This window comes from Salmo salar, chromosome ssa01 (genome assembly GCF_905237065.1).
Source record: "Salmo salar chromosome ssa01, Ssal_v3.1, whole genome shotgun sequence".
In the NCBI taxonomy this organism is placed as follows: domain Eukaryota; kingdom Metazoa; phylum Chordata; class Actinopteri; order Salmoniformes; family Salmonidae; genus Salmo; species Salmo salar.
Window position 1 is genome coordinate 117,563,873 of NC_059442.1, and position 60,000 is coordinate 117,623,872.

General features: G+C 44.1%; 3 protein-coding genes and 1 pseudogene across 8 annotated transcripts in view; 1 reads left to right on the plus strand and 3 right to left on the minus strand.

Annotated features, from left to right (window-relative positions):
- Nucleotides 1-2,167: 2,167 nt before the first annotated feature.
- LOC106575476 (short/branched chain specific acyl-CoA dehydrogenase, mitochondrial) lies at nucleotides 2,168-23,773 on the minus strand. The gene is made up of 10 exons (XM_045687777.1): nucleotides 23,670-23,773; nucleotides 21,882-22,041; nucleotides 19,977-20,077; nucleotides 14,058-14,264; nucleotides 11,387-11,557; nucleotides 10,798-10,923; nucleotides 6,820-7,002; nucleotides 5,802-5,939; nucleotides 5,175-5,274; nucleotides 2,168-3,736 (listed from the first exon to the last, which is right to left on the minus strand). The coding sequence occupies exons 1-10, from the start codon at nucleotides 23,700-23,702 to the stop codon at nucleotides 3,660-3,662; spliced, it is 1,296 nt and encodes a 431-aa protein (XP_045543733.1). The 5' UTR covers nucleotides 23,703-23,773; the 3' UTR covers nucleotides 2,168-3,659.
- A 69-nt stretch (nucleotides 23,774-23,842) lies between these two features.
- On the plus strand, nucleotides 23,843-28,949 carry LOC106575474 (zinc finger protein Pegasus). Its single transcript, XM_014151985.2, has 4 exons — nucleotides 23,843-24,149; nucleotides 26,114-26,289; nucleotides 26,888-27,076; nucleotides 27,274-28,949. Exons 1-4 carry the CDS (start codon nucleotides 24,139-24,141, stop codon nucleotides 28,287-28,289), a joined length of 1,392 nt encoding a protein of 463 aa, XP_014007460.1. The 5' UTR covers nucleotides 23,843-24,138; the 3' UTR covers nucleotides 28,290-28,949.
- Nucleotides 28,950-41,765: 12,816 nt separating this feature from the next.
- LOC106575473 (L-seryl-tRNA(Sec) kinase-like) lies at nucleotides 41,766-48,582 on the minus strand (annotated as a pseudogene).
- A 3,589-nt stretch (nucleotides 48,583-52,171) lies between these two features.
- The window catches only part of LOC106613909 (disintegrin and metalloproteinase domain-containing protein 9), a 35,986-nt gene continuing 28,157 nt past the window's right edge, over nucleotides 52,172-60,000 (minus strand). For 4 of the 6 annotated variants that reach the window (XM_045687782.1, XM_045687781.1, XM_045687796.1 and 1 more), the window contains 9 exons: nucleotides 59,588-59,783; nucleotides 59,310-59,418; nucleotides 58,653-58,833; nucleotides 58,235-58,324; nucleotides 57,856-57,961; nucleotides 57,202-57,343; nucleotides 54,867-54,997; nucleotides 52,738-52,778; nucleotides 52,172-52,608 (listed from right to left, as the gene is read on the minus strand). In XM_045687782.1, the coding sequence (XP_045543738.1) occupies nucleotides 52,486-52,608; nucleotides 52,738-52,778; nucleotides 54,867-54,997; nucleotides 57,202-57,343; nucleotides 57,856-57,961; nucleotides 58,235-58,324; nucleotides 58,653-58,833; nucleotides 59,310-59,418; nucleotides 59,588-59,783 (1,119 nt within the window). In that variant the 3' untranslated portion in view covers nucleotides 52,172-52,485. Of the gene's footprint in view, nucleotides 52,609-52,737; nucleotides 52,779-54,706; nucleotides 54,998-57,201; nucleotides 57,344-57,855; nucleotides 57,962-58,234; nucleotides 58,325-58,652; nucleotides 58,834-59,309; nucleotides 59,419-59,587; nucleotides 59,784-60,000 lie in introns of all 6 variants that reach the window. The other 2 variants (XR_006756949.1, XM_045687784.1) reach the window with 2 other exon arrangements.

The following is a 60,000-nucleotide window of genomic DNA, read 5'->3' on the forward strand; positions in this document are numbered from 1 at the left end:
TCAAAAGGATTTAAACTTGGTCTTGTCCACGAAGGGGTAAAAAAAGAGAAGAGGATGGGAAGAGGTGTTTGTTCATGGAAAATGCGATCCAGATAATAGGATTTATCAAAAAGGCAGCAATTACATTCATTAGAGGACTGGCAGGCAACAGTAACTAGGAAACTAATGGTTGTGGGAATGAAAAGAATAATATGCTAATTTATTTTTTCCATTCTAAATCCCCTTCTCTTGTTAAGATGGGATCTCGAAGCAAATATAGACAGACAGAACTAAAATTATACATCCCAAAGTCCTTCCTCACCACCTCTCCATAGTAATGAGGGTTGTGAAGACAGACTGTTACCATAGCTACATTTATCCAGGAAGTGAAATGACCCCCTCTCTCCGAAGAGCCGTTGTACACTACCTTCTGGTGATACATGAGATGCTCCCATCTCAATTGTAGTGTTAAAGCTGTCAAGCATCTTCAAATAAAATTTGTTACACCCTTTGAAAATTTGGTAATAATGATGATTTGTACACACTGCTAAAAAGAATACAAAACAGCTTCTACAAATCAAACAGTTTCTACAAATCAAACAGTTTGTAGACTTAAGCTTTTTTTAATTCAGCATCTTTACATCTCAATTAGACTTATAGGATCATGTCTCGGACGTCCGGAGAAAGTCATTAAGAGAATATCCTCAGAGAGACTGTATATATACACAGTAGGTTTTCATTCCCATCCTCTCTGGTATGATACGCTGCATGGGAAGATGTGTATCGCTCTGAGGTGGAGATTTATAATGAATTCATTAATACATTACACACACATATTTAGCTTAGTTTATGGCCATTACATTAAATCGAAACAACTATATCATCTCCCTCAACCTTTACCAGATCCCTGGACACAACGCCACGTCATGTAGCTAGAGTGGAGACGCCGCCACGTCACGTAGCTAGAGTGGAGACGCCGCCACGTCACGTAGCTAGAGTGGAGGCGCCGCCACGTCACGTAGCTAGAGTGGAGGCGCCGCCACGTCACGTAGCTAGACTGGAGACAGCGCCACGTCACGTAGCTAGACTGGAGACAGCGCCACGTCATGTAGCTAGACTGGAGACGCCGCCACGTCACGTAGCTAGAGTGGAGACGCCGCCACGTCACGTAGCTAGAGTGGAGACGCCGCCACGTCACGTAGCTAGAGTGGAGGCGCCGCCACGTCACGTAGCTAGGGTGGAGGCGCCGCCACGTCACGTAGCTAGACTGGAGACAGCGCCACGTCATGTAGCTAGACTGGAGACAGCGCCACGTCATGTAGCTAGACTGGAGACACCGCCACGTCATGTAGCTAGACTGGAGACGCCGCCACGTCATGTAGCTAGACTGGAGACACCGCCACCAAGTCATGTAGCTAGACTGGAGACAGCGCCACCTAGTCATGTAGCTAGACTGGAGACACCACCACCAAGTCATGTAGCTAGACTGGAGACACCGCCACCAAGTCATGTAGCTAGACTGGAGACACCACCACCTAGTCATGTAGCTAGACTGGAGACACCGCCACCAAGTCATGTAGCTAGACTGGAGACGCCCCCAAGTCATGTAGCTAGACTGGAGACAATAACGTCAAGTAGCTAGACTGAATCTTACAGAATCAACTTAGTCAGTGATGAATGTTCTCTGTCGAACCGATATTATTACTGGTTGACAGCTGATATAGGTCCACCATGTTGTGTGTGTGTGTGTGTGTGTGTACTAACTATGCTGTCTGGGGAGAGAACAATAGCCCTTGTATTGTAAGGACAAGACCGTGTCGTACGGAAATCGAATCAATCTTATCTGACAAACTACTCCTGAGAGAGTTGAATTATTTAATGAGTTCTCTTCAGTCTGAAACCTGAGCGTAATTCAATTGCCATAAAACAACATTAGGTTCTGACAAGGCTATTAAGAAATTGTTGTAATTTACTACTCTTTGGGAAGTTACGGTATGTGGCTTTTACTGTGGCGTACTAACAAACCTCACCTCTCAGACTCAGAAAAACAAGGAAATGTCTGCCATCTAGTGGCTGAAGAACAGACCTGCTAGGCTTTGCATGGGCTTTGGTACTTTCGCTATAGCTAAACGAGATTTAGAAGGACTGCTTCGCAATAATATCTTAGCTGGAATAAAAGGAGACGAGATAATTAAAAACACTTAATATTTATTAGTATTGTCAAAGAAGTTGATGAATATAAAACGTAGACAATCTCTTCTAGTTCCGTGAAATTAATTCCCCAGATATCTTTAAAATAAAGTGCTGAAAGAAGGCTCTGACAGAAATGGTAAACATGGTTTACCATGACAAAAGTAGAGCCAAAACCACCCAACAGACTACACAACCATAGAAGGACTTCATCTAAAATGGAGGTGTTATATTAAATCTTATGGCGTTACAAAATACACAACAAATTATGCTGGGATAAAAAGGCACTGATTTAATACGAAACTATTAAAATCAGATGAGTAAATAATCATACCAATAGTGTAGAATTAACCCCATTAGTTTGTAAAAAGCACAAGCTACAGGTCTGGAAACAGTTGAAAACACTTCACAATACCAACACACCAGAGCTACTTTACACTATCTATCTACAGGTCTGGAAACAGTAACCATAAATCCATCCATAGTGGAGAGCAACAGATACATTGACTAAGTGCACATGGTTATGGAACGTCCTCTAGTACTGTATAATCAGCAGTGGTTCACGCATGACTCAGTTGGTAGAGCATGATGTGTGCAACGCCAGGGTTGTGGGTTCGATTCCCACGGGGGACCAGTACGGGGGGGAAAAAAAAAAAAATGTATGAAATGTATGCATTCACTACTGTAAGTCGCTCTGGATAAGAGCGTCTGCTAAATGACTAAAATGTAAATGTAAATGTATGACTTCTACAGTAATGGTTCCATTGAGTCTGGGTGGCTGAAGCGGTACAGATTGGGTGATTGAAATTTAAAAAATAAAATAAAAAGGTAATTTCCATTTGAGCTGATATATGCAGTGTTTACCGTGTATGTAGTCTCCACTAACCCGGGAACATTGCCTTTTAAAAAAAAAAATTCAAATCATCAGCTGTAACGATGAACTTCCAACGATTCAGATTGAACAGAGCCCTAAATCCCACAACAGTTCCAACAACGAGTGATTAAAAACCAATTGGTCACAAAGAGGAGTGTATGACGGTCAGTCTACATGCTGAGGATACAGTCAGGAGATCAGGTCAGTCTACATGCTGAGGATACTGTCAGGAGATCAGGTCAGTCTACATGCTGAGGATACTGTCAGGAGATCAGGTCAGTCTACATGCTGAGGATACAGTCAGGACATCAGGTCAGTCTACATGCTGAGGATACGGTCAGGAGATCAGGTCAGTCTACATGCTGAGGATACTGTCAGGAGATCAGGTCAGTCTACATGCTGAGGATACTGTCAGGAGATCAGGTCAGTCTACATGCTGAGGATACAGTCAGGACATCAGGTCAGTCTACATGCTGAGGATACGGTCAGGAGATCAGGTCAGTCTACATGCTGAGGATACTGTCAGGAGATCAGGTCAGTCTACATGATGAGGAAACAGCCAGACCAGGTCAGGAGGTCAGTCTCCATGATGAGGAAACAGCCAGACCAGGTCAGCTCAGTGGTCATACTCCTTGTCTATAAACTTGGCCATGGTGGACAGCTGGATGTTGGTTGTTCCCTCATAAATAGTACCTGTATAGTTACAAACATGGAAAAACATCTTTAATGACCATTACACCAATACTGGAATAGAAAATTACACATTATTACATGTTATGTCCATAAATTCCACCAATAATTAAAATAGAGTTTTCCTTAAATCAGTACTGGACCAAAGAGAAACAGCTCACTCAGTCTGTCTAACTGAGCCTGGATCTGCCAAAATCTCTGCCATCAACAGTCAAAGTGGAACCAACCAATGAAAGCAAGTGTCATTGTGTCGTAAGAGCTTCCTGGACCGTATCCTGGGTGAGTGGGTGTGTCTGAAACAGCGCCCCATCCTCTATACAGAACGCCACAGGGCCCCATCCTCTATACAGAACGCCACAGGGCCTCATCCTCTATACAGAACGCCACAGGGCCCCATCCTCCATCTAGAACGCCACAGGGCCCCATCCTCTATACAGAACGCCACAGGGCCCCATCCTCTATACAGAACGCCACAGGGCACCATCCTCTATACAGAACGCCACAGGGCCCCATCCTCTATACAGAACGCCACAGGGCCCCATCCTCTATACAGAACGCCACAGGGCCCCATCCTCTATACAGAACGCCACAGGGCCCCATCCTCTATACAGAACGCCACAGGGCTGCAATCAACAGAAATGCACTATATAGGGAATAAGACGGCATTTTGGACACACCCACTCTCTCCTAGCACCCACCCCCCTCTCCTAGCACCCACCCACCCACCCACCCCCCTCTTTCTCCTAGCACCCACCCCCCCTCTCTCTCCTAGCACCCACCCCCCTCTCTCTCCTAGCACCCAACCCCTCTCTCTCCTAGCACCCACCCCCCTCTCTCTCCTAGCACCCACCCCCCCTCTCCTAGCACCCACCCCCCTCTCTCCTAGCACCCACCCACCCCCCTCTCTCCTAGAACACCAAGGTCAGACCAGACAGAGGAATTTTTGGACACACCCACTCTCTCCTAGCACCCACCCCCCCTCTCCTAGCACCCACCCACCCACCCCCCTCTTTCTCCTAGCACCCACCCCCCCTCTTTCTCCTAGCACCCACCCCCCTCTCTCTCCTAGCACCCACCCCCCCTCTTTCTCCTAGCACCCACCCCCCCCTCTTTCTCCTAGCACCCACCCCCCCTCTTTCTCCTAGCACCCACCCCCCTCTCTCTCCTAGCACCCGCCCCCCCTCTCTCCTAGCACCCACCCACCCCCCTCTCTCCTAGAACACCAAGGTCAGACCAGACAGAGGAATTCCTCGAGGATCAGATTACCTTCTGTGTCACCCAGCACCACCCCACTCCACCTTGCTGTGGCCCAATAACTAGCTAGCTAACTGTAGTTATGACGTTCCCGAACACCACCCCAGCGTCATGTTACCACCACCCCCCCCTCCGGGTTGCATAGCAACAGTACAGGATAGCTTTGGAACTAGCCATAGAAACTTACCTATTTTACAATCTCTGTAGTATTTCTCGAAAGGGTAGTCTTTGGTGAAGCCTACGCCTCCCATCCACTCGATGCATTTTGAAGTGGTCAACGTTGCGACCTAATTTACGGAGGGAGGAACAATCAAGATATTGTTAAACAACACAAATACTGTGAGGCCGTTGTATGAAATAGTTTGGATTTGCACTGTTCATTCCCTCTATTAGAAGAGCAGGGGCGGGGGGACCCTCTCGGAGCAGGGGCGGGGGACGAGGGGCGGGGGGACCCTCTCGGAGCAGGGGCGGGGGGGACCCTCTCGAGCAGGGGCGGGGGGGACCCTCTCGGAGCAGGGGCGGGGGGGACCCTCTCGGAGCAGGGGCGGGGGGGACCCTCTCGGAGCAGGGGCGGGGGGACCCTCTCGGAGCAGGGGCGGGGGACCCTCTCGGAGTAGGGGGGGGGACCCTCTCGGAGTAGGGGGGGGGGACCCTCTCGGAGTAGGGGGGGGGACCCTCTTGGAGCGTGGCGAACGAACCCTCTCGGAGCAGGGTTCTGATACAGGACCAGTCCAGTGATTGCTGATCTACGATCATATACTCTCACTCTGAGTTACTTTATGAATATGGGCCTCGGTCTCTACATTCAACTCACCTCTGAGGTGAAGTACTTGGCCATGCAGGCCTCCTTGATGAAAGGTCTTCCTGCCTCCTTCAGCCGGGCAGCGTTGTAGGTAAGCAACCTGGCAGCCTCTATCTGGGTGGCTACATGGGCAATCTGGTGCTGCATGGCCTGTAACACATTACAGAAGCATCCTTTAGATGTGGTGCTACATGGCCTGTAACACATTACAGAAGCATCCTTTAGATGTGGTGCTGCATGGCCTGTAACACATTACAGAAGCATCCTTTAGATGTGGTACTGCATGGCCTGTAACACTTTACAGAAGCATCCTTTAGATGTGGTGCTGTAACACATTACAGAAGCATCCTTTAGATGTGGTACTGCATGGCCTGTAACACATTACAGAAGCATCCTTTAGATGTGGTGCTGCATGGCCTGTAACACATTACAGAAGCATCCTTTAGATGTGGTACTGCATGGCCTGTAACACTTTACAGAAGCATCCTTTAGATGTGGTGCTGTAACACATTACAGAAGCATCCTTTAGATGTGGTACTGCATGGCCTGTAACACTTTACAGAAGCATCCTTTAGATGTGGTGCTACATGGCCTGTAACACATTACAGAAGCATCCTTTAGATGTGGTGCTACATGGCCTGTAACACATTACAGAAGCATCACGATCACTAGTGTGCTGTAGTTTCCTTTCAATACAACACCGGTTCTGTGTAGCTCAGGTGGTAGAGCATGACGCTTGCAATGCCAGGGCTGTGGGTTCGATTCCCGCTGGGGCCAGCCAGGCTAAAACGTATGCAGGCATGACTAAGTCGCTTTGGATTTTTTTTGTTGCTAAATGGCCTTGATTATTATTATTATTATAATATTAAAAACGGAGAACAATGGAGGCTTTTAAAATAAATCACAAAGATTAGTTTGATAGAAGCCAGTAAGCCACACTCTGTGCATAGCAGCAACACCTACAAGTGGAGAAACATTACATTTAATATCAAGGAAATGTATAAAAATGTTTTAAATTAATACGTTTTACCTGGAAGTCGAAGATACGTTTGCCAAACTGAACCCTCTGTCTGGTATAGGGAACGGCGTGGTCGAAGCAACCCTGAGCCAATCCCAACATCTGAGCAGCGATACCAATCCTGCCTTCATTCAGCATGCCGATGGCGTACTTGTATCCGTGGCCGGCTTGACCCAAGATGTTCTTCTCAGGAACCTTCAACAAAATCAGAATCAAATTTTATTCAATCGTAAAGTACATTTTCACGTACCCAGAATTTGACTTGGTGAAGTGTTGGTGGCAGCAACACACAAAATATTAGGCTCTGTTCCCCCGACTAAAACAAATGTTGGTCGACCAAGATTGTCTGATGCTTTAAGCGCACTGTTTGATTGAATAATTAAAGACACAAAATGATTCAATAGGGTGTTCGACGGCACTTGCAACGCTGTGTAACAATAAAACAATTTTAAAAAGCAGCGAATGCCTGTGTGACTGGGGCACGTTGTCTCGCTCTCCTCCCTGCTGCAGCTAGCAGGCGTCGCAATACAGCAATAGTGTTTATTGTGCTGTCCGTGCTGCAACATAATTACAGACATTTCTACTTCTTGTTTCTCTGACTGAAAAGTTCTGTTAGCGTAAATTTGTCCGTCTAAATCCATCTAGTCCTCGCTCTCTTTATGTGACCAATAGGACCTGACCTATAGCCTATCATAATCCCTATTAATTGGTTATAAACTCCGAACATGTTGACAGCAAAATGGATACGGAGGATGTGAATAAGAAACTTGAAAACGGGGGAATGTTTACAGGTTGCTCAGGAGGGAACGGGAAAGTCAGATATGTGGAAGACATTTGATTTAGTTGTGGAAACTACTAGAGATATGAGAAAAAAAACACACCAAACAGCTGTTAGATTACAAAAAGAGAACATCTCACCATTTGGAACAGTGTAAACAATTTTAAGTGTACCAGAGAGTCCGTTCATAAACAGATTGTAAAATAACGCAATTGCTGACACATTGCGGTTTATTTATTGTTTAGGCTAATTATTCAAGGCTACTTTTATTTCCTTTTAAAACTAAAATGTTTTGATTACATTTCTAAGCATGAATGACTCGTATGCTGTGTGATGACATGAACGAATGATTGATTGATACAGTAGCCTTTATTTAAGTAATAAGGCCCGAGGAGGTGTGGTAAAAATGTGATCATATTACTCCAGTGTTAGCCTCCCTACACTGGCTTCCTGTTAAGGCAAGGGCTGATTTCAAGGTTTTACTGCTAACCTACAAAGCATTACATGGGCTTGCTCCTACCTATCTTTCCGATTTGGTCCTGCCATACATACCTACACGTACGCTACGGTCACAAGACGCGGGCCTCCTAATTGTTCCTAGAATTTCTAAGCAAACAGCTGGAGGCAGGGCTTTCTCCTATAGAGCTCAATTTTTATGGAATAGTCTGCCTACCCATGTGAGAGACACAGTCTCAGTCTCAACCTTTAAGTCTTTACTGAAGACACATCTCTTCAGTAGGTCCTATGATTAAGTGTAGTCTGGCCCAGGGGTGTGAAGGTGAACAGAAAGGCTGGAGCAACGAACCGCCCTTGCTGTCTCTGCCTGGCCGGTTTCCCCTTTCCACTGGGATTCTCTGCCTCTACCCCTATTACGGGGGCTGAGTCACTGGCTTACTGGTGTTCTTCCATGCCGTCCCTGGGAGGGGTGCGTCACTTGAGTGGGTTGAGTCACTGACGTGGTCTTCCTGTCTGGGTTGGCGCCCTCCCTTGGCGGAGATCTTTGTGGGCTATACTCGGCCTTGCCCCGGGATGGTATTTTGGTGGTTGGAGATATCCCTCCAGTGGTGTGGAGGCTGTGCTTTGGCAAAGTGGGTGGGGTTATATCCTACCTGTTTGGCCCTGTCCGGGGGTTTCATCGGATGGGGCCACAGTGTCTCCTGACCCCTCCTGTATTTTATGTGTCGGGGGGCTAGGGTCAGTCTGTCACATCTGGAGTATTTCTCTTGTCTTTTCCGGTGTCCTGTGTGAATTTAAATATATTTTCTCTCTCTCTCTCTCTCTCTCTCTCTCTCTCTCTCTCTCTCTCTCTCTCTCTCTCTCTCTCTCTCTCTCTCTCTCTCTCTCTCTCTCTCTCTCTCTCTCTCTCTCTCTCTCTCTCTCTCTCTCTCTCTCTCTCTCTCTCTCTCTCTCTCTCTCTCTCTCTCTCTCTCTCTCTCTCTCTCTCTCTCTCTCTCTCTCTCTCTCTCTCTCTCTCTCTCTCTCTCTCTCTCTCTCTCTCTCTCTCTCTCTCTCTCTCTCTTCTCTCTCTCTCTCTCTCTCTCTCTCTCTCTCTCTCTCTCTCTCTCTCTCTCTCTCTCTCTCTCTCTCTCTCTCTCTCTCTCTCTCTCTCTCTCTCTCTCTCTCTCTCTCTCTCTCTCTCTCTCTCTCTGGACCTGAGCCCCAGGACCATGCCTCAGGACTACCTGGCTTGGTGACTCCTTGCTGTCCCCAGTTCACCTGGCCGTGCTGCTGCTCCAGTTCCAACTGTTCTGCCTGCAGCTATGGAACCCTGACCTGTTCACCGGACGTGCTACCTGTCCCAGACCTGTTGTCCCAGACCTGTTGTCCCAGACCTGCTGGAACCCTGACCTATTCACCGGACATGCTACCTGTCCCAGACCTGCTGTTTTCAACTCCCTAGAGACAGCAGGAGCGGTAGAGATACTCTCAAAGATCGGCTATGAAAAAGCCAACTGACACTTACTTTTGTGTTACTGACTTGTTGCCACCCCTCAAAGGTAACCAGCTGGCCACCCCTCATAGCCTGGTTCCTCTCTAGGTTTCTTCCTGGGTTTTGGCCTTTCTAGGGAGTTTTTCCTAGCCACCGTGCTTCTACACCTGCATTGCTTGCTGTTTGGGGTTTTAGGCTGGGTTTCTGTACAGCCCTTTGAGATATCAGCTGATGTAAGAAGGGCTATATAAATACATTTGATTTGGTATATGGCCAATACGCTGGTTACCTTTGCCATTATGCACATAGCAACGGTAACCAATACGCTGGTTACCTTTGCTATTATGCACATAGCAACGGCAACCAATAAGCTGGTTACCTTTGCTATTATGCACATAGCAACGTGGTCTAAGGAAAGAGGGCAAAGTCAACGGCACACTGAAGATCACGGTTCAGAACGACGGACAGCGACAGCTATCCAACGTGGGAGAAAACACATTCGTTATAAAATAATATATATATTTTTTTATTAGTGTTGCACCGTTGTTCTTACATAATATAACCAATATATAATAATTTCAGTAGCACATGTCTTAACAGTGATGGACTATGCCATCCCCACAGCCTCAGCAACGGATTGGTTCACTCGGACAGACGCAAATCACATGGGTGTCTTATACGCCAATGAAAAACAATGTAATAATTTGAGACTGCTCGACTAAAGAAATCTGTCGACTAACAGCCTATCGAGCAAACAATGGACCAGTCAACTAAACGGGGTCAGCCCTACAAAATATATAGACAGAATCTAAAATATGGATACAATAAAAAACAAAAATGGCCACTTCTAGAGAGTACAGACACATTTCATATAATCAGCTAGAAGGTAGAGTCATTATTATACACGTACATTACCGTTCAATCAACATGCTTCTGATCTGATGAAACAGGTTGATGCCTATCAGATTCACCTTTTCATTGCTGGTTGTTGTTACTGTCTATATTTAAAATGTGTGTGGTCTCTACCTTGATGGTATCCAGGTTGAAGAGCCTACCTACCTTGATATTGTCCAGGTTGAAGAGCCACCTACCTTGATTTTGTCCAGGTTGAAGAGCCCACCTACCTTGATTTTGTCCAGGTTGAAGAGCTGACCTACCTTGATATTATCCAGGTTGAAGAGCCTACCTATCTTGATGTTATCCAGGTTGAGAGGACAGGTTGAAGAGCCTACCTACCTTGATGTTGTCCAGGTTGAGAGGACAGATTGAAGAGCTTACCTACCTTGATGTTATCCAGGTTGAGAGGACAGGTTGAAGAAGCTCTCAGACCCAGTTTGTTCTCCTTCTTGCCGATCTGAAGCCCCTCGGTGTCTCTGTCCACGATGAAGCAGGTGATACCTCTGTGACCCTGTCAACAAAAGAGGAAGATACTGTCATTTACTGCTTGATACAAAAATCAAAACTTTATTGGTCACATACACAGGTTCCAACAGCGTATAAAACCAGGAAGGAGCTGTTTCCTAGGAGCTACCTCTCAAACACTAAGGAGAAACTCCTCTACAGCCTGAAGACAAACACTACCATAACTACTACAGGTTAGAAGGATTGGAATAACTAAGTTACCGGACCATGAGGCCTGGAAATCAAGGATATGTTCCTTAGACATGAAACAGGGGAAGAAAAAAAAAACTGTTCAAAACAGAGGGAAACAGAGGTACTATCTGAACTTGTCCAATAATAAATGACGTTTTCATTTTCCGTTGCACAGTGATCTTTTTAAATGTTATGCTTCGGTGTGCCCCTAATGAACTAGACCCTGTTGTTTGGTGACTGCGTGGGTTTGTTCGGTGACTGCGTGGGTTTGAACTCACAGCAGACGGGTCCACGTTGGCCATCACCAGAAACACACCAGCTTGCTCTGCGTTACTGATCCACATCTTGGAACCGTTGATGACGTAATAGTCCCCGTGTTTGTCAGCACGCGTCTTCAGAGAGAAGGCATCGCTCCCCGACTCTGCTTCTGACAGGCAGAAACTACCAACCTACAAGACAGGACAACAAGGTATCATTACATGGACAGGTCTGGAACTACCAACCTACAGGACAACAAGGTATCATTACATGGACAGGTGTGGAACTACCAACCTACAGGACAACAAGGTATCATTACATGGACAGGTCTGGAACTACCAACCTACAGGACAACAAGGTATCATTACATGGACAGGTGTGGAACTACCAACCTACAGGACAACAAGGTATCATTACATGGACAGGTCTGGAACTACCAACCTACAGGACAACAAGGTATCATTACATGGACAGGTCTGAAACTACCAACCTACAGGACAACAAGGTATCATTACATGGACAGGTCTGGAACTACCAACCTACAGGACAACAAGGTATCATTACATGGACAGGTCTGAAACTACTAACCTACAGGACAACAAGGTATCAGTATCATTACATGGACAGGTCTGGAACTACCAACCTACAGGACAACAAGGTATCATTACATGGACAGGTGTGGAACTACCAACCTACAGGACAACAAGGTATCATTACATGGACAGGTCTGGAACTACCAACCTACAGGACAACAAGGTATCATTACATGGACAGGTGTGGAACTACCAACCTACAGGACAACAAGGTATCATTACATGGACAGGTCTGGAACTACCAACCTACAGGACAACAAGGTATCATTACATGGACAGGTCTAGAACTACTAACCTACAGGACAACAAGGTATCATTATCATTACATGGACAGGTCTGGAACTACCAACCTACAGGACAACAAGGTATTAATTACATGGACAGGTCTAGAACTACCAACCTACGGGACAACAAGGTATTAAAAACATAATTCCACTTTGACATTATGGGGTATTGTGTGTATGGGGTATTATGGGGTATTGTGTGTATGGGGTATTACGGGGTATTATGTGTATGGGGTATTGTGTGTACGGGGTATTGTGTGTATGGGGTATTGTGTGTACGGGGTATTGTGTGTACGGGGTATTACGGGGAATTGTGTGTACGGGGTATTACGGGGAATTGTGTGTACGGGGTATTACGGGGAATTGTGTGTACGGGGTATTACGGGGAATTGTGTGTACGGGGTATTACGGGAATTGTGTGTACGGGGTATTACGGGAATTGTGTGTACGGGGTATTGTGTGTACGGGGTATTACGGGGTATTGTGTGTACGGGGGTATTACGGGGTATTGTGTGTACGGGGGTATTACGGGGTATTGTGTGTACGGGGGTATTACGGGGTATTGTGTGTACGGGGTATTACGGGTATTGTGTGTACGGGGGTATTACGGGGTATTGTGTGTACGGGGGTATTACGGGGTATTGTGTGTACGGGGGTATTACGGGGTATTGTGTGTACGGGGTATTACGGGGTATTGTGTGTATGGGGTATTACGGGGTATTGTGTGTATGGGGTATTACGGGGTATTGTGTGTATGGGGTATTGTGTGTATGGGGTATTACGGGGGTATTGTGTGTATGGGGTATTACGGGGGTATTGTGTGTATGGGGTATTATGGGGTATTGTGTGTATGGGGTCTTATGGGGGTATTGTGTGTATGGGGTCTTATGGGGTATTGTGTGTATGGAGTCTTATGGGGTATTGTGTGTATGGGGTATTACGGGGAATTGTGTGTATGGGGTATTGTGTGTATATGGGGTATTGTGTGTATGGGGTATTATGGGGTATTGTGTGTATGGGGTCTTATGGGGGTATTGTGTGTATGGGGTCTTATGGGGGTATTGTGTGTATGGGGTCTTATGGGGTATTGTGTGTATGGGGTATTACGGGGAATTGTGTGTATGGGGTATTGTGTGTATATGGGGTATTGTGTGTATGGGGTATTATGGGGTATTGTGTGTATGGGGTATTATGGGGTATTGTGTGTATGGGGTATTATGGGGTATTGTGTGTATGGGGTATTATGGGGTATTGTGTGTATGGGGTATTATGGGGTATTGTGTGTATGGGGTATTATGGGGTATTGTGTGTATGGGGTATTATGGGGTATTGTGTGTATGGGGTATTGTGTGTATGGGGTATTATGGGGTATTGTGTGTATGGGGTATTATGGGGTATTGTGTGTATGGGGTATTATGGGGTATTGTGTGTATGGGGTATTATGGGGTATTGTGTGTAGGCCAGTGACCCCCCCCAAAAAAAAAAAAATCTCAATGTAATCCATTTTAAATTCAGGCTATAACAACAACACAATGTGTTTAAAGGTGAAGTGGTGTGAATATTTTCTGAAGGCTGTGTAGGTCTGTTAAATGTCTTGTGAAACAGTAGCTCCCTCTGCTGGCTATAATCAAGAGAAGTTAGCTACATGATCAGAAGCTTTATTTAAACTTACTAGTACACCCTTAAATCAAAACACATTAGATACACACTACCTCTCACTACCCGTAAATCAAAACACATAGGCCACATTTTTCCTCTCGGCTAAAACCTGTTTAATAAAAATCAATACGACGTGCAACCTGTTAGTCACTCACCATGTCTGTTGACAGTCGGCTGAGATACCGTTCTTTCTGGGCCGCGGTCCCCAGCTTGGTAAACAGTGTGTTGATGAGGGTGTTCTGGATGTCACACAGCACGGCCACGGAGGCGTCCACTTTAGCCAGCTCCTCAATGACCAGGATGGAGGAGAAGAACGTGGATCCGGTGCCGCCGTACTCTGGGTCGATCTCTATGCCCATCAGCTGGGAAGTGACAATGAATCATCTGACAAATTAATGGGGAATAGACAGGTACATACAACAGGGCGGTGTGTTCTTTTTGTTTTGACAACAGGGGCGGTGTTCTTTTTGTTTTGACAACAGGGCGGTGTTCTTTTTGTTTTGACAACAGGGCGGTGTTCTTTTTGTTTTGACAACAGGGCGGTGTTGTTTTTGTTTTGACAACAGGGCGGTGTTCTTTTTGTTTTGACAACAGGGCGGTGTTCTTTTTGTTTTGACAACAGGGGGGGTGTTCTTTTTGTTTTGACAACAGGGCGATGTTCTATTTGTTTTGACAACAGGGCGGTGTTCTTTTTGTTTTGACAACAGGGCGGTGTTCTATTTGTTTTGACAACAGGGGCTGGGTTATTTTTGTTTTGACAACAGGGGGGTGTTCTGTTTGTTTTGACAACAGGGCGGTGTTCTGTTTGTTTTGACAACAGGGCGGTGTTCTTTTTGTTTTGACAACAGGGGGGTGTTCAGGACATATGTCCAGGTAGTCTCTCCATGTTTTAGTCCATTTTCTTCTGTTTGGTGTCTAATGAACATGATGTCGGTAAGTTAGGTTTCTTCCACGGTAACAGAATTATGCTGGGACTTCCAAATGTTACTAAACAAAAAAACATTTATTTAAAAGTTTAACAAACTAACTCCATGCACAAAAGACTCATTTTAACAATTTCCATTGAATATTTTACAGAAATACATTCACTAGAAGAACTGCGCCGATGCAAAGTTTGGTAACAGAATTTCAGTAAAATCTCCCTCTGTTTTTTTATGTGAGAACGCTTTACAAAAACTCAAAATATACACTTTCCTGTAGCTTGATGCTGTTTTATGTCAACATATAGCTACACCCCTCCACTTCTATAGCTACATACACAAAACATTAGGAACACATTCCTAATATTGAGTTGCACCCCCTTTTCCCTTCAGAACAGACTCAGTTCATCAGGTCATGGACTCTACAAGGTGTGGAAAGCGTTCCACAGGGGATGCTGGACCATGTTGACTCCAATGCTTTCCACAGTTGTGTCCAGTTGGCTGGATGTTCTTTGGGTGGTGGACCATTCTTGATACACTCGGGGAAACTGTTGAGCGTGAAAAACCCAGCAGCATTGCAGTTCTTGACACAAACCGGTGCGCCTGGCACCTACTACAATACCCCGTTCAAAGGCACTTAAAATCTTTTGTCTTGCCCATTCACCTTCTGAATGGCACACATACACAATCAATGTCTCAATTGTCTCCAGTCTTAAAAATCCTTCTTTAACCTGTCTCCTCTCCTTCATCAACACTGATTTCAAGTGGATTTAACAAGTGACATCAATAAGGGATCATAGCTTTCACCTGGATTCACCTGGTCAGTCTGTCATGGAACGTTTTGTACACTCAGTTGAGAATTAAGATTCCAAGATGTCTGCAGAAAGAATGGGACATCAGTAGACATGACACCTCGACTTTAAAAATATATATATTTTGGTTATTGAACTACACTAAGTTGATTTACATCAGGTATCAGAATTACGGTAACGGAATTGCATCATGGGTCCCTGATCAGTATTCTACAGAAATGCATAATTATGGCTATTCATATAATTATCTTCATGGTGATGTATCCTTGTTAATATCCTGCTTTACATATCTGGGTATTATTCTAATGAGCTCCGCCCCCAAAACAAGACCAAATTTGGTTGGTCCAGACAAGACCAAATCTGAACCAATCATAGACATCTATGTTTCACATCACAGTATAGTTCAGTACAGTAGATATGTTCGGTGAAGTACGTTATACTGTGATGTCCAAACTTCTATGACTGGACCAAATCGGAACCAATTATAGACGTCAATGTCTGGACCAAATCAAAATGCCGTTCCGGACTGAAAATCTACATCTGTGGACGTTGAAATCAAGGCCAGGGCGGAGTGACAACATTTCAGTGGGTGAGGATGCTTGTTACAGTAAATGGAAAGAGGGTAGGTGTCAGTACGAGCTGGGAGAGGTAACAAAGTGGGGGGGGTACTGTCCAGATTGGCCTGAGCTGAACATAACAGTATGCCAGTGGAAGAGAGGACAGTAACAGGAGACACTATGAGCTGAACATAACAGTACATCAGTGGAAGAGAGGACAGTAGCAGGTGACAACTATGATTTGCCATTGTAGCCAATTCAATCGCAGTAATTCTGTTACTTATTTTTCAGTAATTCCGTTACCGATTTGGTAACAGAATTACACGTTTTAAATCACTTAATTCATAAACAAAATGTACACTACCGTTCAAAAGATCGCGGTCACTTAGCAATGTCCTTGTTTTTGAAAGAAATACACATTTTTTGCCTATTAAAATATCAAATTGATCAGAAATACAGTGTAGACATTGTTAATGTTGTAAATTAATTGTTGTAACTGGAAACAGCAGATTTTTTATGGAATATCTACATAGGCGTACAGAGGCCCATTATCAGCAACCATCACTCCATTGTTCCAATGGCACGTTGTGTTAGCTAATCCACGTTTATCATTTTAAAAAGCTAATTGATCATTAGAAAACCCTTTTGCAATTATGTTAGCACAGCTGAAAACTGTTGTCCTGATTAAAGAAGCAATAAAACTGTCCATCTTTAGACTAGTTGAGTATCTGGAGCATCAGCATTTGTGGGTTCGATTACAGGCACAAAATGGCCAGAAACAAAGACCTTTCTTCTGAAACTCATAAGTCTATTCTTGTTCTGAGAAATGAAGGCTATTCCATGCGTGAAATTGCCAAGAAACTGAAGATCTTGTACAACGCTGTGTACTACTCCCTTCACAGAAGAGTGCAAACTGTCCCTAACCAAAATAGAAGGAGTGGGAGGCCCTGGTGCACAACTGAGCAAGAGGACAAGTACATTAGAGTGTCTAGTTTGAGAAACAGATGCCTCACAAGTCCTCAAATTGACAGCTTCATGAAATAGTACCCAAAAAATACCAGTCTCAACGTCAACAGTGAAGAGGCAACTCTGGGATGCTGGCCTTCTAGGGGGACACCGATCCCATAGAGGTTAAACAAAATTGCATTTTCTGAGCAATTGTATTAGTAGAAAATAATATAATTGACAATTTTTTTTTAGCATACAATATAGCTCAGTGTTTAAATTATTTATTTTAAACAGTCATTTTTGCTCCTCTTTATCAAGGGTGTCAATAATTTCAGACCCCACTGTATCTTTTAAGATATTTTCAATTCTCTCTTCTTCATGAGGGAGGATAATGAATGTTTACAGAAATAACAAGTAAAGGTAACTTTACTTCCCTATTGTTCACCTAATACCTTTTTTTGCACTGTTGGTTAGAGCCTGTAAGTAAGCATTTCACTGTAAGGTGAAACCTGTTGTAGTCTGATGTGTTGTATTCGGCGCACGTGACAAACTTTGATTTGACTAAAAGGTAGATCTACCAATTAGTTAGTGTTTTTACTAATATACACTACCGTTCAAAAGTTTGGGGTCACTTGGAAATGTCCTTGTTTTTGAAAATGTATTTATAAACCAATTAGGCACATTTGGGCAGTCTTGGTACATTTCGAACGGACATGCAATGGTTCATTGGATCAATCTAAAACTTTGCATATACACTGCTGCCATCTAGTGGCCAAAATCTAAATTGCGACTGGGCTGGAATATTACATTACGGCCTTTCTCTTGCATTTCAAAGATTGTACAATATATACTGCTCAAAAAAATAAAGGGAACACTTAAACACAACACAACACAATGTAACTCCAAGTCAATCACACTTCTGTGAAATCAAACTGTCCACTTAGGAAGCAACACTGATAGACAATAATTTTCACATGCTGTTGTGCAAATGGAATAGACAACAGGTGGAAATTATAGGCAATTAGCAAGACACCCCCAATAAAGGAGTGGTTCTGCAGGTGGTAACCACAGACCACTTCTCAGTTCCTATGCTTCCTGGCTGATGTTTTGGTCACTTTTGAATGCTGGCGGTGCTTTCACTCTAGTGGTAGCATGAGACGGAGTCTACAACCCACACAAGTGACTCAGGTACTGCAGCTCATCCAGGATGGCACATCAATGCGAGCTGTGGCAAGAAGGTTTGCTGTGTCTGTCAGCGTAGTATCCAGAGCATGGAGGCGCTACCAGGAGACAGGCCAGTACATCAGGAGACGTGGAGGAGGCCGTAGGAGGGCAACAACCCAGCAGCAGGACCGCTACCTCCGCCTTTGTGCAAGGAGGAGCAGGAGGAGCACTGCCAGAGCCCTGCAAAATGACCTCCAGCAGGCCACAAATGTGCATGTGTCTGCTCAAACGGTCAGAAACAGACTCCATGAGGGTGGTATGAGGGCCCGACGTCCACATGTGGGGGTTGTGCTTACAGCCCAACACCGTGCAGGACGTTTGGCATTTGCCAGAGAACACCAAGATTGGCAAATTCGCCACTGGCGCCCTGTGCACTTCACAGATGAAAGCAGGTTCACACTGAACACATGTGACAGACGTGACAGAGTCTGGAGACGCCGTGGAGAACGTTCTGCTGCCTGCAACATCCTCCAGCATGACCGGTTTGGCGGTGGGTCAGTCATGGTGTGGGGTGGCATTTCTTTGGGGGGCCGCACAGTCCTCCATGTGCTCGCCAGAGGTAGCCTGACTGCCATTAGGTACCGAGATGAGATCCTCAGACCCCTTGTGAGACCATATGCTGGTGCGGTTGGCCCTGGGTTCCTCCTAATGCAAGACAATGCTAGACCTCATGTGGCTGGATTGTGTCAGCAGTTCCTGCAAGAGGAAGGCATTGATGCTATGGACTGGCCCGCCCGTTCCCTAGACCTGAATCCAATTGAGCACATCTGGGACATCATGTCTCGCTCCATCCACCAACGCCACGTTGCACCACAGACTGTCCAGGAGTTGGCGGATGCTTTAGTCCAGGTCTGGGAGGAGATCCCTCAGGAGACCATCCGCCACCTTATCAGGAGCATGCCCAGGCATTGTAGGGAGGTCATACAGGCACGTGAAGGCCACACACACTTCTGAGCCTCATTTTGACTTCTTTTAAGGACATTACATCAAAGTTGGATCACCCTGTAGTGTGGTTTTCCACTTTAATTTTGAGTGTGACTCCAAATCCAGACCTCCATGGGTTGATAAATTGGATTTCCATTGATTATTTTTGTGTGATTTTGTTGTCAGCACATTCAACTATGTAAAGAAAAAAGTATTTAATAAGATTATTTCATTCATTCAGATCTAGGATGTGTTATTTTAGTGTTCCCTTTATTTTTTTGAGCAGTATATATATATATATATATATATAATATATATATTCTTTGTATTATCTTTTACCAGATCTAATGTGTTATATTATCCTACATTAATTTCACAAACTTTAAAGTGTTTCCTTTCAAATGGTATCAAGAATATGCATATCCTTGCTTCAGGTCCTGAGCTACAGGCAGTTAGATTTGGGAATGTCATTTTGGGAAATAAATAAATAAATAAATAAAAAAAACACCTTTTTGAGAGAGAAAAAACTAAGGGTCAAAATGACCTCACCTTGCGAGGGTAACTGCACTTAGCTTTAATTTCCCCCACTGACATGCTCCTATGAGCTTCACGTTGGTTCTAATGGGTCCTTTTACATGGAAATGCCCTTAGCCTAATGACCATAGGATGTAAAGAAGAGAAACACATACCCCCTGTTCAAAGAGTGACTTTATCACTTCCGGGTACATATGAGAGTTTTCGTCCATCTTCGACACAAACGGGGCAAGACGCTCCTGTGCAAACTTGTTCACTGTTCAAATATGGGACAGGAAAATGAAATGCAATGTGACTTGATTAACTGAACTTACATAGAACCAAATTCATGACAAATCAGACCAATCCATAGCATGATCCAGTCTGTTTATTAAATCTTATTGGTTGGTTTTAGTGCTATATACACACACACCACACACAATACCAGTCAAAAGTTTGGACACACCTACTCATTCCAGGGTTTTTCTTTATTTGAACTATTTTCTACATTGTAGAATAATAGTGAAGACATCAAAACTATGATATAACACAAAATATATTTTAGATTCTTCAAAGTAGCCACCCTTTGCCTTGATGACAGCTTTGCACACTCAGCATTCTCTCAACCAGCTTGATGAGGTAGTCACCTGGAATGCATTTCAATTAACAGGTGTGCCTTGTTAAAAGTTCATTTGTGGAATTTCTTTCCTTCTTAATAAGTTTGGGCCAATCAGTTGTATTGTGACAAGGTAGGGGATACAGAAGATATCCCTATTTGGTAAAAGACCAAGTCCATATTATGGCAAGAACAGCTCAAATAAGCAAAGAGAAACAACAGTCCATCATTACTTTAAGACATGAAGGCCAGTCAATCTGGAACATTTCAAGAACTTTGAAAGTTTCTTCAAGTGCAGTCGCAAAAACCATCAAGCGCTATGAAGAAACTGTCTCTCATGAGAACCGCCACAGGAAAGGAAGACCAAGAGTTAACTCTGCTGCAGAGGATAAGTTCATTAGAGTTACTGGCCTCAGAAATTGCAGCCCAAATAAATGCTTCACAGAGTTCAAGTAACAGACACATCTCAACATCAACTGTTCAGAAGCGACTGCGTGAATCAGGCCTTCATGGCCGAATTGCTGCAAAGAAACCACTACTAAAGGACACCAATAAGAAGAAGAGACTTGCTTGGGCCAAGAAACATGAGCAATGGACATTAGACTGTTGGAAATCTGTCCTTTGGTCTGATGAGTACAAATTTGAGATTTTTAGTTCTAACCGCTGTGTCTTTGTGAGACGCAGAGTAGGTGAACGGATGATCTCAGCATGTGTGGTTCCCACCATGAAGGAGGTGTGATGGTGTGGGGTGCTTTCCTGGTGACACTGTCTGTGATTTATTTAGAATTCAAGGCAGTCTTAGCCAGCATGGCTACCACAGCATTCTGCAGCGATATGCTATCCCATCTGGTTTGCACTTAGTGGGACAATCATTTGTTTTTCAACAGGACAATGACCCAACACACCTCCAGGCTGTGTAAGAGCTATTTGACCATCAGATGACCTGGCCTCCGCAATCACCCGACCTAAACTCAATTGAGATGGTTTGGGATGAGTTGGACCGCAGAGTGAAGGACAAGTAGCCAACAAGTAGTCAGCATTGGTGGGAACTCCTTCAAGACTGTTGGAAAAGCATTCCTCGTGAAGCTGGTTGAGAGAATCCCATGGGCGTGTAAAGCTGTCAAGGCAAAGGGTGGATACTTTTTAAAATATAACATCATTTGATTTGTTTAACACTTTTTTGCTTACTACATGATTCCATATGTGTTATTTCATAGTTTTGATGTCTTCACTATTATTCTGCAATGTAGAAAATAGTTCAAATGAAGAAAAACCCTTGAATGAGTAGGTGTCCAAACTTTTGACTGGTACTGTGTGAGTGAGTGAGTGAGTGAGTGAGTGAGTGAGTGAGTGAGTGAGTGAGTGAGTGAGTGAGTGAGTGAGTGAGTGAGTGAGTGGAGATATATATATATATATATCCCCTTTGTTGCTCTGCCTAGTGTATATCCTGCATGCTCCAACTCACCAGCATCCCTCATCATCCCCTCCTCCTCAGAATATGTCTGTAGTGGAGGGTAGGAAACCCCCAGAGCAGCAGCCTGCTCTGCAGACACATCTGGTTGGGTGGATCTGTTCCGCAGCCCATGTTGGCACACACTCCATGGTCGGGACACCTGCCTACCAATCTGAAATAACACAGTTACATTTTCGCTGATGGATGACATGAAACAACTTGAGTGTCTAGGCAAAAAGTTGCCACTCTACTCAATCCCAAAATAGATTTGCCTGGCTACCCAAACTCCTTGTTCAGACAGCCATCCATTTGAATTCAATCACTTTTGACAGAATTCAATCACTTTTGATTTGAACGAAACCTTCCATACATATTTGCCCATTGTAGAAGTGCTCAGAAAGTGACTTTTTGGACATGAATACCAAAACATTCAAGAGAAATGTGACCTATTATGCATACCCCACCATACCATGAGACATCCATGTCTTCATCACTGGAAAAGATAAACAGTTGAGATTGATTTCATAAAAGCTTACAAACAGGATTTAAAAAAATATGTTTTTTTAATTTAAAAATGACATTTATTAACCTTAAATAATCTACAAAAGCTTTAACTCCTTTTTTCCCATAATTATTTGAAAGTAGAAATTCCAATTTGATTCCCATTTTAGTACATTTATCCGCCAAAACATTATACCACACCCTGTATTCAAGATCATGTTATCTCAACCAATGGTGGGCACAAGTAGGGCTACAACACATGCCAATATTGTTGGAGGTCCAGACATCAGAGAACGTTGACTTCAAATGGGAATATCTGTTGTTTTAAATGATACTGTCAATCCTCCATAGGAAACCTATTGAAATCATAGAAATACTAGAATAGACATCACCATTCAAGTTTCCATTCAACGGTGGGTGGACCGGCAGCCATATTTGTGGTAGTAATTAGAAGAAAATATTTAAATTACAATGGTGTACCAGCTAAATTACAGTGGTCTGAAGGGATAGGTATATTCTATAATTTATATTTCTATGATTTGAAATGACCCACTCTGTATTCAAGAGCATGTTGTGTCTCAACCAATGGTGGGCACATGTAGGGCGACAACATATGAGAATATGGAGAGTACAAAAATCGGAGTTTACGCGTTTTTAGATAATTGACGTTATAGGTTAAAAACTGTGATTTTTTAAAACATTTTTTAAATGAAATTATAAACTAGTTTGACAAGCCTGTTTGTAAGCTTTTATGATCAAAATAAACGGTCGAGTTTTCCAGTGATGAAGACATGGATGTCTCATGATATGCCGAATAGGTGAACTTTGAGTACTTTAACTCTTGAATGTTTTGGCATTCAGGTTTATTTAATTTTTTTTAAAGTCACTTTCTGAGCACATCTACAATGGGCAAATAGTCTAGTAGCTAGCGAAAATAGAGCAGTGGAACAATTCAGTTTGAGTCGTCAGGCAACAAAAATATATCCATACTCCAGCATAAGTGAATATGAGAGAGTGGTGGCTATATACGACAAGATAAAAGCAGTGACACAAGGAAGGACATTTCTTCATGTGTAACTGACGCAGGCGGTAGCTAACTAGCTATGTAATGTTTATTAGCATGTAGCTAACTAGCCAACGCGTTATGTGATAGCAGGTTATGCAATGGGTAATTTAAAGCAAAAAAAAAAAAACACTGGCTAAGTTAGTATTTCTAATTAAGTATGACTACACAAAAACATTTTATAAAACAACAATGTGAACGAAGAAACTGTTTTTTCGCATTACTATTAGTCTCACCTTTGAGAAGCACCTGATCAAGGCCGACGCCATGTTTTCTCTTGTTTACATGTGAGTGTGTTCCCTTCTGTATGGATCGCGTGAAACAGCGACCACTGGAACCGTTTCGCATCTTCCACTTGGTAGACCGTATCACCTCTTAACTCATATGTCTTCAATATTTTATATACGCAGGGCATTTTTAATCGAATAAAAATCTTCCTCTTCATCTTTCTGCTGTTGTATTTCCAACTAGGGAGTTTTCACTGACAGCTATGTGTTTCTGAAATGGGAGTCATTTTACTGTCGCATAGCTACTATAACACATAGCTCCCTGCTCCTTCTCTGTTGTTTTTAGCACAACCGGCTAACGATAACTTGTCATCACACATTTTTATTGTCGTAGATAGTGTTTGAAATGTCCATCTTAACATAAGACCGGATGGGTAACGCGTAAATATATATGTTGTTTTTAACGCTGCTGTGATTGATGACCAGCTGGTAAGTAAAAATGGCTAGCGTACATTGCTACCGTTATACATTACTAACGTTATATATTACTACCGTTATACATTACTACCGTTATACATTACTAACGTTATACATTACTACCGTTATACATTACTATCGTTATTAACGAGCAACGCCGGTAGTAGTGAAAGTGAGAGATGGGCTGTGTATCAAATAAATGCTGCTACATTGTCATGTTGCCACTGTTATGAGATGTTTTTTGGTGACAACATACTTATTTATCATCGTGACTGACTGCCCCCATAATGGTTATATCCTTGATCATGACTCTCAGTTACATTACATTACATTTAGAGAGGCTTTGGATGAAGGTGTTTTCTGTAAGAGGGAGTTTTATTAATAAGAACCGCGACGGTCGGTGTGAACATTAAGGGCATAGCTTGCTGGACGGGTTTTGGAAACATAATAACCGTATATTTCATATCGGACAAAAATATATATAAATAAGTTGTTAAACATGATACGCTTTTATAGGGTTTAGATTCCCCACACGGCCATATTTACACGTTACTGCATCTAACCTGTGTGTAAACCTAAGACAGATGCCACAAAACTGTTTTTCACTGAAAGAAATACTGTCATCTGCAACATTTAAAACAAGTGTTCACTACATTAAATGTTTATTTTGCATTTGTGAAATTATTTTTGTGCTATCAAAGTAGAGCGATTTATGTTTCAAGAACCGTACCGCAATCGCGTCACGTTTAGATGGGAGTATTTGGCTGTTTAGGCTTTCAGAACCAATTCGCCCTTAAACAGAACATTACATTTACATTTTACATTTAAGTCATTTAGCAGACGCTCTTATCCAGAGCGACTTACAAAATGGTGCATTCACCTTATGATATCCAGTGGAACAACCACTTTACAATAGTGCATCTAAATCTTTTAAGGGGGGGGTTAGAAGGATTACTTTATCCTATCCTAGGTATTCCTTAAAGAGGTGGGGTTTCAGGTGTCTCCGGAAGGTGGTGATTGACTCCGCTGTCCTGGCGTCGTGAGGGAGCTTGTTCCACCATTGGGGTGCCAGAGCAGCGAACAGTTTTGACTGGGCTGAGCGGGAACTGTGCTTCCTCAGAGGTAGGGGGGCCAGCAGGCCAGTGGTGGATGAACACAGTGCCCTTGTTTGGGTGTAGGGCCTGATCAGAGCCTGAAGGTATGGAGGTGCCGTTCCCTTCACAGCTCCGTAGGCAATCACCATGGTCTTGTAGCGGAACATATACATTCTTTGGACTAAAGACTAACGTTAGGCTCATTTAGTCCAATATCGGGCTATAGGTTATGCCATACATACAGTAGTATTGTAACAATGTGATTATCATGTGGTTCATTATGTTTAATCGTCAAGCAGGTAGTCGAGTGGTTAGAGGCAGGTAATTTAGTGATTAGAGGCAGGTAGCCTAGTGGTTAGAGGGGAGAGGCAGGTAGCCTAGTGGTTAGAGGCAGGTAGCCTAGTGGTTAGAGGGGGGAGGCAGGTAGCCTAGTGGTTAGAGGCAGGTAGCCTAGTGGTTAGAGGCAGGTACCCTAGTGGTTAGAGGCAGGTAGCCTAGTGGTTAGAGGCAGGTAGCCTAGTGGTTAGAGGCAGGTAGCCGAGTGGTTAGAGGCAGGTAGCCGAGTGGTTAGAGGCAGTTAGTCGAGTGGTTAGAGGCAGGTAGCCGAGTGGTTAGAGGCAGGTATCCTAGTGGTTAGAGGCAGGTATCCTAGTGGTTAGAGGCAGGTATCCTAGTGGTTAGAGCGTTGGGCCGGTAACCGAAAGGTTGCTGGATCGAATCCCTGAGCTGACAAGGTACAAATCTGTTGTTCTGCCCCTGAACAAGGCAGATAACCCCACTGTTCCCCGGTAGGCTGTCATTGTTAATAAGAATTTGTTCTTAATTGACTTGCTTAGTTTTAAATAAAGGTTTTTTAAAAAGTATTATTGCCTTATCTTACAGGTTGGGGGGTGATCAGAAGTCATCACAATACACCCCATCTTGCCAAATGGACGATGATCTAAAACCTCTGGATTTCATAAAGGACTTTCAAGAGTACCTGACACAGCAAACACACCATGTCAACATGATCTCAGGCTCTGTCTGCGGGGAGATGGAGCCTGACCACCTCCAAGCTGGTGAGACTGTTATGAACACTATCAGAGTAGTTCACTTTAAATTAGGATGTATCTTTTTCAAAATGGCCAAAATAGGCCATATCCCTCATTTTACTTTGGGAAGTTAAACCCAGTGGAACAGGGCCCAGCGCTACGGGGAATAACCTAATAAGTCTGTTTGAACAATTTTGTAATGTTTTTATTTTATTTTGTGGCGATGGGCCGTCATCCAAAAGGGGTCCTCTGGAGGAGCAATTAGTGTTTTTTTTATGTTTAGATACCATATTGTGGACATATTTACTTCACAAAGATGGCCCTAATGCATCTCAAGTGATCCTCTCATATCTTTCAAGCATCAGACAAAAACAGGACTGCGCCACGAATGGTTTCTGACTAGATTTTCTGCCAGAATACATTTTTTTCCACCAGAAATAGATCAATGTAAAGTGTGATTTTACAAATCCTGCTTCCGGATAAGTTCTAGATGTAATTTGAGCTCCAGACCTCTGCTTTTGTGTGTCTGTGAAGCTTGGGTATTGTTTAGAGGTATCAATTTCCGGTGAAAAAATTTACTGTGAAGTATCTATTTAATTGTATGTCATGTCGTCTCCTCTCTCAGTAGCAGCAGCTGCTATCCCAGAGAGTGATCATCAAAATGGATCAATGGAAGTTCCTCTGGACGACAACAACTCTGGGCTGCTGGTGGACGGCTTCCAGAGGACCTTCGACGGCAAGCTCAAGTGTAGCTACTGTAGCTACGCCAGTAAAGGCACCGCTCGCCTGATAGAGCACATCAGAATTCACACAGGTAAAATGGACCATCCCATCTGGCATTTGCCCAACATGCCAGATGGTCAGTCCGCCCCTGCACTGTCCATATAGTTAAGATCTTTTTTTTTTTTTACTTGTATTTATATTGTGTGACGTTACATTTTTAAATGGATGTTGGATATGTGCCAAGATGTTCAAATAAACCTAAACATCGCCCTCTTTGTTGATTAACAGGAGAGAAGCCTCATCGATGCCAGCTGTGCCCGTTCGCCTCTGCCTACGAGCGTCACCTTGAGGCCCACATGCGCTCCCACACGGGAGAGAAGCCCTACAAGTGTGACCTCTGCTCCTTCCGTTGCAGCGACCGCAGCAACCTGTCCCACCACCGCCGGCGCCGCCACAAGCTTTTACCCATGAAGGGGTCGGTGCTGCCCTCTTTCCTCTCCAACAAGAAGATGCTGAACGTCCTACAGAAGAAGAGTGGCAGCTCCCTGGGCCTGGGAGACTACAGCAGACACCTCCTCATCAACTTCAGCCCTCCCTCCATGGTGGTGGGGAAACCAGACTACCTGAACCATGAGGCGTACGAGAACAATGTGAAGGACCATGGGAATGGAGGAGGAGGAGGAGGTGCCAGCAGGGATGTCAACAGTGACATGGCGGTGGACAACAATCCACTGAACCAGCTGTCTACGCTGGCAGGCCAGTTGTCCAACCTCCCCCCAGTGGACCAGACCCCTGTATCTCCTGACAGACTGTCCTGTAACGACGTCAAGCCATTCCTCATCCAGCAGGCGTCCGGTGCACCGATTGCAGTGTCAGTATCTTTATCCACCAGTCAAAGTGGTGCCCACCACCACCACTACCACCACCACCACCACCAAACCTCCTCTCCAACCAGCCCCGAGGACCTCCAAACCCCTGCAGGCCATAGCAGGAACTACATCCCCAGCCCTGTGGACCCAGAACCGAGCAGTGAGCACAGTGCACACACACGCACCAGCTCAGCTAGCATTAGTAACAGCCAGCCCAGTACCCCTGCCTTACCCGGTAGCACACAGGACCCAGACCCACAGATGTTGCACAGCTGTCAGCACTGCGACACCTACTTCTCTGACAACATCCTGTATACCATTCACATGGGTTGCCACGGCTACGAGAACCCCTTCCAGTGTAATATCTGCGGCTGTAAGTGCAGGAACAAGTACGACTTTGCCTGCCATTTTGCTCGCGGGCAGCACACGCAGTGACTGCCTTGCACAGTAAACCAAGAGGAATTTGAACGATGTTTGGCGTCTCACAGAGCATATTATCTTATTCCGTGTTTATGATAATCAGGGATCAGAGCGATTCTGATCTATATTTTATTGTATCGTTTTAAAAAAAAAGAATAATAATTATGATATAACTTAGAGAGTGAGTGTTACTTTGAAATGAGGAATTGATGCTTCTATAAATGGGAAAGTAATCTGGAGGTTGGAGACGTTTAATCATTTGTCCTCCTCGGTGCCATCTGAGAATTTAAAGGAAGTCACTTCTTATAATTTTTTTAATCTTTTTTTTTATTTAACTTGGCAAATCAGTTAAGAACAAATTCATATTTACAATGACGGCCTACCCCGGGCCAATTGTGTGCCGCCCTATGGGACTCCCAATCACGGGCCGGATGTGATACAGCCTGGATTCGAACCAGGGACTGTTGTGATGTCTCTTGCACTGAGATGCAGTGCCTTAGACCGCTGCGCCACACGAGAGCCCGACTCTGAATTAGTTACATAAATATTGGTGATATTACATGCGAGTGACAAAACGTATAGTTTAAATAGCGATTACAAGGTATCTGGTTGCTGTGGCTAGAGTTGAAACACTTTTGACCTTGCCTTATTTAAAAATATATATATATATATATATATATATATATTTCACCTTTATTTAACCAGGTAGGCCAGTTGAGAACAAGTTCTCATTTACAACTGCGACCTGGCCAAGATAAAGCAAAGCAGTGCGACACAAACAACAACAACAGAGTTACACATGGAATAAACAAACGTACAGTCAATAACACAATAGGAAAAGTCTATATACAGTGTGTGCAAATGACGTGAGGAGGCAAGGCATGAAGCAAAGAACATGTCCGTTGGTCCAAATAGGTGCTCAACATTGACAAACAAACATGCTTTATTATACATTGTGTATAGTAGTGTCTCACTTTATTGTGAGTGTAAAACTTAACATTATATTAACGGCTTGACGTCAGTGACATCTGTGTATATTAATGCTTCAGCTTAGACATTATTTCACTCTGTATTTTACTCTGCTCTGTTCCACATTCAGATTGATTCCATGTGTTCTCTGTTCCACATTCAGATTGATTCCATGTGTTCTCTGTTCCACATTCAGATTGATTCCATGTGTTCTCTGTTCCACATTCAGATGGATTCCATGTGTTCTCTGTTCCACATTCAGATTGATTCCATGTGTTCTCTGTTCCACATTCAAATTGATTCCATGTGTTCTCTGTTCCACATTCAGATTGATTCCATGTGTGCTCTGTTCCACGTTCAGATTGATTCCATGTGTTCTCTGTTCCACGTTCAGATGGATTCCATGTGTTCTCTGTTCCACATTTAGATTGATTCCATGTGTTCTCTGTTCTACATTCAGACTGATTCCATGTGTTCTCTGTTCCACGTTCAGATGGATTCTATGTGTTCTCTGTTCCACATTCAGATGGATTCCATGTGTTCTCTGTTCCACGTTCAGATTGATTCCATGTGTTCTCTGTTCCACGTTCAGATGGATTCCATGTGTTCTCTGTTCCACATTCAGATGGATTCCATGTGTTCTCTGTTCCACATTTAGATTGATTCCATGTGTTCTCTGTTCTACATTCAGACTGATTCCATGTGTTCTCTGTTCCACGTTCAGATGGATTCTATGTGTTCTCTGTTCCACATTCAGATGGATTCCATGTGTTCTCTGTTCCACGTTCAGATGGATTCCATGTGTTCTCTGTTCCACGTTCAGATTGATTCCATGTGTTCTCTGTTCCACATTCAGATGGATTCCATGTGTTCTCTGTTCCACATTCAGATGGATTCCATGTGTTCTCTGTTCCACATTCAGATTGATTCCATGTGTTCTCTGTTCCACATTCAGATTGATTCCATGTGTTCTCTGTTCCACATTCAGATTGATTCCATGTGTTCTCTGTTGCTGCCAATCACGTCCTTCTTTTTTTTACCTTCAGCTAGCCTTACTGATCTATAATAACTGGTGCTCTTTAGCTAATACCTCCTAAATTAACAATGATCTGTAGCTTAAATGCAATTTGCGTTCGAGACAAATCATTCAGACTTGGATAAATCGTACTTGATAAAAAGGCCAAAGTATTCTTCTGAACCTTTTTTTTTTTTTTTTAAGTATTTCAAAGGATCACATCAGTTGTAGCAGTGTTGGAAATGACTGTGGTTCTTACAGTCAGTAATGTAACACTACCCTTCCTGAGTATTGAAACGATTTGCACAGATCAAGTGACAGCCTGGAGTTAGTTTTTTCATATTGTATGTTAAAAGGATTTCCTGTATGTTTTCTGGACACATAGAAATACAGATTGATGTAGCAGTGTCTAATGGTCCCTGTATTGGAGTTATGTTTTCTATGCAGTGATCTGTGATGTGTAGGATTGGCTCCCAATCAATTATCTATATTGGACTGGAGAAAGTCATGTTATGATATGAAATACCACAGGGTAGAAATATGTAGATTCTGATTTACACTGAACCAAAAATATACATGCAAATGTGCAACAATTTCAAAGATTCAAAGAGTTACAGTTCATATAAGGAAATCAGTCAATTGAAATAAATTCATTAGGCCCTTATCTATGGATTTCACAAGACTGGGAATACAGATACCTTAACATTACGATGCAGAACTGCAGTCAGGTCAAGAACCTGGTGAGGACTACGAGCACGCAGATGAGCTTCCCTGAGCTGGTTTCTAACAGTCTGTGCAAAAATTCTATGGTTGTGCAAAACCCACAGTTTAATCAACAGTCCGTGTGCCTGGTCTCAGACGATTCCTCAGGTGAAGAAGCCGGATGTGGAGGTCCTGGGCTGACGTGGTTACACGTGGCCTGGGGTTATGAGGCCGGTTGGACGTACTGCCAAATTCTCTAATGCCACATCTGCCAGGTGGTTGGATTATCTTGGCAAAGGGGAAAAGCTCACTAACAGGGATGTAAACAAATTTGGGCACAACATTTGAGAGAAATACGTTTTTTGTGTGTATGGAACATTTCTGGGATTTTGTTTTTTTAATGATTTCTTTGGGGGGGGGTGGTCCTTTATTTCAGCTCATGAAACATGGCACAAACACTTCACATATTCCGTTTATATTTTTGTTCAGTGTATAATTTTTGTCAAATGTTAACACCCTGAAAAGGTCTTTATGTTATTGTAATGTGTTACAGTAACTGTAATATATTAAATTATTACCATTACTAAGAAGACTGAGTTTATTATTTATATCATGGTATAGTTGTTCTGATTTCAGAGGGGTATAGAGTTCAGGTATAGAGGTCACGTAGAGAGGGGTATAGAGGTCACGTAGAGAGGGGTATAGAGGTCAGGTATAGAGGGGTATAGAGGTGACATAGAGAGGGGTATAAAGAGGGGTATAGAGATCAGGTATAGAGGTCACGTAGAGAGGGGTATAGAGGTCACGTAGAGAGGGGTATAGAGGTGACATAGAGAGGGGTATAGAGGTGACGTAGAGAGGGGTATAGAGGTCAGGTATAGAGGGGTATAGAGGTCAGGTAGAGAGGGGTATAGAGGTCAGGTAGAAAGGGGTATAGAGGTCACGTAGAGAGGGGTATAGAGGTCACGTAGAGAGGGGTATAGAGGTGACATAAAGAGGGGTATAGAGATCAGGTATAGAGGTCATGTAGAGAGGGGTATAGAGGTAGCTGCCAAGGCAACAGCTACTCTTCCTGGGGTTTATTATGGATCCCTATTAGTTCCTGCCAAGGCAGCAGCTACTCTTCCTGGGGTTTATTATGGATCCCTGTTAGTTCCTGCCAAGGCAGCAGCTACTCTTCCTGGGGTTTATTATGGATCCCCGTTAGTTCCTGCCAAGGCAGCAGCTACTCTTCCTGGGGTTTATTATGGATCCCCGTTAGTTCCTGCCAAGGCAGCAGCTACTCTTCCTGGGGTTTATTATGGATCCCCGTTAGTTCCTGTCAAGGCAGCAGCTACTCTTCCTGGGGTTTATTATGGATCCCCATTTATTTATTATTATTATTTTACCCCTTTTTTTACAGTCTTGCCTCATCGCTGCAACTCCTGTATGGACTCAGGAGAGGCAAAGATCAAGAGCCATGCGTCCTCCGAAATACAACCCAACCAAGCCAAGCCAAGCCAAGCCGCACTGCTTCTTGACACAACGCACATCCAACCTGGAAGACAGCCGCACCAATGTATCGGAGGAAACACCGTGCACCTGGCGACCTGGTCAGTGTGCACTGTATCCGGCCCGCCACAGGAGTCGCTAGTGTGCGATGAGACAAGGATATCCTTGCCGGCCAAACCCTCCCTAACGACGCGGGGCCAATTGTGTGTCACCCCATGGACCTCCCGGTCGCGGCCGGCTACAACAGAGCCTGGGCTCGAACCCAGAATCTCTGGTGGCACAGCTAGCACTGCGATGCAGTGCCTTAGACCACTGCACCACCCGGGAGGCCCTATTATGGATCCCCATTACTTCCTGTCAAGGCAGCAGCTACTCTTCCTGGGGTTTATTATGGATCCCCATTAGTTCCTGCCAAGGCAGCAGCTACTCTTCCTGGGGTTTATTATGGATCCCCATTAGTTCCAGCCAAGGCAGCAGCTACTCTTCCTGGGGGTTTATTATGGATCCCCATTAGTTCCTGCCAAGGCAGCAGCTACTCTTTCTGGGTTCCAGTAAAATTAAGGCAGTTATACCATTTAGAAAACATTACAATACATTCACAACAGATTTCACAACACATTAAGTGTGTTCCCTCAGGCCCCTACTCTACTACCACATATCTACAATACACTGTGTTCCCTCAGGCCCCCTATTCTACTACCACATATCTACAATACACTGTGTTCCCTCAGGCCCCTACTCTACTACCACATATCTACAATACACTGTGTTCCCTCAGACCCCTACTCTACTACCACATATCTACAACACACTGTTCCCTCAGGCTCCTACTCTACTACCACATATCTACAATACACTGTGTTCCCTCAGACCCCTACCACATATCTACAATACACTGTGTTCCCTCAGGCCCCTACTCCACCACTACCACATATCTACAACACACTGTGTTCCCTCAGGCCCCTACTCTACTACCACATATCTACAATACACTGTGTTCCCTCAGGCCCCTACTCTACTACCACATATCTACAATACACTGTGTTCCCTCAGGCCACTACTCTACTACCACATATCTACAATACACTGTGTTCCCTCAGGCCCCTACTCCACTACCACATATCTACAATACATTGTGTTCCCTCAGACCCCTACTCTATTACCACATATCTACAATACACTGTGTTCCCTCAGACCCCTACTCTATTACCACATATCTACAATACACTGTGTTCCCTCAGACCCCTACTCTACTACCACATATCTACAATACACTGTGTTCCCTCAGGCCCCTACTCTACTACCACATATCTACAATACACTGTGTTCCCTCAGGCCCCTACTCTACTACCACATATCTACAATACACTGTGTTCCCTCAGGCCCCTAGTCTACTACCACATATCTACAATACATAATCCATGTTTCCATGTTTGTATAGTGCGTATGTTATCGTGTGTCTGTGTCTATGTTTGTGTTGCTTCACAGTCCTCGCTGTTCCATTTTTTAAAATCTGATTCTACTGCTTACATCAGTTACCTGATCTATGTAGTACTGTGAGCCTCCCATAGTTTGTTCTGGACTTGGGGACTGTGAAGAGCCCTCTGGTGGCATGTCTTGTAGGGTATGTATGGGTGTCTGAGCTGTGTGCCAGTAGTTTAGACAGACAGCTCGGTGCTTTCTCCATGTCAATACCTCTCACAAACACAAGTAGTGATGAAGTCAATCTCTCCTCTACTTTGAGCCAGGAGAGATTGACATGCATATTATTAATATTAGCTCTCTGTGTATATTTAAGGGTCAGCCGTGCAGCCCTGTTCTGAGCCAAATGTAATTTTCCCTAGGTCCCTCTTTGTGGCACCTGACCACACGACTGAACAGTAGTCCAGGTGCGACAAAACTAGAGCCTGTAGGACCTGCCTTGTTGATAGTGTTGTTAAGAAGGTAGAAACTAGGGCCTGTAGGACCTGCCTTGTTGATAGTGTTGTTAAGAAGGTAGAAACTAGGGCCTGTAGGACCTGCCTTGTTGATAGTGTTGTTAAGAAGGTAGAAACTAGGGCCTGTAGGATCTGCCTTGTTGATAGTGTTGTTAAGGTAGAAACTAGGGTCTGTAGGACCTGCCTTGTTGATAGTGTTGTTAAGAAGGTAGAAACTAGGGCCTGTAGGACCTGCCTTGTTGATAGTGTTGTTAAGAAGGTAGAAACTAGGGCCTGTAGAACCTGCCTTGTTGATAGTGTTGTTAAGAAGGTAGAAACTAGGGCCTGTAGGACCTGCCTTGTTGATAGTGTTGTTAAGAAGGTAGAAACTAGGGCCTGTAGGACCTGCCTTGTTGATAGTGTTGTTAAGAAGGTAGAAACTAGGGCCTGTAGGACCTGCCTTGTTGATAGTGTTGTTAAGAAGGTAGAAACTAGGGCCTGTAGGACCTGCCTTGTTGATAGTGTTGTTAAGAAGGTAGAAACTAGGGCCTGTAGGACCTGCCTTGTTGATAGTGTTGTTAAGAAGGTAGAAACTAGGGCCTGTAGGACCTGCCTTGTTGATAGTGTTGTTAAGAAGGTAGAAACTAGGGCCTGTAGAACCTGCCTTGTTGATAGTGTTGTTAAGAAGGTAGAAACTAGGGCCTGTAGGACCTGCCTTGTTGATAGTGCTGTTAAGAAGGTAGAAACTAGGGCCTGTAGGACCTGCCTTGTTGATAGTGCTGTTAAAAAGGCCCACATTTTTTTTTTACCAACAGATCATTAATAATTCTCAGATTGAATATAATTAACCCATATATGTGTAAATATCATCACATTGTAATAAATTATTCAGGCTACACATTTGTTCAGCATGAAACATATTCCTAATGGATTATTGAATGTAGGCCTACCCATATATTCCTAATGGATTATTGAATGCAGACCTACCCATATATTCCTAATGGATTATTGAATGCAGACCAACCCATATATTCGTAATGGATTATTGAATGCAGGCCTACCCATATATTCCTAATGGATTATTGAATGTAGGCCTACCCATATATTCCTAATGGATTATTGAATGTAGGCCTACCCATATATTCCTAATGGATTATTGAATGTAGGCCTACCCATATATTCCTAATAGATTATTGAATGTAGGCCAACCCATATATTCCTAATGGATTATTGAATGTAGGCCAACCCATATATTCCTAATGGATTATTGAATGTAGGCCAACCCATATATTCCTAATGGATTATTGAATGTAGGTCTACCCATATATTCCTAATGGATTATTGAATGTAGGCCTACCCATGTATTCCTAATGGATTATTGAATGTAGGTCCTACCCATATATTCCTAATGGATTATTGAATGTAGGCCTACCCATATATTCCTAATGGATTATTGAATGTAGGCCTACCCATATATTCCTAATGGATTATTGAATGTAGGCCAACCCATATATTCCTAATGGATTATTGAATGTAGCCCTACCCATATATTCCTAATGGATTATTGAATGTAGACCTAGTCATGTTCCCTCTTTATATCTTAATGGCTTTTTAACAGCTCTAAACAGTTGTTCACTACAGTAAAACCGTCAATGGCACCTTAATTCATGGAAAGACCCACATGTAGTATAGTTAGTGAAGTAGCTGGTATGCCTACGTGAAACATGCATTGTACAAAATAGCCATAACGACTGCAGCCGACCGTTTAATGAACAAGAAGCTTCAATCAATGAGCTCCACCATTTTTCCACTGACACGTCCCTTATCTAACACTTTCTAAAGATACCTATGGTGGAAAAAAAACCTCCAAACTATCATATCGACTGAACCCCATTTCCGGTTCAGTGGCCATTTCAACTGGGGGGGCCAAGCTGGGGCCAGTTGTACTGTTAGAGGGGCCAGTTACATTAGACGTTATTGTTGTCATATCGTTTTCTTCACTGCATTAGCAGGCAAAAGACCCATGTTCATAATCATCATCGTTGCCACTGTCTAATAACGGATGTAAAAAAAGAACGATAGCAAAAATTAGTTATGTAAAAAAAATGTCATACTCCACATTTAGGAGGGCCACAAGGGGGTCCAAAATTGTTGTCACAGGGGCACTGCCCCCCCCCCATGGTAGTGGTTGGTATGGAGCCCCCCATGGTAGTGGTTGGTGGTAGTGGTTGGTATGGAGCCCCCCATGGTAGTGGTTGGTGTTAGTGGTTGGTATGGAGCCCCCCATGGTAGTGGTTGGTGGTAGTGGTTGGTATGGAGCCTCCCATGGTAGTGGTTGGTATGGAGCCTCCCATGGTAGTGGTTGGTACAGAGACTCCCATGGTAGTGGTTGGTACAGAACCTCCCATGGTAGTGGTTGGTACGGAGCCTCCCATGGTTGTGGTTGGTATGGAGCCTCCCATGGTAGTGGTTGGTGGTAGTGGTTGGTACGGAGCCTCCCATGGTAGTGGATGGTACGGATCCTCCCATGGTAGTGGTTGGTACGGAGCCTCCCATGGTAGTGGTTGGTACGGAGCCTCCCATGGTAGTGGTTGGTATGGAGCCCCCCATGGTAGTGGTTGGTGGTAGTGGTTGGTATGGAGTCTCCCATGGTAGTGGTTGGTACGGAGCCTCCCATGGTAGTGGTTGGTATGGAGCCTCCCATGGTAGTAGTTGGTATGGAGCCTCCCATGGTAGTGGTTGGTGGTAGTGGTTGGTATGGAGCCTCCCATGGTAGTGGTTGGTATGGAGCCTCCCATGGTAGTGGTTTGTGGTAGTGGTTGGTATGGAGCATCCCATGGTAGTGGTTGGTATGGAGCCCCCCATGGTAGTGGTTGGTGGTAGTGGTTGGTACGGAGCCTCCCATGGTAGTGGTTGGTACGGAGCCTCCCATGGTAGTGGTTGGTATGGAGCCCCCCATGGTAGTGGTTGGTGGTAGTGGTTGGTATGGAGCATCCCATGGTAGTGGTTGGTACGGAGCCTCCCATGGTAGTGGTTGGCATGGAGCCTCCCATGGTAGTGGATGGTACGGAGCCTCCCATGGTAGTGGTTGGTACGGAGCCTCCCATGGTAGTGGTTGGAATGGAGCCCCCCATGGTAGTGGTTGGTGGTAGTGGTTGGTATGGAGTCTCCCATGGTAGTGGTTGGTACGGAGCCTCCCATGGTAGTGGTTGGTATGGAGCCTCCCATGGTAGTAGATGGTATGGAGCCTCACATGGTAGTGGTTGGTGGTAGTGGTTGGTATGGAGCCTCCCATGGTAGTGGTTGGTATGGAGCCTCCCATGGTAGTGGTTGGTGGTCGTGGTTGGTATGGAGCATCCCATGGTAGTGGTTGGTATGGAGCCCCCCATGGTAGTGGTTGGTGGTAGTGGTTGGTACGGAGCCTCCCATGGTAGTGATTGGTACGGAGCCTCCCATGGTAGTGGTTGGTATGGAGCCCCCCATGGTAGTGGTTGGTGGTAGTGGTTGGTATGGAGCATCCCATGGTAGTGGTTGGTACGGAGCCTCCCATGGTAGTGGTTGGTACGGAGCCTCCCATGGTAGTGGTTGGCATGGAGCCTCCCATGGTAGTGGTTGGCATGGAGCCTCCCATGGTAGTGGATGGTACGAGGCCTCCCATGGTAGTTGTTGGTACGGAGCCTCCCATGGTAGTGGTTGGTATGGAGCCCCCCATGGTAGTGGTTGGTGGTAGTGGTTGGTATGGAGTCTCCCATTGTAGTGGTTGGTACGGAGCCTCCCATGGTAGTAGTTGGTATGGAGCCTTCCATGGTAGTGGTTGGTGGTAGTGGTTGGTATGGAGCCTCCCATGGTAGTGGTTGGTATGGAGCCTCCCATGGTAGTAGATGGTATGGAGCCTCACATGGTAGTGGTTGGTGGTAGTGGTTGGTATGGAGCCTCCCATGGTAGTGGTTGGTATGGAGCCTCCCATGGTAGTGGTTGGTGGTCGTGGTTGGTATGGAGCATCCCATGGTAGTGGTTGGTATGGAGCCCCCCATGGTAGTGGTTGGTGGTAGTGGTTGGTACGGAGCCTCCCATGGTAGTGATTGGTACGGAGCCTCCCATGGTAGTGGTTGGTATGGAGCCCCCCATGGTAGTGGTTGGTGGTAGTGGTTGGTATGGAGCATCCCATGGTAGTGGTTGGTACGGAGCCTCCCATGGTAGTGGTTGGTACGGAGCCTCCCATGGTAGTGGTTGGCATGGAGCCTCCCATGGTAGTGGTTGGCATGGAGCCTCCCATGGTAGTGGTTGGCATGGAGCCTCCCATGGTAGTGGATGGTACGAGGCCTCCCATGGTAGTTGTTGGTACGGAGCCTCCCATGGTAGTGGTTGGTATGGAGCCCCCCATGGTAGTGGTTGGTGGTAGTGGTTGGTATGGAGTCTCCCATTGTAGTGGTTGGTACGGAGCCTCCCATGGTAGTGGTTGGTATGGAGCCTCCCATGGTAGTAGTTGGTATGGAGCCTTCCATGGTAGTGGTTGGTGGTAGTGGTTGGTATGGAGCCTCCCATGGTAGTGGTTGGTGGTAGTGGTTGGTATGGAGCATCCCATGGTAGTGGTTGGTATGGAGCCCCCCATGGTAGTGGTTGGTACGGAGCCTCCCATGGTAGTGATTGGTACGGAGCCTCCCATGGTAGTGGTTGGTATGGAGCATCCCATGGTAGTGGTTGGTACGGAGCCTCCCATGGTAGTGGTTGGTACGGAGCCTCCCATGGTAATGGTTGGTATGGAGCCCCCCATGGTAGTGGTTGGTGGTAGTGGTTGGTACGGAGCCTCCCATGGTAGTGGTTGGTACGGAGCCTCCCATGGTAGTGGTTGGTACAGAGCCTCCCATGGTAGTGGTTGGCATGGAGCCTCCCATGGTAGTGGTTGGCGTGGTGGATGGAAGTGGTTCAGTCTGAAGTCGCAATTACATTGCTATCAATCATGCTCTGTAAAGAGTAGAAACCAAGCAGCCCAATTTGTATTCAATTTTAACTTTATTTAACTAGGCAAGTCAGTTAAGAACAAATTCTTATTTTCAGTGGGTTAACTGCCTGTTCAGGGGCAGAACGACAGATTTGTACCTTGTCAGCTCGGGGATTTGAACTGGCAACCTTTCGGTTACTAGTCCAACGCTCTAACCACTAGGCTACCCTGCCGCCCAACGATGAGGAGGATGACAAGAACAGACAACAGAGAGACTAAACTGCAGCGGCTGTCTTGGACATCTGAAACCACACCAGTATGGGTCCCGAGACACGTCAACATTAAAACCTCATCGTGGTCCAGATTATCTCCGTCGTTGTCAGGTATAGCTGGTGTCTCTGCTGTGGTTCCCCATTTGGCCATGAGCTCCAAAACAATCTTCTTGGCAACCTTTAGGAGCTTTTTCCAGACTCATTGGGGTTGACCGGCAGCCATTGCCATCAACCAACATGACAAAGAATACATTAAATTAGCATCATTTCAATGCACAATTCTACATTACCACGGTAATTCTGCATCAGTTGATAGAACAAATTACAATAAAAATGATTTGAGTCCCAATACCAGGTCAGCCATACCAAGTGTACCCATAGAAATATGAAAAGAACAGGAATCCCCATTCAAGGCAATTATGGATTAATGGGTAGATTGGCAGCCATTTGAGTGTACCCATGCCTAGGTTAAAAAATATACAGGTTAAGAGAAGAGGACTCTAATATCAATCAATCCTATGAAGAAACCTAGAGAGGAACCAGGCTCTGAGGTGTGGCCAGTCCTCTTCTGGCTGTGCTGGGTGGAGATTAGAAACCTAGAGAGGAACCAGGCTCTGAGGTGTGGCCAGTCCTCTTCTGGCTGCGCTGGGTGGAGATTAGAAACCTAGAGAGGAACCAGGCTCTGAGGTGTGGCCAGTCCTCTTCTGGCTGCGCTGGGTGGAGAATAGAAACCTGGAGAGGAACCAGGCTCTGAGGTGTGGCCAGTCCTCTTCTGGCTGCGCTGGGTGGAGATTAGAAACCTGGAGAGGAACCAGGCTCTGAGGTGTGGCCAGTCCTCTTCTGGCTGTGCTGGGTGGAGATTAGAAACCTGGAGAGGAACCAGGCTCTGAGGTGTGGCCAGTCCTCTTCTGGCTGTGCTGGGTGGAGATTAGAAACCTAGAGAGGAACCAGGCTCTGAGGTGTGGCCAGTCCTCTTCTGGCTGTGCTGGGTGTCTTTGCGCCAGTACTCAACAACAGAGCAGCTTCTGCATTCTGAATGACTAGGAGAGAATGGTAGCAGCACAACATAAACAGGAAGTTACTCATAAAAAAACAGCGTCTCTTTGCTGTATTAATTGAGTCTCTCTCTAGTCATGGGTTTTTTAAAAAGGTTTTGAAATCTCACAGGATCAACTTTGCTGTGCGCTCGAGGCTTCTTTTTTTTTTACAGTCTTGTCTCGAGGAAACTGTGCCTGACACGGTGATCTGAGCTATCTGATTGGCCAGCGTTAGGCCTGTAGATGCATTTGATTGATTCTCTGGGCCTGCCGGGTAGGCGGAGTTCTGACTTCAGACACATGAAATGGTTCAAAAATGGGAAGACTTTACCTTCCCGGCGACAGGGCTGCTGAATCAAGTGCACCTACCGCCAACACTTAAACAAAAAATTAGAATGCAAGGCTTTTATCATTGTTGTTTGTTTGTTTACAGAAATGTTTGGTGATCAACTGGACTGGTTGGTGACCACTGTTTTAGATGCTCTGCTTTTCACTGACAGGCAGCCAACATCTCAATAACCCACGTTGCTTTTCACTGACAGGCAGACATCTCAATAACCCACGTTGCTTTTCACTGACAGGCAGCCAACATCTCAATAACCCACGTTGCTTTTCACTGACAGGCAGACACATCTCAATAACCCACGTTGCTTTTCACTGACAGGCAGCCACATCTCAATAACCCACGTTGCTTTTCACTGACAGGCAGCCCACATCTCAATAACCCGCGTTGCTTTTCACTGACAGACAGCCACATCTCAATAACCCACGTTGCTTTTCGCTGACAGGCAGCCAACATCTCAATAACCCACGCTGCCCAAACTGAGGGATTCCCAACTAGGCATAATAGACCTACACGCTTGTGATCTGAAACAATCCACAGCTTCAAAAGAAGCGAATGATCCTCTGTGGCAAAGTCAAGTATTTTGAATGATGTTATTTATTTCTGTATAGACAGGAGTAATTATGTAATTGTGGCAAATGTATTTCAATTTATTTTAGGCTGCAGTGACCGGGTCATTCATTCCTGTTATGCAGTGCCTTTTTCTGTCCCCAGGAAATAACACCTCATATTCACTGTAAAATGTGTATTCCAAAGGGCTTTAAATAAAAAGGTAGGTGTCCTTTACCATAAAAACACAAAAGATATCGATCTCAATGGGAATTTTATTTGCATTTTTACAATTTTGTTTTCAGTGGATATAGTTTTTCCCCCCCAGGTGCTATTCATCAACTTCTATGAGAAATATAATCCATTAAATAATCAAATATTCAAAATATTTATTCATTATTTTATATTCCTACTTTAAATCTCTGTCATCAATTTTTTTTTTCTCTCTCATGATTATTGCATTTGTTGTTACTGTATTTAAGATGTTTTGTGTGTCCCAAATTTTACTTTCCACCCTGTTAGTTTGGCGTAATACTCCTTTAAAAAAAACAACAACAAAAAACACTCCGTCCCATAATGACATCACAATCAGGACGTGTCAATAACAGTGCAAAGCTACATTATGTATCAACAACTCGGTTTGATCTACATTTTAATGTTTCATGATGTTAGTCAGTATGGTCTCACTCTTAAAAATGTCCACACTGTTAGGCTAAATTAGATGAACATTTGATCATTTCAAATTGTGTTTGACAGAACAGTAAAAGAAATGTTCTTCAAGTGTTCACCATTATAGCTAGCTGGATCTTGATCAGTCACAGTGCTACGGCTTAAGTTAGCCTCCACATTTCCACCCTGTTAGGTTCCACCCTGTATATGCACCTAACAGGGTGAAACATGCACCTAACAGGTTGGACATTTTGTCAGAAAAATATAGAAAATGAATTACTAAATGTCAATATTTATTACTATTTACATATAATCAATGAAAGTTACATAATGGCCATCATCTATCCCTAATTTTCTGTGTCATGTATTATGTCATAAGGGGGAAGGTCTCTTTCAATGATTTCCTGTTTCTCTTTGTTGAAGACGTCCACAGCTCTGTTCACAACCCACTCCACGTCGACGCTCTCTCCCTGGGTTAAGGGAAGGCTGTGGAGAACTTGTTTCCGCAGGTCCTGGAGAAATCTGGTTTTGGATTCATTGAAGTGGGCTGCCAGAGACCTCATCCTCTCTGGGGGAAGATGATGTTCTGAACATAGAGGATGAAGAGTTGTGATATACTGGTGAGTATGTAAAGAAGTAAGGGAGGTAAGTGAGTCCAGAAACTTTCTACTTAGAAACCGACAATATAAACACAATCATTAATTCTCTCTGTGAAACATGCCTTGCCCCTATTAACTCTTGATTATGTTAAAAAGGTAGACTCAGCCAGATGACGTTGCAACAAGATTTTGAGACGAGCGCGACGCAAGACTTTGCTCCCATGCTCTTGTAACAGTGTAGGTTCCGTCCCTCTCTTCGCCCCAACCTGGGCTCGAACCAGGGACCCTCTGCACACATCAACAACTGACACCCCACGAAGCATCGTTACCCATCGCGCCACAAAAGCCGCGGCTCTTGCAGAGCAAGGGGAACAACCACTTCAGGTCTCAGAGCGAGTGACGTCACCGATTAAAACGCTATTAGCGCGCACCACCGCTAACTAGCTAGCCATTTCACATCGGTTACACTAGCACACAGTCAAGAGTATCTGACTATGTGTTACGAGTGAGCTTCACGCTGCTACGACGTGGTTGGTACTCATTCCAAAACAGAGAAGTTTAGTCGTCTCGTGCTTCAACACCTCTTAGTTGTTGTGGAAATGGACCGGATGTTGTGTTTATTTTGTGCGAGCAACGTCATCTCACTGAGTCTACCTTTAAGGGAGTGTAAACACCCAAATGTCCATGTGCTGTTCACCTCCACTTTGTTCGGCATGGCGGGTTTTAGGGATCGACTGCCAGTCGGCGTGTGGCTGACAACATTTTCCGCTTGCAAATTACGTCTGGCGTTCTGTTCAGAGTCGCTAAGTACTCTCAGCCGGAAAACGCTATCAGTGTGTGTGTGTGTGTGTGTGTGTGTGTGTGTGTGTGTGTGTGTGTGTGTGTGTGTGTGTGTGTGTGTGTGTGTGTGTGTGTGTGTGTGTGTGTGTGGGCTTTAAGAATCACAGTAAGGATGAATACTAACCTCTGGCCCCCTGCATGGCCTGTGAGACCAGGCGTCTGCAGGCCTGGTCAGCCTGGTGGACCACACTGGACACACATCTCTGACGATCAGCCTCCTACAGAATATAGGATACACCACAGCTCTGAGGGTCAGCCTCCTACAGAATACACCACAGCTCTGAGGGTCAGCCTCCTACAGAATATAGGATACACCACAGCGCTGAGGGTCAGCCTCCTACAGAATATAGGATACACCACAGCTCTGAGGGTCAGCCTCCTACAGAATATAGGATACACCACAGCTCTGAGGGTCAGCCTCCTACAGAATATAGGATACACCACAGCTCTGAGGGTCAGCCTCCTACAGAATATAGGATACACCACAGCTCTGAGGGTCAGCCTCCTACAGAATATAGGATACACCACAGCTCTGAGGGTCAGCCTCCTATAGAATATAGGATACACCACAGCTCTGAGGGTCAGCCTCCTACAGAATACACCACAGCTCTGACGGTCAGCCTCCTACAGAATATAGGATACACCACAGCTCTGAGGGTCAGCCTCCTACAGAATACACCACAGCTCTGAGGGTCAGCCTCCTACAGAATATAGGATACACCACAGCTCTGAGGGTCAGCCTCCTACAGAATATAGGATACACCACAGCTCTGAGGGTCAGCCTCCTACAGAATACACCACAGCTCGGACGGTCAGCCTCCTACAGAATATAGAATACACCACAGCTCTGAGGGTCAGCCTCCTACAGAATACACCACAGCTCTGAGGGTCAGCCTCCTACAGAATACACCACAGCTCTGACAGTCAGCCTCCTACAGAATATAGGATACACCACAGCTCTGAGGGTCAGCCTCCTACAGAATATAGGATACACCACAGCTCTTATGGTCAACCTCCTACAGAATACAGCAGAGGTCACGTTAACATGGTCAAACTGCTCATCACCATACTGTGAGCTGCTCTGCCTCCTACAGAATATAGGAGGGTTTTCATCGGCTATGAAAAGCCAACTGACATTTACTCCTGAGGTGCTGACCTGTTGCACCCTCAACAACCACTGTGATTATTATTATTATTTGACCCTGCTGGTCATCTATGAACATTTGAACATCTTGGCCATGTTCTGTTATAATCCCCACCCGGCACAGCCAGAAGAGGACTGGCCACCCCTCATAGCCTGGTTCCTCTCTAGGTTTCTTCCTAGGTTCTGGCCTTTCTAGGGAGGTTTTTCCTAGCCACCGTGCTTCTACATTGCTTGCTGTTTGGGGTTTTAGGCTGGGTTTCTGTACAGCACTTTGAGACATCAGCTGATGTAAGAAGGGCTTTATAAATACATTTGATTGATTGATTGATTTCACAGAAGTGGCAGTGGGTTCCATGAACTAACTATACCTTTTGCTCAGTGTTGTCCTGGACTGGCTCAATGGGTTCTCCAACGCAATAGAGATCACCTTCACCAACCTTTGGCTGAAGGAGACGGTGAAACACAAGGTTAATATACATAAATAGTAACACTTGATTACATTAACATCACATTTCCTGTCTGATTGATTGTGTAAGGAGACTCTTCCCTGGACTCACTCACATGTATTCTACGGTGAAGTGGTCTTTGCTGTCCAGAGTGACACTGCTCCCATGTGTTTCTCTGAGGGTTTGGAGGCTCCATGCGCTTGGCCATCTCTACTATAACATCGCTGGGTAAGGGCTGGGGCCTCAGCTGGTTTCTGCTGACACACGACTCCACGGGACAGTGGACGTACACCTGACAGAATCCCACAGAGTCTGTTTCAAAAGAGAAAAATGTCAATGTAGGCAAATAATATCTATGATTTACTAACTCATTAAAAATGACCACATAACGTTAACTGGTTAGGAGGAGATACGGGGCAATTCCACGGGTAACGGAATTACACTGAGATTCCGATTTAACACTATGCCAGTTCTGGACTTACTACATTTACACATCTAGTTTTTCTGGATCTATGTCAAGTAATGCAAGTGGAAGAAATGGCACAGCAGCCATTTTGGGAGGGGGTGTGGATGACCACACACCATAGCAGTCTCTGTATGCTAAACAAACAAAAAAACATTGATTTCAAAGTTTAACAAACCATACATACAATTCTATGCACAATGACTACTTGTTTGAACAATTTGCATAGTAAATAAATAAATAAAAACATTTACTGGAAAAACTGTGCAGATGCAAAAGTTTGGTAACAGAATTATGGTCAAATCTCCCTCAGTTTCATTCTGTTAACAAACTTTATCTGCACAGTTGTTCCTGTAAATGTGTGTTTGTTTTCTGTGGACATATTTAAAAGTAGTCCTTGGGTAAAGAGGTGTATGGTTTGTTTAGCTTTGAAATCATTGGTTTTGTTCGGTACACGTTTTAAAGCTCCAATATGTAACTTTTTGGGCCGACCAGACCAAATGCACATAGAAATGTGACTTTTGATCTGTCATTCTCATTGAAAGCAAGTCTTAGAAGTAGTAGATATGTTCTAGGTGTGCAATTTCTATGCTTCCCGTTCCTAAGTTTTGTTTTTGCATCTTGTACTTTCAGTTTTGTACACCAGCTTCAAACAGCTTAAAATACAATATTATCAAGACATTTCACAGCGTTTCAGATGGTACAATAACTCTACAACAGCGTTTCTGATCCAGAGTCATTTACAGTTAGTGAGTCATTTAGCAGATGCTCTGATCCAGAGTCATTTACAGTTAGTGAGTCATTTAGCAGACGCTCTGATCCAGAGTCATTTACAGTTAGTGAGTCATTTCACAGACGCTCTGATCCAGAGTCATTTACAGTTAGTGAGTCATTTAGCAGACGCTCTGATTCAGAGTCATTGACAGTTAGTGAGTCATTTAGCAGACGCTCTGATCCAGAGTCATTTACAGTTAGTGAGTCATTTAGCAGATGCTCTGATTCAGAGCCACTTACAGTTAGTGAGTCATTTAGTGAGATATGCATCTTGCAAGTGTGTAGATCTTTGTTTTGGTCGCACCAACAACAACTAGTTCCCGTAAAGATGCTGGGAAAGCCTAAATGTGCGGCAGCCTCCTCACTCGGTACAAAACAAGGACATAATATCTTTCTGAGTTTCCGCTGGTTTTTGTAGAAACACCTGGAACTGGAAACAGACATTTCTAAGATATTTTTTTCCCGATTTATTCGAGAACGAAGGAAGTATTGCCAAGAACAGGTTATTTGAAAACTCTTTGGCAGCCGGTTGCATGGGGCTTTCTTGGGCTCCCGAGTGGCGCAGCGGTCAATGGCACTGCAAGAGGCATCACTGCAGTCCCTGGTTCGATTCCAGGCTCTATCAATCAAATGTATTTATAAAGCCCTTTTTTTTACATCAGCAGATGTCACAAAGTGCTGAACAGAAACCCAGCCTAAAACCCCAAACAGCAAGTAATGCAGGTGTAGAAGCACACCCGGTCGTGATCAGAAGTCCCATAGGGCGGGACACCATTGGCCCAGCGTCGTCCGGGTTTAGCCAGTTAAGAATTTGTTCATAACTGACTTGCTTAGTTAAATAAAGGTTCGACTTTTTTATTGTAATGCCCAGTAATGGACACCAAAAATCTTTGGTTTTATCGCATTGCAAGCAAGATAATCTGTAGCTAAGAATTGCCCATAAAAAAATGGCAGTTTAACCAAAGTTTCTCATCAATTTAACATACGTTTCCTGGCCAGTTGGTACACCTCATTTCTCATGCTTGGATAGTAGAAGTTGTCATCCAGCAGAATGACGAGTGGTGGAGGTGGTCGATCTAAAGGTGACGGGTAAACCCGAGAAGACCCCACTGACGTCCCGCAGACCTGAGCGGCGTGAAGGAGACGGCTCCAGGAATCACTGTTGATCTGGTAGATGCTCGGTGGTAACTGTCCCAGCTCTGTAGGACTCTGTAGGAACTGTTCTACACACTGTAGCACCGCTTGTCTGTGCAACTTCCATTTACTTTGCTGAAAGACATTGGGGGTTTGGCAAGCACAGTGACATGAGGAATACATGCAGACAAACCTCTGTTGGCTATTTCAAATAGTATATCAATTAAACCTATGACGCATTTATATGGAAACTAACTCCATTTTTGATTCCTCTGGTAAAATGTTGTCTAATTGCAGTAGATTTACAGGCAGTGTAATGCAATAATGCAGATTTTGATTGAATTTCAGCACAAAAACATCCCAGTTGAGCATTTACGGTTCTCAGTAGTCTACATTGATATAAACAGGACTCAGTCTGGTAAAGTACCGTCTGCGATCGCGGTATATCCACTTCATCCTCGACTTCTTTCACATTGAAAGCGTCACCGGGAATCAGGTCGTCATAAGAAATGACGGCGGACCTCCATCCTCGTTGTGCGGTGAGAGGTGACCGCCTGTGCAAGCGTTGACTTCCCTGCTGCAGGTAAACCGCAGAGAACACACAAGCACATCGCAAATTAAAACACGATCTTCATTTAGATCCATCGACGGAAAGATGTGTCACCTTTGCAACAAACTATTTTTTGTTGTTGTTGAGGAAAGTCTTCTTCCTGATCCATAACAGGTCCACTTGTTAATCCAGTACTTCGATGGTGTTGTTGTTTGGGTAAATGTACTAGTTTATGGAACAGTGCTGCCTCCTATGGTGCTGGAGGTTCTACCAAACCAATGGCATGTTCAGAGGAATACAAAACACAGTACAGAAACAAAGACAAGGCTAAAACTGATTCTCCAACACAAATCCCCGATCATAGTTGAAGGCGATGTCATGTCGATGTTGGTTAGATAAACTCATGCGTATAAACACGTCTAAGGGTCCTCTCGCGTCGAACTGCGCATGTGCCAGCCGTCTTAAAGGCACTCTGACAAATCAAATCAAATGTTTTTTGGTCACATACACATATTTAGCAGACGTTATTGTGGGTCTCTCGAAATGCTTGTGTTTCTAGCTCCAACAGTGCAGTAGTATCTAACAAATGGTAAACTGTATGTAATTAAGAAATATATAAAGACAAGCAAGTGTAAGCGATGTGAAATGGCTAGTTGCAAGGGCCGCGGCTTTTGTGGCGCGATGGGTAACGATGCTTCGTGGGGTGTCAGTTGTTGATGTGTGCAAGGGTCCCTGGTTCGAGCCCAGGTTGGGGCGAAGAGAGGGACGGAACCTACACTGTTACACAATGTTGGAGTGGTATTGACTAAAAAACAGTATATACATATGAAATGAGTAAACCAGTATGTAAACATTATTAAAGTGATCAGTGATTCCATGTCTATGTATATGGGACAGCAGCCTCTAATGTGCAGGGTTGAGTAACTGGGTGGTAGCTGGCTAGTGATGGCCTTTAGATAGATGTTTTTCAGTCTCTCGGGTCCCAGCTGCACCTGTACTGACCTCACCTTCTGGATGATAGCGGGCTGAACGGGCCGTGGCTCGGCTGGTTGATGTCCTTGATTATCTTTTTGGCCTTCCTGTGACATCGGGTGCTGTAGGTGTCCTGGAGGGCAGGCAGTGTTCCCCCGGTGATGCGTTGTGCTGACCGCACCACCCTCTGGAGAGCCATGCGGTTGCGGGCAGTGCAGTTGCCGTACCAGGCGGTGATACAGCCCGACAGGATGCTCTCAATTATGCATCTGCAAAAGTTTGTGAGGGTTTTAGGGGCCGAGCTGAATTTCTCCAGCATCCTGTTGCACCTTCTTTACCCCACTGTCTGTGTGGACCATTTCGTATTGTCAGTGATGTGTACACCAAGGAACTTTAAGTTTTAAACATTCTCCACTGTGGTCCCCTAGATGTGGACAGGGGTGTGCTCCCTCTGTTGGGTTTGACGAAAATGAAGACGTGTCAGTTTGTCACTTTCACGATGGAGTTAAAACATGTTCAACTACTTAGACATCGGCTCGAAACTAGGTTTTACTTTTTTATATTTCAAGAAAATTAATAACTAAAGAATAATTTTTCACTCCCCCTCTCATTGACTCTAATATTCAGGCGAGCAGAACCTCGCGACTTCCTTAGTCAGAATCAGGGGGGGAAGTAAGGTGGTAAGGTATCCCGGCAAAATAAAGTGAGGGTATGCCAAACCGGTAAAACATGAGCCCATCACAATAATTAAAACTAAATGTTAAGAAAATTGTAGCCTATTACAATTTTTTTTAACCATTACCACATGTAAGAGGCATGTGGTGGGTGGTATAGAAAACAGGTGGTATAGATTATGCTCCAAAATGCCATGTGTTTCGATAAGAACACTGACATTTTCCAAGGCAGAGATGAGTGGCAGATACCGAGATGCACGAGGACAGCAGTGGACGCATAAATTCTGGCCTAATGACAATAGCCAGCCAAAATGTCATTACCCCTTTTTGTTGCTGTTGTGTAACCGATGTCTTTTTCCGTTCACCACTGTTTAGAGGCTTGAAAGGTGTTTGTGAGGGAATGAACGTGAGTGGGTAGTCTAGTAGAGAATGTTTGACAATCAGATGAAAACATGACTGGTTGTGTTTATGCCACAATAAAAAGGTAATACATTAAGTTAAATGACAAATCTTGATCGCCAGGCCCACAGAGATCCTATTGAATTAATAGGATCTCTGGGTTCTATATGAAATTCTATGATTCGGCCCATAACACATGCTGGTGTAAAGTGTTAACAAATAGGATGTCCGGTACCTGGAATAAATTAATTATACTTTGACCCCTGGTTAGAATACCACATAAGTATTCAGACTCTTTACTCAGTACTTTGTTGAAGCACCTTTGGCAACGATTACAGCCTCGAGTCTTCTTGGGTATGACGCTACAAGCTTGGCACACCTGTATTTTGGGGAGTTTCTCCCATCCTTCTCTGTAGATCCTCTGAAGCTCTGTCAGGTTGAATGGGGAACGTCACTGCACATCTATTTTCAGGTCTATCCAGAGATGTTCGATCGGGTTCAAGTCCGGGCTCTGGCTGGGCCACTCAAGGATATTTAGAAACTTGTCCCGAAGCCACTCATGCGTTGTCTTGGCTGTGTTCTTAGAGTTGTTGTCCTGTTGGAAGGTGAACCTTCACCCCAGTCTGAGGTCCTGAGCGCTCTGGAGCAGGTTTTCATCAAGGATCTCTCTGTACTTGACTCAGTTAATCGCTCTCTCGATCTCCACAGTATGATGTTGCCACCACCATGCTTCACCGTAGGGATGGTGCCAGGTTTCCACCAGACGTGATGCTTCACCTTCCAGAAGGACAACCATCTCCACAGAGGAACTCTGGAGCTCTGTCAGAGTGACCATCAGGTTCTTGGTCACCTCCCTGATCAAGGCCCTTCTCCCCTGAATGCTCAGTTTGGCTGGGCAGTCAGCTCTTAGAAGAGTCTTGGTGGTTCCAAACTTCTTCCATTTAAGAATGATGGATGCCACCGTGTTCTTGGGGACCTTCAATGCTGCAGAAATTGTTGGGTTCCCTTCCCTAGATCTGTGGCTTGACACAATCCTGTCTCGGAGCTCTACTGACAATTCCTTCGACCTCATGGCTTGGTTTTTGTTCTGAGATGCACTGTCAACTGTAGGATCTTATATAGACAGGTGTGTGCCTTTCCAAATCCTGTCCAATCAATTTAATTTAGCACAGGTGGACTCCAATCAAGTTGTAGAAACATCTCAAAGATGATCAATGGAAACAGGATGCACCTGAACTCAATATGAGTCTCATAGCAAATTGTCTGAATACTTATTTTTTTAGAAATGTGCAAAAACCTCTAAACCTGTTTTCACTTTGTCATTATGGGGTATTGTGTGTAGATTGGGGCGGCAGGTAGCCTAGTGGTTAGAGGGTTGGGCCAGTAACTGAAAGGTTGCAAGATCAAATCCCCGAGCTGACAAGGTAAAAAATGTGTCCTTCTGCCCCTGAACAAGGCAGTTAACCCACTGTTCCCCGGTAGCCCGTCATTGAAAATAAGATTTTTTTCTTAACTGACTTGCCTAGTTAAAAAAAATTTTTTTCAAAATACAAAATTTAGAATAAGACTAACGTAAAAGAAATGGAGAAAGTCAAGGGGTCTGAATACTTTCCAAATGCACTATATATATATATATATATATATATATATATATGTTATTTTATACTCCTTTTTTATAGCCATGTTATTTTATACTTTATTCACTGTGTATTTATTCACTATTTAAAAAAATAAGATATAACTTATCTTTAACTCTGCGTTGTTGGAAAATAACCTGTAAGTAAGCATTTCCACTGTTAGTCTACACCTGTTAGTCTACAAAGTATGTGAGAAATAATTTGATTTGACTTTTCAAACCCCGGCATGGTCTGTTTCACAAGCGTTACCAGAAATCTGGTGATGTTGAGCCTCTGGGTTTAGAAACTCGGATAATATTCTACTGTACCTCGGAATAATACACAGGCCTAATGATACACAGGAAAATAAAAGGCGAGAAATCTAATATTCAATATTTATTATGAGTAACATTTAAATATTAAAAAAACTCTTGTAAACAGCTCATAAAATAAATTGAGCCTTTCTGGAACTTAACAATATCAACAATATGTATATTTCTATTATTACAAAATATGTTACCTTCATTTCTGTAGTATAATGTAAAAAGCAATATCTTAAAAAGTCCCTGTCACCAAATCATGTTCGTGCAATAAAATGTTTAAAAATTGAGATATCCACAAACTAACATACAATCTGAGTAAAAATCCAAAATATGCAATTTACAATAACGAGTAAAGGAAGAGCCCCATTATGTTCAAAGGGGTGTTTGTGTCAGGGTCAATGCTTGGGAGGGATGGGTTTGGGAACACCTGGTCCTTGCTGGGGGAGAGGCGGCTGCGTGGCAGGAGGTTGGTTCCAATTGTTGTTTTCTCCATACCTAAGTGACATATTAAAACAAAATCCAACATTACAAATAAAACATACAACTAAGGCATATGTAATATGACACTTTTACCCCCCCCCCCCAAATGAAAGTCAAAATATGCTATGATAAAGCATTAATAACCTGGGTCCTGAGGTAGAGGATGGTGGATATGTAGGCATTGGCTAGAAACAGATGAAGAGAGCAGAATTACTACAACATGTAAAATGATTAATAAGTCACTTACTGGAAAAGGTCCTAGATCTGTTTGTGTTGTATAGCCCACTCCCATGACCAGGCTAGATCTGTTTGTGTTGTATAGCCCACTCCCATGACCAGGCTAGATCTGTTTGTGTTGTATAGTCTATTCCCATGACCAGGCTAGATCTGTTTGTGTTGTATAGTCTATTCCCATGACCAGGATAGACCTGTTTGTGTTGTATAGCCACTCCCATGTCCCCATGTAAGACATAGTAGGGTCTGAAATGATTTACCCCCTTAACAAAGACATAGTAGGGTCTGAAATGATTTACCCCCTTAAAGATGAGCAAAAAACTATAAAATAAATCATTAAAATATTGAGCTATATTGTATGCAAAAAAACTATTTTTTTTTCTCAAAAGGTAGGGTAAAAATGGACAACCCTGTTATCAATACCTCACTTTGTGAGGATAACAGCACTGAGCATTTTTTCATATTTGTCACATGCGCCGAATACAACAGGTGTAGTTGACCTCACCGTGAAATGCTGAATACAACAGGTGTAGTAGACCTCACCGTGAAATGCTGAATACAACAGGTGTAGTAGACCTCACCGTGAAATGCAGAATACAACAGGTGTAGTAGACCTCACCGTGAAATGCAGAATACAACAGGTGTAGTAGACCTCCCCGTGAAATGCCGAATACAACAGGTGTAGTAGACCTCCCCGTGAAATGCCGAATACAACAGGTGTAGTAGACCTCCCCGTGAAATGCCGAATACAACAGGTGTAGTAGACCTCCCCGTGAAATGCCGAATACAACAGGTGTAGTAGACCTCACCGTGAAATGCCGAATACAACAGGTGTAGTAGACCTCACAGTGAAATGCTTACTGACAAGTCCTTATCCAACAATGCATTAGGAGGGATCTCAGACCAGTCCTCCATACAGAACCCATACAGATCCTTGATATCCCTTGTCTGCTCCAACGGACTACCCTCCTCAATTCAAAACCACAGGTTTTCAATGGATTTCAAGGCCGGAGACTGAGATGACGATTGCAAAACGTTGATTATGTAGCCAAATAACAATTTCTTAGTGGATACGGATGTATGCTTGGGGTTATTGTCTTGCTGGAAGAGCCACTTATGGTCAAGTTTCAGCCTCCTCACAGAGTCAACCAGGTTTTTTTGGGCTAAAATGTCTTGGTACTGGGTAAAGTTCATAATGCCGTTGACCTTAACAAGGACCCCCAGAACCAGTGGAAGCTAAATAGCCCCATAACATCACAGATCCACCACCATATTTTACAAGTAGGTAAGGGGTTATTTTCCGCTCATGCATTCTCAGACACACCGAACCCACCACTGGTGTACGTGGCCTGTATTTTCATCTGACCAAAGCAACATACATAATCAACGTTTTGCAATGGCCATCTCAGTCTCCGGACTTGAAATCCATTGAAAACCTGTGGTTTGAATTGAGGAGGGTGGTCCATAAGCACAGAGAAAGAATATAAAGAATCTGTAAGGGTTCTGTATGGAGGACTGGTCTAAGATCCCTCCTAATGTGTTCTGTATGGAGGACTGGTCTAAGATCCCTCCTCATGTGTTCTGTATGGAGGACTGGTCTAAGATCCCTCCCAATGTGTTCTCCAACTCATAAAATATTTAATAAAAAGGCTCAGTGCTGTTATCCTCACAAGGTCAGGTTCCCCAAAGATATTGAAAACAGGGGTGTCAATCATTTTGACCCGTACCTCTGAGAATGATGTATTAAATAATATAATTTCATAAAAAAAAAAAAAAAAATAGATCAGTATTTGAATTTTTTATTTTGTGGTCATTTTTGCTCATCTTTATCAAGGGTGTCAATATCAGATCCCACTGTACATGCAGTGGAACAGTTTACCCGAGGGGGTGGGGCCTGTGTTGCCGGGAGAACAGTTTACCCGAGGGGGTGGGGCCTGTGTTGCCGGGAGAACAGTTTACCCGAGGGGGTGGGGCCTGTGTTGCCGGGAGAACAGTTTACCCGAGGGGGTGGGGCCTGTGTTGCCGGGAGAACAGTTTACCCGAGGGGGTGGGGCCTGTGTTGCCGGGAGAACAGTTTACCCGAGGGGGTGGGGCCTGTGTTGCTGGGGTAGGTGGAGTTGGTTGTTTCGGGACATTGCCATTCGCTTGGCCAGTCGCTGTGTTCCCTGACCTGCGTACATTAGAAATCATCATGTGAAATGCAACAGCTGTGACCGGGAGAAAGTCACCCAGTTTTACATACTATATTCTTTTAAATCTCATACAATTTCTATGTTACACAACCTGTTAAACTAATCAAAGAAGTGCCACCATCTAGGTTTGTAAGGTTTTGTGATGAGATGAACCCAATTTACAGAGACAAGAATCTTTATTGACATTTTGTTGGTTTACTCAAGCTAGGCGTCCATAAGCTACAGTTGAAGTCGAAAGTTTACATCCACTTAGGTTGGAGTCATTAAAACTTGTTTTTCAACCACTCCACACATTTCTTGTCAACAAACTATAGTTTTGGCAAGTCGGTTAGGACATCTACTTTGTGCATGACAAGTTATTTTTCCAACAATTGTTTACAGACAGATTATTTCACTTACAATTCACTGTATCACAATTCCAGTGGGTCAGAAGTTTACATACACTAAGTTGACTGTGCCTTTAAACAGCTTCTGATAGGCTAATTGACATCATTTGAGTCAATTGGAGGTGTACCTGTGGATGTATTTCAAGGCCTACCTTGAAACTCAGTGCCTCTTTGCTTGACATCATGGGAAAATCAAAAGAAAATCAGTCAAGACCTCAGAAAGAAAAGTGTAGACCTCCACAAGTCTGGTTCATCCTTGGGAGCAATTTCCAAACGCCTGAAGGTACCATGTTCATCTGTACAAACAATAGTACGCAAGTATAAACACCATGGGACCACACAGCCATCATACCTCTCAGGAAGGAGCCGCGTTCTGTCTCCTAGAGACGAACGTACTTTGGTGCGAAAAGTGCAAATCAATCCCAGAACAACAGCAAAGGACACTGTGAAGATGCTGGAGGAAACGGGTACAAAAGTATCTATATCCACAGTAAAACGAGTCCTATATCGACATAACCTGAAAGGCCGCTCAGCAAGGAAGAAGCCAATGCTCCAAAACCACCATAAAAAAGCCAGACTACGGTTTGCAACTGCACATGGGGACAAAGATTGTACTTTTTGGAGAAATGTCCTCTGGTCTGATGAAACAAAAATAGAACGGTTTGGCCATAATGACCATCGTTATGTTTGGAGGAAAAAAGGGGAGGCTTGCAAGCCGAAGAACACCATCCCAACCGTGAAGCACGGGGGTGGCAGCATCATGTTGTGGGGTGCTTTGCTGCAGGAGGGACTGGTGCACTTCACAAAATAGATGGCATCATGAGGAGGAAAATTATGTGGATATATTGAAGCAACATCTCAAGACATCAGTCAGGAAGTTAAAGCTTGGTCGCAAATGAGTCTTCTAAATGGACAATGACCCCAAGCATACTTCCAAAGTTGTGGCAAAATGGCTTAAGGACAACACAGTCAAGGTATTGGAGTGGCCATCACAAAGCCCTGACCTCAATCCTATAGAAAATGTGTGGGCAGAACTGAAAAAGTGTGTGCGAGCAAGGAGGCCTACAAACCTGACTCAGTTACACCAGCTCTGTCAGGAGGAATGGGCCAAAATTCACCCATCTTATTGTGGGTAGCTTGTCGAAGTTTACCCAAAACATTTGACCCAAGTTAAACAATTCAAAGGCAATGCTACCAAATACTAATTGAGTGTCTGTAAACTTCTGACCCACTGGGAATGTGATGAAAGAAATTAAAGCTGAAATAAATCTCTACTATTATTCTGACATTTCACATTCTTAAAATAAAGTGGTGATCCTGACTGACCTAAAACAGGGAATTTTTACTAGGATTAAATGTCAGGAATTGTGAAAAACTGAGTTTAAATGTATTTGGCTAAGGTGTATGTAAACTTCCAACTTCAACTAAGTGTCCATAGCTAGGTGTCCATCCAATTAGCGATAGATTTTCAGAGGAATACTCTAGAATCCGCATTACGAAAATATGCAAATATTTCCACCAAATATACTTTTTTTGCTGATAAAAATCAGTGCGTGATGACAGTGCACACAAAATGTACTTCTTCGCTAAAGTATTCAAGTAACGAATAAAACTTGAATTCGGTACAAAAAAGTCATAACCGATTAAAAAAAATCAATGAAATATATATATATATATATATATATTCTCTATCTATCTATATCTATATATATATTAAACAATTTTTAATCGGTTATGACTTTACTCACATATAAACCGTGATGATAGTCATTGTTTATATCCATGTTTGGGTTTACCTAGAGCGTCTGGAGCGTGGTCCTTTGAGGCATCTTTCCAGGGTATCCCTTCTAAACACATAGAGCAGCACTAACACCAGCAGGACCAGGATGGGAACCACCAGCAGGAAGAATATCAGCAGGCCGTCCCTCAGGGAATAATCTGGGAGCAGCAGAGGGATAGTTATTAGTGAAGATCAGCAGGCCGTCCCTCAGGAAATGAACAGTACCTATCTATAATGACAGGCAGGCAGGTAGAGAGAGGAAAGGTGTGCAGTGAACAGTACCTATCTATAATGACAGGCAGGTAGGTAGAGAGAGGAAAGGTGTGCAGTGAACAGTACCTATCTATAATGACAGGCAGGCAGGTAGAGACAGGAAAGGTGTGCAGTGAACAGTACCTATCTATAATGACAGGCAGGCAGGTAGAGACAGGAAAGGTGTGCAGTGAACAGTACCTATCTATAATGACAGGCAGGCAGGTAGAGACAGGAAAGGTGTGCAGTGAACAGTACCCATCTATAATGACAGGCAGGCAGGTAGAGAGAGGAAAGGTGTGCAGTGAACAGTACCTATCTATAATGACAGGTAGGTAGAGAGAGGAAAGGTGTGCAGTGAACAATACCTATCTATAATGACAGGCAGGCAGGTAGAGAGAGGAAAGGTGTGCAGTACCTATCTGAGCAGGCCCGCTGTCCACACTGCCCCCTCTCCCTGACTTGGCACAGTCAGGAGGTCCCCAGCCGTCATTACAGTGGCAGTGGCCCAGGTTGTTACACACCTGGAGGAGATATACCAATCAATTAACCAATCAACCAACCAATGCAATAGACACAGGCCTCTCTCCCCAGAAGAGACCATCAGATAGCCTGTAACACGTGATGTTATCAACCCCTTCTAGAGGACGAGACCTCTCCCCAGAAGAGACCATCAGATAACACGTGATGTATCCAACCCCTTCTAGAGGACGAGACCTCTCCCCAGAAGAGACCATCAGATAGCCTGTAACACGTGATGTATCCAACCCCTTCTAGAGGACGAGACCTTCTCTTACCCCGCGGCTGTTACATGTGTTGTTGGCATCACAGTGGAGGTTCACAGACAGTAGAGCTGAGGCATTCACACACTGGAAGTCAAGACAGGCCTGGAAGAAAAGACATGAGTACTGGATATTATCTCTGGATTCAAACAAACCTCCCACAGCAATGTCTACAAAGCATTATTGTTCTCCTACTGGGTCAACACACACCACCCACCCTGTCACCACCCACCCTGTGGAAGAAGTGGCTCAACACCACACACACACACACACACACACACACACACACACACACACACACACACACACACACACCACCCGCCCTGTCAACACACACCACCCACCCTGTGAAAGAAGTGACATCTTAGAAAGACAGAAAGGGACAAAGACGAAGACACACACCGAAACCAAAATGATCATCTATAAGCCTCACCATCCCCTTGGCACAGGGGCTGCCCTGGTTGACATAGGCAGGGTCCAGAACATCGGTGCCGAGGTTAAAGTCTGCGTTGACACATGAAGAACCGTCAATGATCTGGTTACTGACGGAGCCTCCAGGAGGGGGGTTGTTGGTGTCTACGTTAGTGCACTGTACCTTCCCACACATGGCATTACTGCAGGGACACAGTGGAGACAGGGAAGGCGTCAGTAGTGGCTCTACGCCCCGGGGGGGGGCTGGGCTCTACGCTCCCGCCCCCAGGGGCAAGAATGTGAATGGCAAAATAACAAATATAAATTCACTAAGACATACAATACCAGTCAAAAGTTTGGACACACCTACTCATTCAAGGGTTTTTCTTTATTTTGAATATTTTCTACATTGTAGAATAATAGTGAAGACATCAAAACTAGGAAATAACACATATGGAATCATGTAATAACCAAAAATTGTTAAAACAAATCCAAATATATTTGATATATTTTACAGAGCCACCCTTTGCCTTGACATTCAGAAAATAGTCAAAATTAAGAAAAACCTTAGAATGAGTAGGTGTTCTAAAACTTTTGACTGGTAGTGTAAGTAAAGAAATATTTCTTATCTTACTTTTGCATCAATTATGAATGTTGATGACAAATTCAGATCACTTACGCCAAACTACATTTCACGTAGGTCCCTGATGATGTCATTCCACAGTTCCCAAACGCATCCCCCTTTAGATTAGCAGTCTGAAAGCAGATGTCTGCTGCCTTGCTTGCACCTGGAAAGAAAAACAAATCAAAGATTTAACATTTCAAACTAAGAAATAAAGAAGGAAAATATTAAAACTGTCAGACACAAGGTTACAGTACATTCTTGTTTGTTTTAAAAAAGACCAGTGCAGTCAAATGTGTCAGATTTTGCGGTGTTCATTTTGTACAATAGCCAACCTTCTTCAAAAAGTTGTTTGCATTGGTAGTCGTAGGTCTGGCAGCGGCCTTCGTAACAATACGCTGCGTTGTTCTCACAGAGAAGCCCATCCATGATATAGAAGTCAGATGGACAGTAGGATGTGGAGCCGTTACAGTATTCTGGGAGGTCACATGTATTGACAGATCCCCTGCACGGTGTCCCTGAAACGCTGATCTGAAAATGGAGAGAAATTAGGCCGGAGAAACATATATATATATTTTTTTTTTTAATGAAAAAGAAGAAAAAAAAAGAAAAACGTTTTTTCATCATTGCATCAAAAAGTTGAAATCTTTCAAGTTGAAACCTCTGACGAAATAGCGCAACACAATCCTAGGCCTTCCACCAACAAAACTGCTTTAATTGAAAAATTATTGATTTGCTGTCCGGTTTG

Bases quoted from the DNA above. Each gene is read 5' to 3' on its own strand.
- LOC106575474 (XM_014151985.2), top strand. The intron at 26,290-26,887 runs GTGAGACTGTTA...CTCCTCTCTCAG, and splicing joins GCCTGACCACCTCCAAGCTG to TAGCAGCAGCTGCTATCCCA. The intron at 27,077-27,273 runs GTAAAATGGACC...GTTGATTAACAG, and splicing joins GCACATCAGAATTCACACAG to GAGAGAAGCCTCATCGATGC.
- LOC106575476 (XM_045687777.1), bottom strand. From the start codon at position 23,702: ATGGCGTCGGCCTTGATCAGGTGCTTCTCAAAG. The intron at 14,265-19,976 runs GTATGTGTTTCT...GTCACTTCCCAG, and splicing joins AGTCACTCTTTGAACAGGGG to CTGATGGGCATAGAGATCGA. The intron at 11,558-14,057 runs GTGAGTGACTAA...CCTGTCTTGTAG, and splicing joins GCCGACTGTCAACAGACATG to GTTGGTAGTTTCTGCCTGTC.